The sequence below is a fragment of the Sebastes umbrosus genome, chromosome 9 (genome assembly GCF_015220745.1).
Source record: "Sebastes umbrosus isolate fSebUmb1 chromosome 9, fSebUmb1.pri, whole genome shotgun sequence".
NCBI lineage: Eukaryota > Metazoa > Chordata > Actinopteri > Perciformes > Sebastidae > Sebastes > Sebastes umbrosus.
In genome coordinates, this window is record NC_051277.1 from 3,112,338 (window position 1) to 3,181,296 (window position 68,959).

At 42.6% G+C, this 68,959-nt stretch overlaps 7 protein-coding genes across 12 annotated transcripts in view; 4 read left to right on the top strand and 3 right to left on the bottom strand.

The window, feature by feature from the left end:
* Positions 1-848: 848 nt before the first annotated feature.
* Positions 849-6,655, top strand: rbm22 (RNA binding motif protein 22). The gene is made up of 11 exons (XM_037779620.1): positions 849-982; positions 2,784-2,837; positions 2,942-2,971; positions 3,098-3,230; positions 3,343-3,443; positions 3,849-4,021; positions 4,248-4,448; positions 4,616-4,780; positions 5,284-5,372; positions 5,595-5,723; positions 5,981-6,655. Exons 1-11 carry the CDS (start codon positions 929-931, stop codon positions 6,133-6,135), a joined length of 1,284 nt encoding a protein of 427 aa, XP_037635548.1. The 5' UTR covers positions 849-928; the 3' UTR covers positions 6,136-6,655.
* LOC119494036 (myozenin-2-like) lies at positions 6,541-11,664 on the bottom strand. Of its 2 annotated transcripts, none has more exons than XM_037779644.1 (6): positions 11,546-11,664; positions 10,988-11,100; positions 9,841-10,007; positions 8,772-8,925; positions 8,079-8,262; positions 6,541-7,284 (listed from the first exon to the last, which is right to left on the bottom strand). In XM_037779644.1, exons 1-6 carry the CDS (start codon positions 11,647-11,649, stop codon positions 7,101-7,103), a joined length of 906 nt encoding a protein of 301 aa, XP_037635572.1. In that variant the 5' UTR covers positions 11,650-11,664; the 3' UTR covers positions 6,541-7,100. The 2 variants fall into 2 exon arrangements, with proteins under 2 accessions (XP_037635572.1, XP_037635571.1); XM_037779643.1 differs by having other exon boundaries at positions 10,988-11,084; positions 11,504-11,657.
* Positions 11,665-13,658: 1,994 nt separating this feature from the next.
* On the top strand, positions 13,659-25,558 carry LOC119494905 (soluble guanylate cyclase 88E-like). The gene is made up of 18 exons (XM_037781129.1): positions 13,659-14,446; positions 14,622-14,762; positions 15,164-15,303; positions 15,447-15,581; positions 17,076-17,199; positions 17,289-17,408; positions 17,507-17,591; positions 17,929-18,015; positions 19,642-19,759; positions 21,595-21,724; positions 21,932-22,078; positions 22,942-23,088; positions 23,170-23,326; positions 23,413-23,522; positions 23,607-23,696; positions 24,316-24,462; positions 24,600-24,728; positions 24,865-25,558. The coding sequence occupies exons 1-18, from the start codon at positions 14,327-14,329 to the stop codon at positions 25,015-25,017; spliced, it is 2,280 nt and encodes a 759-aa protein (XP_037637057.1). The 5' UTR covers positions 13,659-14,326; the 3' UTR covers positions 25,018-25,558.
* A 3,391-nt stretch (positions 25,559-28,949) lies between these two features.
* arl3l1 (ADP ribosylation factor like GTPase 3, like 1) lies at positions 28,950-33,875 on the bottom strand. Its single transcript, XM_037779664.1, has 6 exons — positions 33,600-33,875; positions 32,626-32,769; positions 31,252-31,368; positions 30,385-30,435; positions 30,105-30,290; positions 28,950-29,383 (listed from the first exon to the last, which is right to left on the bottom strand). Exons 1-6 carry the CDS (start codon positions 33,615-33,617, stop codon positions 29,336-29,338), a joined length of 564 nt encoding a protein of 187 aa, XP_037635592.1. The 5' UTR covers positions 33,618-33,875; the 3' UTR covers positions 28,950-29,335.
* A 662-nt stretch (positions 33,876-34,537) lies between these two features.
* Positions 34,538-37,976, bottom strand: LOC119494045. Its single transcript, XM_037779659.1, has 8 exons — positions 37,928-37,976; positions 37,707-37,755; positions 37,549-37,617; positions 37,359-37,403; positions 37,004-37,036; positions 36,650-36,907; positions 36,359-36,457; positions 34,538-34,704 (listed from the first exon to the last, which is right to left on the bottom strand). The coding sequence occupies exons 2-8, from the start codon at positions 37,750-37,752 to the stop codon at positions 34,622-34,624; spliced, it is 633 nt and encodes a 210-aa protein (XP_037635587.1). The 5' UTR covers positions 37,753-37,755; positions 37,928-37,976; the 3' UTR covers positions 34,538-34,621.
* Positions 37,977-39,772: 1,796 nt separating this feature from the next.
* Positions 39,773-59,722, top strand: LOC119494003 (regulator of G-protein signaling 14-like). Of its 5 annotated transcripts, XM_037779587.1 has the most exons (16): positions 39,774-40,022; positions 43,860-43,881; positions 44,038-44,189; positions 44,299-44,391; positions 45,532-45,675; positions 45,775-45,948; positions 46,040-46,121; positions 46,269-46,333; positions 46,502-46,726; positions 46,985-47,061; positions 47,391-47,517; positions 49,121-49,202; positions 50,007-50,059; positions 52,134-52,212; positions 52,876-53,164; positions 59,692-59,722. In XM_037779587.1, the coding sequence occupies exons 1-15, from the start codon at positions 39,897-39,899 to the stop codon at positions 53,139-53,141; spliced, it is 1,767 nt and encodes a 588-aa protein (XP_037635515.1). In that variant the 5' UTR covers positions 39,774-39,896; the 3' UTR covers positions 53,142-53,164; positions 59,692-59,722. The 5 variants fall into 5 exon arrangements, with proteins under 5 accessions (XP_037635517.1, XP_037635515.1, XP_037635514.1 ...); XM_037779589.1 differs by lacking the exon at positions 59,692-59,722 and having other exon boundaries at positions 39,773-40,022; positions 52,134-52,191; positions 52,876-54,020; XM_037779586.1 differs by lacking the exon at positions 59,692-59,722 and having other exon boundaries at positions 52,876-54,020.
* A 5,056-nt stretch (positions 59,723-64,778) lies between these two features.
* The window catches only part of LOC119494002 (sodium-dependent phosphate transport protein 2A-like), a 14,938-nt gene continuing 10,757 nt past the window's right edge, over positions 64,779-68,959 (top strand). The window contains exons 1-5 of the mRNA XM_037779585.1: positions 64,779-64,848; positions 67,305-67,377; positions 67,468-67,659; positions 68,062-68,208; positions 68,496-68,639. Of these exons, the coding sequence (XP_037635513.1) occupies positions 67,317-67,377; positions 67,468-67,659; positions 68,062-68,208; positions 68,496-68,639 (544 nt within the window). The 5' untranslated portion in view covers positions 64,779-64,848; positions 67,305-67,316. The remainder of the gene's footprint in view (positions 64,849-67,304; positions 67,378-67,467; positions 67,660-68,061; positions 68,209-68,495; positions 68,640-68,959) is intronic.

Genomic DNA, 68,959 nt, shown 5'->3' on the forward strand with positions numbered 1-68,959 from the left:
GCCTGATGGTGTATATAATAATAAATAGATAACTGTATTAGTCTTAATGAGATAATGCCTGGTAGTGCCTGATGGTGTATATAATAATAGATAAATAACTATAATAGTCTTAATGACATTATGCCTGGTAGTGCCTGATGGTGTATATAATAATAGATAGATAACTGTATTAGTCTTAATGAGGTAATGCCTGGTAGTGCCTGATGGTGTATATAATAATAGATAAATAACTATAATGGTCTTAATGAGGTTATGCCTGATGGTGTCTGATGGTGTATAGAATAATAAATAGATATAATAGTCTTAATGAGGTTATGCTTTATGGTGTATTGACATTATGCCTGATGGTGTATAGAATAATAAATAGATAACTATATTAGTCTTAATGAGGTTATGCCTGATGGTGTATATAATAATAACTATATATAGTCTTAATGAGGTTATGCCTGGTAGTGTATAGAATAATAACTATAATAGTCTTAATGAGGTTATGCCTGGTGGTGCCTGATGGTGTATTGACATTATGTCTGATGGTGTATTGAATAATAACTATATTAGTCTTAATGACATTATGCCTGATGGTGTATATAATAATAAATAGATAACTCTATGTGTCTTAATGACATTATGCCTGGTAGTGCCTGATGGTGTATTGACATTATGCCTGATGGTGTATATAATAATAGATAACTGTATTAGTGTTAATGAGGTTATGCTTGGTAATGCCTGATGGTGTATTGACATTATGCCTGATGGTGTATAGAATAATAGATAAATAACTATAATAGTCTTAATGAGGTTATGCCTGGTAGTGTCTGGTAGTGCTTTATGGTGTATTGAAACAGTGCGACCCCCTCAGGTTGAAACGTGGCTGTCTGCCGCGGTGCATTGTGGTCTGACTCCTCTTGTGTCGTCGTTGGTCGGTAAGATGGCGACGTCTCTAGGATCCAACACCTACAACAGACAGAACTGGGAGGACGCGGTACGTTCAACCTGCTCTACACTGTACCAGACAGCGACTTTAACTAAAAAACAACAAGTTATAGTTAAACTAGAGGTGTTAGCGTGACCGCTAAGTCTACCAGATAGACACAAATCCGGCTAGGTAGCTAGTTAGCTTAGCATTAGCCTAGTTAGCTTAGCATTAGCTTAGCATTAGCCTAGTTAGCTTAGCATTAGCTACCGTTAGCTAGCAGAAGCGTGGCTGCTCTTCATTAAATGAGCTTCAGTTTAAACGTTAATTCATAAAACATCATGATTTCATCTGGATCAAACACTAATGATGATGTACAGGAGATGATAAGATAACATCCCATAACATCACTATGTTGTTTTAACAGATAATGCTACATGTGTTCTGTGCTAACGCTAGCATTCTGAGCTAACGGTGCTAGCATTAGCAAGCTAACAATAAACAACCAAAACAAGTTAATTAACTGGGTTATGCAAAACCAACACAACCCGGCACATCATGCTGTTAGTGTCTGTTGTTGTGGATTAGTTAGGTCCTCTGTAGAATAAACTTAACTGCTGTAATAAAGCTGCAACTGTAGCGGTAGCTAACATTAGCTTAGCTTAGCTTAGCGGTAGCTAACATTAGCTTAGCTTAGCTTGGTGGTTACTAACAGGAGAGGACCAGATCCGGTTGATTGACAGCTCAATCTCAACACTATATTACCACTCATGGAGATACAAGAAGAAAGGTGGTCTGTGTTATAAACAGCTTCAGTTCTGTACAAAATTCTGCATAATGCAGTATTATTTTAAGCATGGTTGTTGCTGGTCATTGTAGTCCAGGGGTCAGCAACCTTTACTATCAAAAGAGACATTTTAGGCAATAAATAAATAAATAAAAATCTGTCTGGAGCTGCAAAACATTTGATCATTATGATGAAGGTAACACAGTTTATAGTCTAAGTATATAGTATATAAGTCTAATGCAGTGAGGGCCAAAGAGACAATGTATGAAGGAGTATTAGGACCACATTGAGGGAAAAAACATCTGAGATTTACAGAATAAAGTCATATTATGAGAAAAAAGTCGTAATATCACAAGAATAAAGTCATAACTTTACAAGAAAAAAAGTTGTAATATTACTAGAATCAAGTCGTACCATAGACCTACAACTATGATAAATAAAATTGAAAATATAAACAAAAAACAGTTATTCATTTCCATTTATAAAAATCCACAGGGAGCCTCTGGAGAGGGGCTAAAGACCCACTTGTGGCTCCGGAGCCGCAGGTTGCTGACCCCTGTTGTAGTAGAAAACGTGAACCTTGCTTTTGAGCTAAATTAATGTTGTCATATCTACCAAATCTTATTTGTCCATCAAGCAACTGAATTTTTGATCCTATTAAAAGGTCGGTGACCCTACTATATAAGGCAGCAAATCAGTTTTCCTCTCTTGAGCCATGACACGATAAGGGCTTTAGGCCGATGTTGGTTTTATTAAGTCACCAGAATATAAACTTTGCAACACTAGAATGTGTTATTGACGTTTGAGCTACCTTATATTTAGGTGTTTGGTTGGTGCTGTCAGTGGATGGATTAAAGCGAGGCCATTTTCAGCAGCTAGCACTCAGATTGAAACAGCATCCTTCGACAGATGGCAAAGTAGAAGTGAGCAAGTCCCATTGCCCTGCATTCACACATGTAACATTGCCAAGGTGCCCACAGCAGAAGCTATGTTATTGCTTCAGACAACTTGCGTCAAGTGATGAAACACAGATATGCTGCTTGGATTTTACTAAATTAACCTGTTTTCCTTTTGTCTTTTCAGGATTTTCCAATTCTGTGTCAGACATGTTTAGGAGAAAACCCTTACATCCGCATGGTGAGTGGCATCACTGTGCATCATAATGATTTGGAAGTTATTTTCTTGTACTGTTGATACCAGTCGGTGTGCAGGTTCAAATTTGTTCATGCTTTGTTTTACAGACCAAGGAGAAGTATGGGAAAGAATGCAAGGTATGTTTGGCAATAATATTTTAAATCTTAGGTTATGCAGCATACAACATAGTTTAGCTTAAACCCGTGACACTATGTTCCAGGTAACAGTATTTATATATTATTTTGCCATTCTTTGCCCATCAGATTTGCGCTCGACCATTTACCGTGTTCCGATGGTGTCCAGGGACACGGATGCGTTTCAAGAAGACGGAGGTCTGTCAGACCTGTAGTAAGATGAAGAATGTTTGTCAGACTTGTCTGCTGGATCTTGAGTATGGTGAGTCTCTCCAACTAGCTCCTTGCAATTTGTAATTGTAGTTTAACCTGTGTACATTTTTTTTATGGCTCGGTGAAGCTATGCAAATTTAACCCCCTCTTGTGTTTTACAGGTTTGCCTATTCAGGTCAGAGACACTGGGCTGTCAGTTAAAGATGAGGTTCCTAAGTCAGATGTGAACAAGGAGTACTACACACAGAACATGGAGAGAGAGGTAGAATTGCTTTCTGATGTTGTTCTGTGTATTGTGATTTCCATACAGCTATAATAGTTCAAACTAGCTTGTAGGGATGTCCTGAGCACTCTTCCTTTCCCCAATTTAAAGTCCTTAAATAATGAGTATCTTCAAAGTCTGGTCCATTTTTTTTTCATTTGAATTAATTTGATATCCTACACAACAGGACAGGTTTGGACAGGGTTTAGTTTGTCTTTATTTTCACAATTAATAAATCATTGGAAGTAAGTGTGAATTTGAACCATCAGTAGCACTTTAGTGGTTTGAGATTTCACTGAAATAGGGGACAAAACGGGACATCCCTAAAGTAGTTTGTTTCTTTCTATGGTTGTTGTTTTTTTTGTCATTGATCACTTGTTTCTGTTTGGATCTCTGTGTTCTTAGATAGCCAATACTGATGGCACACGGCCGGTGGGCCAGCTGGGTAAAGCACCCAGCTCTAGTGACATGTTGCTGAAACTGGCCCGGACCACTCCATACTACAAGAGGAACCGGCCACACATCTGCTCCTTCTGGGTGAAGGGAGAGTGTAAGAGAGGGGAGGAGTGTCCCTACAGGTTAGTGACACTTTGTCAAGTTTGATGCTGCAGGGTCAGCAGTGTGTGCTGATTGTTTACCTTGATTTATGTTTTATGTATAAGTTTTACTTTCATAATTTGAGTACTTATTGCCATAGGCAAAATAGAAATGGTTGTGTTCTTATGGTTAAATTTGACTGTAATTTCTTTATATTTCTTCCGGTTGTTGCACTGTTTCTTATTGTGGTTGTCCTTTTTCACACAGACACGAGAAGCCCACAGATCCTGACGATCCTCTAGCCGACCAGAACATAAAGGACCGTTACTACGGCATCAATGACCCAGTCGCTGACAAGCTGCTGAAACGGGCTTCAACTATGCCCCGACTGGACCCACCAGACGACAAGTCCATCACCACCCTCTACATCGGGGGTTTGGGAGATACCGTCACTGATGGAGATCTCAAGTAAGGATTTCTATTTCATAACAACTTCCTGTAGCCATTGAGAGGGGACTTTACTCATTTTGCAAATATAGTAGAATGTCATTTCAATGTCATAAAAGGACTATTGTTTCAGTTTTAAACCCTCCAACTTCCATTGTTTTGGGTCCATTTATCTTTTTTTATTGCAGGAGTCACTTTTACCAGTTTGGTGAGATTCGTACCATTACCATAGTCCAGAGGCAGCAGTGTGCCTTCATCCAGTTTGCCACTCGGCAGTCGGCTGAAATGGCTGCTGAGAAGTCCTTCAACAAGCTCATCATTAATGGACGGAGGCTCACTGTCAAGTGGGGAAGGTAAGAAGCTAATCAAGAATGTCAAAGTTAAGCATTAAGGTGTCCATCATCAACCTGACCCCCAGACACTCAATCCATGTTCATGCAGTCGTGCAATCCCCCTCAAAAAAGCTCCTCCTGACCTCCTGACCATCTGATCTTAGCTTTCATACAGCCCCACTAAGTGGAGCCACATGAGAGGAGATGTGAAGAGTTAAAGTGATAATTTGCTTATTAAACTTCAGTTGGTGTTCAGAGAACATGTGTGTTTGAAAGTACCAGTTCCAGGTTGTTAGTTTCAACCACAGGAACGACCTTTAAAACAATTTGAACAACTACCTGTTTTATTACATTATAACATTCAATAGAGTTTAACATTTTCCACGAAAGAAAAGTTACTAAAATGTTTGTGTATACTTTCAATTATAGCTCTTGTAGGCAGATCAGACTATAAAAAAAATCTGAATCGGCCAAGAAAATTTCAATCTGTACATCTCCCTAACTTCTATTGTTTGTCTTTTTAGGTCTCAGGCAGCAAGAGGGAAGGAGGGCATCAAAGAGGGCATCAGTGAGATGGGCACCAGACTGGATCCTGTCCCTGGACTGCCTGGAGGTGAGTCTGCACACATCAAGGACGGTTGGAATGCATAGTGACATAGTCATATAAGTGTAATCTCTAATGTCTACATTGTGTCATTAGTTGGTTCCTTCTCTTCTCTTTTTGCTCGTATGTTCTAGAAACTTATTGGGATTGATGTTGGAAATTAAAATTGCGGAAATGTATTTGTTTGTCTTGTTGTTTCTTTAATTAATTCTATCCCTCTTTGTGCTATAGCTCTTCCTCCACCACCAGCTTTAGATGAAGAAGCTCCTGCAAACTACTTTAACCTGGACCCTGGCACCTCTCCTGCAGTCATGAACATCGCTCTGCCGCCACCGCCGGGCATCAACCCGCCTCCTCCAGGTAAAACCCTAACCCTGATCTGATAGACGCAGCTTATAGCACATACATAGTAACACATGTCAAACATTCTGTTGACTTCATACTACTATTAACTTGATCAGGTGATCCTGATCTGTTATTATAGATTTACATCATACATCTTTGCAAAGCTGCTGAGGAATTTCTTGATCACGTAACTTGGTGTAAATGATTGAAATACAGTGAGAAAAGGTAGATAATGCTCTTATTCTTTTTTTTCTTTTCATCTGCTCAATCAGGTTTTGGCCCTCCGATGTTTCACCCCATGGGTCACATGGCTCCACCTATGCCCCCTCCCATGAGCATGAGACCTCCTGGTCAAATCCACTACCCCTCCCAGGATCCTCAGCGCATGGGTGCCCACGCTGCACATGGCTCACGTCATGGCGAATAGCTGCTAGAGTGAAGTCATACTGCAACTAGATATCCTTCTTTTCCCCCCTAACCTGGTCAGGTGCTTTCACTTCAGATGCATCCGTCAGTGGGCCTGAAACCTGTAGACTACTTCTGGAAGAAAACATGTCTTACTGGATAACATTGATTTATTAAGCCACCTGCAGAGCAGTGAATGAACTGAACTAGCATCGTCTGTGTCTGGAGAGACGACAACAACAAGCAGGATATTACAAGACGACTTTGTCACCACTCGTCAGGGCCATGTAGGTTTTTTACAGGCTCCTGTGGTCGGAGCCGTTGTACATATAAACATGTAAACTGTCAGTTAAACTTGTATTTGTCACGTTGTGCAACATGGAGAGTAGAGCATTTTTAAACCTGTTCATTTTCAGTTCCTTTTTCTTTTTTTTATTTGACACAATCTGAATATTCCACAGCATAATGACTTTGTTTATTGTAACGCTTCCTTTGAATGTTATTTTCACTTGTCATTAAAATGACGCAATTTTGTCACCGTTCATCTGAGTGCATCTTTCTTTCATTGTGTTGTTTTAGCTGTTGTGAAAGGGCAGAGTTAATCTCCTACTAGTGCTCTCACACAACATGAGGAGATAAAGATGTAAAAGTCCCAGTGTGAAAGTTATCAGATGGAGACTGGGAGTGGGGACAGAAGGGTGTCTGGTATTGACATTGATGGGATCAGATACGGCTAAGGATAACAAAGGGGAAACGTAGGTAGAGCTGTTCACCTTGTGGCAGCATTGTCTGGTGACTCTACTGTGGTAATGAAGTGATTCCAGCGGTCTGGTCAAACCACTCAGCAGTAGCAAACCACTTTATATATCATGCAGGAGTGTGTTTTCTCTCTCCTGCAACGCCTACTGATTAACAGAGGGATCATCTTTTGTAGGAAGAGAGCAGCAAGCATAGGTCAGTTCAGTCTTTAGCTGGTCAGCCCACTTCTCATAGTTCATTAGATTCAGGCAGGTAATCAGTTCCCCATCCCCTGGGTGCTCTGTTGAAGTTGGGCCGTTGGACCATGCGTTCCAGAGCGATGCCAGGGAGCTTCTGGGATTCCACCGCCTCAAAGCCAATCGTTGGGATCACCCTCTTGGAGGCCATAGCACCCCCGAACGGCAGGGCCGATCTGAGAGACAAAGACGGGAGTTGTTACTAAGCAGACTGAATGCATTTTGTTTCCCGGCAGAACATGAGCCGAGGTATCGTATGGCTTGGGCTCCTTCCCATAAAGGAGGGGAAACTTTTAAATGATGCACGATATCCAGTCTGGTCATTGCTCTGATTTTAACTGGTGTTAACAGGAGAACGCCCCCCGGGATTCAGGATGTAGCTGCTCTGACCATTAGAGTTCAGATTTAATTAAGGCTTCACAATTTCATAATGATCATAAGGGGCGTAAACAGATCCGTTCACAGGGTGTACCGTTCCAGACCGGCTGGCAAAAACAGAGTGATTGACAGCTGTAATTGAATAAGCCTTGAGTTTGTCTTTCATATATTCTCCCATTTCTCCATCTGCCCGAGCTTAACCTCCGTACCGCCTGGCTGCTGTGATGCAATTCCTTGTGTGCCGTGAGAAAAGTGATTCCCTTTCGCGCGTGATTTGTCTTGTGGGTGTGTGGGGGGGGGGGGGTGTGGGAGGGCATTAAAAGCTGGCAGCCCCCCAGTGGATCATCTTTCAAGAGCCAGGTTTTAAAAATAGCATCACATAGCAAACACTCCCAAGGAGGTGCAATTCAGAGATTCATTTTCAAACTGTGGAAACATGGAGTGGAGCCGAGGGGAGAGATGATTGTGATGGATAACATGGTTAGGTCATCTGTGGGTCTATTTGAAGACGGGTGGGTCTCAATGCTGTGTGCTTCCAACTGAATAGGATTTCAGATTGAGCAGCAGCAGCAGCAGCAGCGGGCAGATTTACCTGTTGAAGCACCTGTAGTTGGAGGGCTGGAGTCCCTGCGGGAGCTGGGGTAGCTGGGTATTGAGGTCGTTCAGGAGCTCTGTGTTGTCTCCCAAAGCTTGGCTCCATGGGGATGCGTAGGATTTGGGGATTACCGTTGTGTTGAACTTCTCATGAGGAATTTCCTTCAGAGGGCCAGAATATCCTGAAGGGAACAAATCTAATGTCATTGATTTAAAAAGGTGACACACAGCTCTGGGTAAAGCTCTGTTACTTTAATTTTTTTCTTTTAAATTCGGTGTGAGCTAAATAATAAAATTGGATATTCCTTTGGCTTTTTAACAAACCCCATTAGATAAAGTTGTAAAAAGCCAGCCCAAGCACAAAGCACAAACAGATCTAATATTCCTATAAATCTCTTTGACGTCAGTCCTGTCAACAATAGGAGCTACAGTAATTAGATCTCAGTGTGAATCCCTGGTGATAAACAGAGCTCAGCTCACTGTCAGTCAGGACAAATGCACAACGGCTCTCAGAGAAGACGGTCTGGACACAGCCGTCTTCTGCAGACTATCCTGGCACTGACGATAAGAAAACTTTCTCAATAAATGTCTATAATAAGTGAACACTATAGCAGATATACAGCGTCCATGCATTGCCCAAGCATTTGGCATTGCGGTGAGCTCGTCCTATAGCTTGTGTATGAACATTTACCTGGAGCGATGACGTCGGGACTGCCCTTCTTTGCTACAGTCTTCTGAAGGTTCATGACCAGGCTGTGCTTACCGGGGATGCAGAAAGCCTGGTTCTCTTTTCCTCCCTGTGGCTCTGAGATGATCTGTGGGGGAGGAGCGGCCTCTGAGTAGACCTGGGAAATGGACACACTTTAGATTTCTGTGAACTTATGTCAAGAAGCAGCAATTTATTTGACACATACTCCTTTTTTTTCAAATAAAAATACTTTAAAAGTAGGTATGAGTGCTTTTTGGTATAGGAAAAATGTAAAATGAATAATGTCACACTTGTGCATCTGTAACTGTGCTCTGAGACGGACACTGGACAGACTTCATCATCCTAATGGTCTTTCTTTCAACTCCAATATTATAACACACTTTATTGAAGAGGCACTCCACCGATTTTACACATGAAATTCGGGTAGCAAGGAGCACTCAGCCTGTGAAAGCAGCTGTATAATGTCCTTGCTTGGCTCTGAAGGGAGCTTCTCCAAAAAAGATCCCTGATAATGTTGTCAGTTTCTTCAGCTTGGGTTGTTTGCATTATGGTAAGTGCAGTTACAGCATTTTGGGGGATTTTGTCCTAAACTGAAGAGAAAAACTTAGCTGTTGCTTCGATATTGTCCTTGCAAACTTGTCTCTTGTGGGCCTGCCAAGTTTATAAAAGTGCAATAATAAATAGCTGGAGCACTATTATAACATGTCACCTTGCAAGGGTCAATATGTGTTAAAGCCTCTGAACACACACACAGGTGTTTTCAGTTAATCTGTCTGATCAGACCTCTGCTCAGGACCATGTGGGCGCCGTATAGACTGTAATGGAGTGACATCATCCTGAGTCTCCTGTTAGTTTTGTTGCACCTGTTAGAGCAGGACGAATTACACCTTTATCATTCTGATTGGTAGATGGAGATTTGTGACCTCATACATTCCCATTGAAGCTCCGGCCCCCCTTTAAACCTGAGCAGAGGTTTAAGGATACTCCTGTCTAGGTTGAAGTAAGGTCAGCGGGTTAGGAGTCATTGTGTGCTATTCTCTCATTTCCTTACAGTGTTGCTGTTGTTGTAAACCGCGTTGGCAGCGTTCTCCAGTGTGTACCTCTCCGCCCTCTTCTGTCTCTCCTGAAACATGCGAGAGCCTCGGTTAGACGGGAGGTTGAGCTCCTCCATCATCACGTCCTTTGGAACGCTGATCTTCTTCCCGAGGTTCAGACCCCCTGGCACAACACCACAGACGTGCTTTAATAAGTCATTACATTTAATATCCTTATGCATTTTCAGAATGGCAGTGTCAGAGTAGAGAAATATATATCTGCCATGCTGTGTTAGGTTGGCTTTAACCCTGCATAAATGCACAATGACATTTAGTTGTTAATGCAAAGGAAATGATAAGAGCAACTTCCAGACGTTTGGGGAAGAGAAGGGAAGTATCACAGACTAATAAGGACCTTTGGCAAATCATAATGTCTCCTCTGATCTTCTTGTTTCTGTCAACTTTAAACAGCTGAGGGGCACTGATATAAAAAAATCAAAAACCGTGTGCAGCATCACTAAGTTGGAATCCGCACAGCTCGGGGTCTCTTCTCGTGTTATACCGTGGCACATTGGAGGGTCTGAAATAGCCTTGAGATGATGTCAAGGGGTGTGTTAATGTTTGTTGTGGTCCAGGGTTGCATGGGTAACGCGGCATATTAATAAAATCTTTTTGGATGAAAGACTTGTGTAAGAGTGGATGGCCCCTCTTTCTCTGGGAGAAGTCAGGCCATCCTCGAGGAGCTGCCTTTGATCGGCCCGCGTCAAATTTTAGAAGTGGGAGTCTTAATTTTGCTGAGTTTTTCGGGGACTTGCTGGTGGACAGCTCTTGAAAACAAACTGGGATGATCCCTGCTGGGATGTTGGGGAGAATTTCGACAACACACTGGCACTCCAGAGATTTGGGTGTACAGTACAGTACCACACCGCATGTGTCCCCAACACACTTTGATGTTTGGGCTTAATTACATCTGACAGGCTTGTGATCACACACACAAAGGCAGTGGGTGTAAACACACACAAGACAAGAGCTTACCAATTTGTTGACACAATATGTAAACTAATATGTGCATTAGCTTATTTAGAAAAATCTGTATGAAAATGTGCTGACACAGACGGAAATCTGACATCAAATCAGTGCATCTCTCAGCCCGTTCACACTCACCTCCCCTGGCCTCCTTACACAGAGCATTAGCCTGCAGCATCCTCCGCTTAGTCACGTCATCCAGGCCCGACTGCATCATCATCATCATCTTCTTCCTCTGATGGACACACATACTTCTAAATTGTAGTTTATGGTACTTCTACTACTTTAATATATCATTTAGCAAATCTCTTTTTAGTATGGCTTCTTAAAAGCAAGAAATACACACATCTATATGAGATTAGATGTACCACAAGTCCTAAGTCATATTAAGGGCTAAATCACTCCAGTCATATGCTTCAACTTCATGGGTCCAGGCAAAGCCTTTACTGGTGTTTTAATTAAGATTCTGATAATTAAAATACAGATTTTCTTACTTATGTGAACTACATTTTTAAAGCGGTCTCTCCAGCATCATAGAAATGTATAATTGTATTAAGTTTACAGTTCAATAAAGGAGCTGGTAGCTTCCACACTAAGTAGTGCCTTCTTTGACCGTAGTAAAGGTGCATACACTCCCGTCCCCTCCGACCTTACCTGTGTCTCCTGCCTGTATCTGTGTGTCGGGGTGTTGGTAGCTGGTCCGGACGGTCGTGTGGTTTATCCCGTACTGGAGCTGGGATGCTTCCACGCTCCACTCCGACTCTCCTCGGCAGAGAAGGAACAGTCCGTTTAAAACTCATGGCGGGATGCCTCTGGTGCTTACCTCACCGGGTTATTTTAGCATGGTGAGGATGGATGGAGGGGAGTGTTTGAGGGGTACGGGGGGGGTATGAAAGGGCGGTTAAGGGGAAGGGGCAAGTATAAAGATTTACATCCTGACCTCGAGCTGCTTTGATGATCAAAATCTGATCCCCTCTATGTGTGTGTGTGAACAGCTGCCGTCCAGACAGAATGACACTGAGCTCTCAGAGAGGCCAAGCGTCCGACCTCTCAACTGTAAACACACGCACAAACTTCTATTTGTATTTCTCCCTTCAGTAAAAGCACAGTAGCGTACAGACACGCCCACCATGTGTTTCCCACACAGTTTTAACAGGAGCTTCTGTAAAATTGATGAGGTCGCTGCGATCAGAGGTTGTGATTCAGTTTAGAAGTTTGGAGGTCAAAGGTTAAACTCCGTGGCAGTTTGCTCTTCCAGTTTTGATGTTGTGAGACTTTTGATGTCCTTTTTCTTTCCCAGGGCTGAGACTTGTGGGTGTTCCACATACCTCAGTTATTCAGCAGATGGTAATAGATAGCACAATGTCTGAGAAACTCCAGTTGTGAATCCTGCATAAGCTCACATAGAAGCGATGGCCTTTAACTTTATATTTATATATTTATTTTTGGTCTTTATCCAGCAGCTTCCCCCCACCCCCCTCAAATTGATTCATTGAACTCAGCAGGAGCCTGGAGGGGGAAAAAAAACATTTTCCTTATCCCCGTTGAGATTGGATATCGATTTTTGCACCTGCCCGGCTCCACGACACCACTATCCCCCCCGCTGGGAAGCCTCCCGGCCTCTGAAAGAAAAATGTGGAGTCATCCCGAGTCACAGAAAATCCTCTGCAGACACACAATGGAAGTTGAATATAGTTGCTGTGCCCCATTAAGGGGTTTATTTAAGAGTGTTTGTTAAGTAGAAAAAAAGCATTTCTCTTTATAAAAAGCAGCCACAGTAGGTTAGTAGCCTTTTCAGCTTTTGTGTGTATCAAACTGAGCCTTCAATCATTCTGACATTCAAACCTAGTTCTTATTACAATTCATTACAAATGGAGTTATTATGACAAGTGTCTGTTGATAATTCAGTGATTTACGATGCAGTTTACGGTAACACTTCATTTTACAGCTCCGCGTATTTCATGGTTATTAGGTGATGAGTAACCTATTTGAAATTTATTTGGAATTACTGCCAAATTACCATAATATTAAAATGTATCAAAAAATTACTTTATTATAAACATCATTTAATGATTATATGCTTAAATAGCATCTAATGGTTAAAATAGGGCCCTTAGGCTTGAGGAGCGGCTGCTCTTCATCGGAGGTGGAAAACGAATAGAAGACACTTCTGATCAGACACAAATCTCACCATCGTGTGACTTATTGTCTCACCAGGGATCAGCAACCTGCGGCTCCGGAGCCACACGCGGCTCTAACATGCAGAAGCAGCGTTCAGTTTTTATGCACCAAATATTTGGAACAAGCTCCCAGAAAACTGCAGGACTAAAGCTTTTACTCTTTTGTGTTTTATTCTATTTTAGCTTCTATCCTAGCTTTTATTTTAAGCTTGTTTTTATTTTCTAATCTTTAATGTTTATGTAAAGCACTTTGAATTGCCCTGTTGTTGAAATGTAATTTTATGTGTTATTTTAGTTTTTTCTCGTAAAGTTATGACTTTATTCTTGTAATATTACGACTTCTTTTCCCGTAATATTACGACTTTATTCTGAAAATCTCAGATTTTTTTCCCTCCATGTGGCCCTAATACTCCGTCGTACATTTGCACTTTGGCCCTCACTGCATTAGACTTACAGTAGACTATAAGCTGTATAATGTTTTGCGGCTCCAGACAGAATTTTTTTGTTTATTTTCCCTAAAATGTGTCTTTTGATAGTAAAGGTTGCTGACCTCTGATCTACACAAATGTAACCTTGTAGCTAATGTCATGATTCAGGGAATTCTAATAAAGCCTATCAATTAACTTTGTATTCTTTTCCTGGAAATGTATTAAATAAATTACCAACTATTTGGTAATAGGGGAATATAATTATAATAATAGTTATTAAATAGTGTCTATAATAAAGTAAGTTTCAATACATTTATAGGTAAATATTGGGGTAATTTGACAGTTATTCTAAAGAAATTTCAAATAGGTTACTTGCTAATTATCACCTAATTACCATGAACCTGTAAAATGAAGGACAATAACAGGATCATGAAAATGGGCCTTATTCTCTGTGACTGGTGTCATCTGTGTTTGAGAGGTGGCTCCTGCAGTGTGTTCATGTCACATGGAGAGAAGGAGCACCGCCACCAGGTGCTGACAGCTGACACCAGAACAAACAGAGGCCCACTCAGACTCGAGGGCTTGTTTTGTGATTAGGGGCACCTTTATCTGGCTAGCTATAGTTTGAGGAAGTTCACAGGGAGTGTTGAGAGCAGGAGAGAAAACACAAAAGCTGCAATATTCACTGTGTGGCCTTTTTATAGCTTCACGCTGAAAGCTAAATGCATTAAAATTCAGCTCGCAGCAGTGAAAAGAGTCATCACTCTGAACCTCTCTTATTCGCTCACAGGTGCCTTTGGGAGGACCGTTGGAAGTCAATCAGCTGGGGAGCTGTCTCGACAGTTTGAGCTCCGATCCAGAGGGACGTAATGTACGGGCTGCTGTGTGAGAGTCTTCACGACTTCATCAAGGAGTCGTACGGAGATGACGTGTGGAAGCTGGTCAGAGAGAGAGCAGATGTCAGGTTGCACTCTTTTGTCACCCACCAGGTACAGTTCTGCATGTGTGCACTGAATAGTAATGTATTTGTGCTGTCTGTGTGCATCAAAGTCAACCTGTCTGCACTTTTTGTCAACCTGTCTGCTTTTATCTGAAGCTTCTGATGTCAAGAGAAATATTTTGATAAGATAAGGTTTATATATGTGTGTGTGTGTGTGTCTGCAGGTGTATAGTGAGAGTGTGATTCCCCGTATTGCAAAGGCAGCCAGTGGAGTGACAGGCACACCCTACAATGAGCTGATGAACTCCTGGGGTGTCTACTTCCTGGGCTTTGTCGGGAAGTATGGCTATGACAGGATCCTCAAGGTGAAAAAAAAGATCTCTGACTCAAAACTGTCAGAAGTGTGATGTCTTTTGGTAGACGTGTGTGAGGAAATTATTAAATACCCAGTGAGCTGTGGATTCATAAAAGTGCTATGTGCCAGGGAAAGGTTGTGGGTTTTAAAACTTTGCTTCCCTTAGTGTCTCATATATCGTATTGTGTCTTATTATTGAAGGAAGGAAGATGTCATCACAGCAGAAAGGGGCCACTTGTGTGGGTCAAGCTCCAAAAATGCTGATCCTAAATTGTTTTAAATGTTGCACAGAAGTCTCCCCATGACGAGTAAACTGACCTTTTAGTCTTAATTTAGTGGAGTGTCCCTTTAAAAGTGCTATAATAATAAAAAGGTAGATGTTAGACGTGACCTGGCTGTCTCTGCCTCCAGGTGCTGGGTCGTCATGTACGTGACTTTGTCAACGGCCTGGATAATCTCCACGAGTACCTGCGCTTCAGCTATCCCAAGGTGCAGCCTCCGACTTTCTTCTGCCAGGAGGAGTCAGCCTCTGGAGTCACCCTCCACTACAGGTCAGAGGCCAGGAGGAGGAGGAGGAGGAGGACAATGACAGACTATCAGACATTAAAAAGTAGAAGGGAGAACAGAGAGAGAAAGCTGTGTGATTCATTTCTTTTGGACTGATATTGAATGTTCTTCCGTCTGTGACCGGTAGGAGTAAACGTAAAGGCTACCTGCACTACGCCATGGGTCAGCTGAGGCAGATGGGGAAACAGTTCTACGACTGTGACATCCATGTGGAGATTCTGTCTGAGCAGATTGTGGGAGATTACTCTCATGTCACCATGAGGTACACGCACACACACACACACACGCACACTGGTGGAAAGTAACTTTTTTACACAAGTGCTGTATATAGGTAAAATTTGGAGGTCCTATTCTTGAGTATTTCCATTTTTATGCTACTTCATACTTCTACTACATTTACTCTGATGAAGACGCAGCTGGTTGTAATAAAGTTGGTTGCCTTAAATCCGTGTGCTCCGGTGTGCTTTGGACCTGAAGTCTCTCCTGTTACTCCACTATATTTCACATGGGACATTTCTTTCTGCAGAATGAATACTTTTGGTACTTTAAGCACAATTTCCTGATAATACTTTTTAGGGGTGTAAGAAAATATTGAAAATATGGCGATATTGGGCTCTGTGGTCGGCATGGAGCTCGACTCTTTGGTGACGGTGGCAGAGGAAAGAACACTAGTACAGCCGTACTGGACAACGCCAGCCATCCTCTGCACGCCGTCATCACCAGACATGAGGAGCTTGTTTAGCGGCAGGCTGCTGCTCACTAATGCTCCTCAGACAGACTCAGGAAACCCTTTGCCCAAAGGAGGACGGTCTGCAGGACAGATAATAATCCACACAGTGCACTTTCATAGACTTTTTTAAATTCTGCACACCACAAACAGCTCGACTCTGCACCTTTAGAAACTGGTTTTACTGTATTCTACAAACAATGTTCAGCTTTATTCTGCACTTTTGTCTATTTTTTTAAAAAGAACTCTCTACCCCAGTTCTTATTCCGCTTTATATTCCACATTTGACATTTCTTAATATCTATATCTCCTATATTTTATTATCCAGCACTTTATCACTTTCTGCACTACATTCACATTTTTAATAGTCCCGTATCTCAGTTGTTACTCTGCACTATATTCAGTTTTAACAGTTTTCTTCATCTCCTGGTACTTTTATATCTGGAATATGTTTTTATACTTGTGCCCTTTTTACTAATATGTTTGTACTATGGAACTGATAAGCTGGAAACTTGAATTTCCCTCGGGATCAATAAAGTTACAATCTATCTATCTATCTATCTATCTATCTATCTATAAACCTATCTATCTATCTATCTATCTATCTATCTATCTATCTATCTATCCATCTATTTATGTTTTGTGATACTGTATCGATTCTCAAAAACGCAGTATAGATTTTTAATTAATGACAGTTTACATGCAAAGATTGACTAAGTCAATACTTTATTTCATTTGTAAAGAGATGCGTCCTCTCAGTGTGTGCGTCCTCTCAGTGTGTGAGTCCTCTCAGTGTGTGAGTCCTCTCAGAGTAGAGCTGTGATGTTTGACGTTACAGAGACTGTGATGAAGTCAAATGCAGATCCCGCTGTTCAGATTGCATGAAAAAGTTAACTTTTTTTAGTCAGATTTTGAATGTAGAGAGTATCTGTATTTGGTACTTTTACTTAAATAAAGGAACTTCTTCCCCCACAGTTTATAATTAACTTTAAACTTTATAAAACACATGTGATGTGTACGTCTGTGCAGGCTGAACTTTGACAACTCAGCCTATCGCTACATCATGAAGGAGGACGAGGAGGAGCAGGAGATTTTGCCCATCACCTCCGACTTCTTCTTTGAGGTCTTCCCCTTTAACATCGTCTTCAGACAGGTAATCCTTTTTTAATATTAAACTCACCTAATGAATGAAATGAAGTGTTAAAGTGAATGAACAATCACTGGAGGTAACTGATTCTTTAGGACATGGTGGTGCATAACGTTGGCTCAGGCTTGTCTACGGTCTTCCCCGATCTGGATGGGAAGAAGATCACCGATGCCTTCCTGCTGGCTCGCCCCCTAGTGGAGTTCACCTGGAGCATGGTGAGAACATCGCTTCACATGCCCCCCCACCACCCCCCCCGTTTAGCTGCAGCATTATGCATAGCATACTGCATACTGATTTAGTAATCTGTACGCAGATCATCTCGCACCCCAACAACCTGTTTGAGATCATGTCCAAGGAGCCCGTGAAGAGAGAGAGGAACCTTCACAACCGAGTCCAGAGTAAGAGCGGGAGCCATGCAAACACTCTCAGGGGTGTGTGTGTCTGGTAGGCGATGTGGACCGATCAATTTCACTGCAGTCAGTTGCAAAAGACACGCTCAATTTCAGCTTCTTGTAATAGAATTTAAGAAAAGAGCAAGAGCGCAGTGAAACACTGCTGGATTGAGAGTTTAGGAGGTCTTGCGGTTGCAGAAATTGAATTGTTTGATGTCTTGATTCAACTTAAATTGACTGAAATTGGTGGAACTGATCCCAGGCCTGCTCGTCGTCGTCATGGGTGGAGGTTGTGAATATGAATGTTTATGCATCAGACAGTTCACCCCGTTTCTTTCCATAGATCTTGACTATGAAAATGCCAATCGCCTCGCTGACGTAGATGTGGAGCTCATGGCTTTCCAGTCCATCATTGGAGATGATTTCAAAGGTCGTGACCTTTACTGTTATCTAAAAAAGACACACAGTGAGAGCTGGGCATAATGTTTTAGTCAAGAACAAGTCATGACCAAGACTGTGTCGAGACCAAGACAGGACCAGTGCGAGTCCCACACTGCATGAAGCCATAGGCACTCCTCAAATTCATCTGAAAGTTTCTCCACAGTTAACATGTCACATCTTGTTTTGTTTAGAGAAACCAAAGAGATGATTTCATGGGCTGGTTGATGTGCAGGTTTCCCTCTTAGCTGGGAGCAATGACTTTCTGAAGTCTTGTTTTCACAAGTGTGGCTGCCAGCCAACCAGCAAACACTCCAGGAAGTCACTGTTCCCATCCAAGGAAATAGTCCAACCCTAAACCCACTGAAAGCCGTCCATTGTTGTTACCTTTAAAGGGATAGTTCGGGTGTTTTGAAGTGGGTTTGTATGAGGTACTGATCCATAGCCGTAGATTACGTCCATAGATAAGTTTCACTTTCAGTTCAGTTCTCCATCGGAAAGGGCTGTCTGACGGCAAGATAAAGCGGAGTAAAAAATCATTGCGGGTCAGTGTCCCATGCACGCTTGCGTGTGGCTACGTTGTTCAGACTCGGACTCCAACACAAACTACACGGAAGCACCAAAACAGCAAAGTTGTATCTAGTGAAGCCCGTCTGTTAAACAGTGTTGGCCGCGGTCGGAGGACCGTAGCTTTGGTCTCCAGGGCCGGAGTCTCTGCTGTACTCTGCTCCTCTGCCTGCCTTCACTCACACATCGCACTCGTTCTCACTCACTCTCTCGCTCCACCTCTCACGTGCATACGCGCACACTCCACACTGCAGAAGAGTTAGTTTAGCTCTGAGAATATCTAGTGAATGTACAGTGGAGGTTTGTGCAGAAATAACTGCTGCAGCTCCTCCAGACCAACAGAGGTTTCCCGTGTCTTGTTTTATACTGCTGAGTAACGTTATCATCTCCGACCAAAACTCCGGTGTCTCCCCCGTTCCCTCCGGCCGCGGTCGGGAGGCTGAGGCAGGAAAAGCCAACACTAGGATCAGCATTGATTCATGGAGAGACCTTGGTCTGGTCAGCTAACATTACTGCCAAGCAGCTGAAATATAGAGTGATATTGTGCTTTTAGCTGACGTGTGTCGCCTCACTGTTTTGATCGATGCTCGTTCATGTCTATGTAGAGCGAGCACAAGCGGAGCAACAGGGCGCTGACTTTCGTTGACTTAACGGCCACAGGTGTCGCTGTTAACAAGACATTTATGATTCTTACAAACAATCTCTTTAAAGAGATATTGATTTTTTTAGATAGCCCTTCAAAACACCCAAACTATCCCTTAAAGACAGAGCCTTCCTTTATGCTAAGCTTAGGCCAAACTACTGCTGGCTACAGCTTCATATTGAACATACAGATGTGAGAGTGGTATTTATTGATCTTCTCATCTAACTGCTAGCAAGAAAGAAAATATTTCCCAAATAGTTGAACTATTCTAAGTTGAACAATAATAAAGTGCCATTAGGATGACATCGTTAGCACAGTGTAGTAATTTACCTACTGCTGATATTTAACCTGAAAAAACCTCTCTAAATGTTTGTCTTGTTGGCATTTCATCACGCTCCCCTCTTTTAGACGGTAACAGTGCTAATGCGATGGAGAGCTGGGGCGATGGGAGCCGCTGCCTGAGACTAAAAGGACAAATGAGATACATGCCAGAGTGGGAGTCCATCATCTTCCTGGGAACCCCTGTGTAAGGCCCACACACACACATACTGTACACATACACACACACACACATACTGTACACACACACACACACACACACACACACACACACACAGATATTTATTAAAACGCCGCAGTTGAAAAGTAAAACATTCTAAAAAAGCAGCGAGAGCTAAACTGAATTAGGAGGCTGGAAATAAAAGCCTGGGCAGTGAATCAAATCAGGGGCCCATTCTAACGGCACTTACCATGCATGAAATGAGCTGCTAATTAGCTTGTAATCAGACAGTGCAGCTCTTGTGAGCCTAATGGGAACCCATTTGCAACTGAGAGTGTTTTCCACAGAGTACATTACCAAAACATCCCCCCCTCCTCTTCTCAAACATTTAGTTTTTGCAAGTTAATGCCCTCATGCCTTGTATTGACAAAACTACTGAAATGTTAAAATGCCACATCGCACTGCTTCCATTATTCATACCGTAGGAAACTATAAATAAGATCTCTCTTTAATTATAGATACTGCGATTGTTATTTTCTAAATACATTTTGTTTTTAGCACTTATTATCATGTCATGTCAAGTCCATTTTATTTGTATAGCCCAAAATCAGAAATTTGCCTCAGTGGGCTTTACAATCTGTACAGGATACGACACCCTCTGTCCTTTACAGTACGATCCTCTCATCGGATGAAGAAACCTCCCCCACCCCCCAAAAAAACCTTTTAACAGGGAAAAAATAAAAAAACAGATAGAGCCAGAGCAACACGACCTCCTCTCCACTCCAAATAGATAGAGCCAGAGCAACACGACCTCCTCTCCACGCCAAATAGATAGAGCCAGAGCAACACAATGTCCTCTCCACTCTAAATAGATAGAGCCAGAGCAACACGACCTCCTCTCCACGTCAGATAGATAGAGCCAGAGCAACACGACCTCCTCTCCACTCCAAATAGATAGAGCCAGAGCAACACGACCTCCTCTCCACGCCAAATAGATAGAGCCAGAGCAACACAATGTCCTCTCCACTCCAAATAGATAGAGCCAGAGCAACACGACCTCCTCTCCATGTCAGATAGATAGAGCCAGAGCAACACGACCTCCTCTCCACTCCAAATAGGTAGAGCCAGAGCAACATGACCTCCTCTCCACGTCAGATAGATAGAGCCAGAGCAACACGACCTCCTCTCCACGCCAAATAGATAGAGGCAGAGCAACACGACCTCCTCTCCACGCCAGATAGATAGAGCCAGAGCAACACGACCTCCTCTCCACGCCAAATAGATAGAGGCAGAGCAACACGACCTCCTCTCCACGCCAGATAGATAGAGCCAGAGCAACACGACCTCCTCTCCATGCCAGATAGATAGAGCCAGGGCAACACGACCTCCTCTCCACTCCAGACAGATAGAGCCAGAGCAACACAACCTCCTCTCCACTCCAAATAGATAGAGCCAGAGCAACACAACCTCCTCTCCACTCCAAATAGATAGAGCCAGAGCAACACAACCTCCTCTCCACGCCAGATAGAAAAAGCCAGAGCAACATGACCTCCTCTCCACGCCAGATAGAAAAAGCCAGAGCAACACGACCTCCTCTCCACGCCAGATAGAAAAAGCCAGAGCAACACAACCTCCTCTCCATGCCAGATAGATAGAGCCAGAGCAACACGACCTCCTCTCCACGCCAGATAGAAAAAGCCAGAGCAACACGACCTCCTCTCTACCATGGAGAGAGAGGACCAGATTTTTGTTTTTAATTCACAGTTATATAATTATCAGTGTTGTCTTTTTTGTCATTTTTCTTTGGTGTGTGTGTGTGTGTGTGTGCGTGTGTGTGTGTGTGCGTGTGTGTGTGTGTGTAGGATGGAGAGTCTGGGTGCGATGTTTAAGACCGGCCTGTACATCAATGACCTGAGCATGCACGACTCCAGCAGAGACCTGGTGCTGGCGGGCACGCAGCAGTCAGAGGAGCTGAAGAGAGCTCTCATACAGGTTTCACCCTTCCAACGTGCAGCTGCATTTTATATGTGTGATGATCAGCTCACTTGTCACTGTGCATTACACAAAGTTGCTCTGAAGCCCTTTCCTTCAGTTTGGCAGCCTCAGATCACCCAAACGCCCGCAAGACACTAAGATATAAGAAATATAGACGCACACTCACAGTGTTATTCTGTTTTATTCCCCCATCGTGGAGCACAGGAGCAAAAGAAGTCCAGTAAACTGGAGGAGAGCATGAAGATGTTGGACTATGAGATGAAGAAGACTGATGACCTCCTGTACAGGATGATTCCCAAGCCTGTGGCTAAAAGGCTGCGCAAAGGAGAGCCGGCTGTGAACACTTGTGAGGTCAGGATGACACTATTATTCGCCTGTGATTTAACACCTTAAGTACCAAAAGCAACAGTTTCAGTTTTTCAACATTTGAGGCTCTCTGGAAAAATCACTTGACATTGTGGGAAAATGCACTCGGTCACTTTCTTGCCGAGAGTTAGATGAGAAGATTGATACCATACATGGCTGTACAGTGAATATGAAGCTACAGTAGTCGGTTAGCTTAGCTTAGCACAAAGACTGGAAACAAGGTGAAAGAGCTCACCTGACTGCATGCTTTTAGTGCTTGTTCGTGCATGTGAGCGTGCCCCACTGGCTCGGTCACGGCCACCGTTCTGCAATGCTCCCATACAGCGGCTACAGCTGATGACAACTTCCTGACTGACGGCGTGCAACCACCCTCTGGTTCCGCCCTCTGGTTCCAACTGTTAGCTCTGTCAGCACTGTGCCATTGTTTTCACTGTTAGCGCTGTTAGCATCGTTAGCTGCGAGCCGTCGCCAGAGGCAACAGGGATGCTCCCAATCTCGCATTTAGCACCTTAAACTTGCATCTATCACGTGGTAAAGACATTTTGTTGTTGCCCAATGTAGACACACACACACACACACACACAAACACACGCACACACACACACACACACACACATTCATGTAAATCCTCTGTATTCTTACTATTTCAGACTTTCTGCTTTAGTAAACTTCAGGTAGATTGAGAGTGACTTCCTGATGGTGCATAACAGCATGCAACAATAAACACGGCCTATGAATGCCTGCCTCACCTGTGTGTGTGTGTGTGTGTGTGTGTGTGTGTGTGTGTGTGTGTGTGCAGTATATATCGAAATGCCTACTCATCAACTCTCTTATCTCTTTTCTCCCAGGTGTTCCCAGATGTGACCATTCTTTTCAGCGACGTCGTGGGATTTACTCGCATCTGCAGCCACATCACTCCGATGCAGGTGGTCTCCATGCTCAACACCATGTACACGCTGTTTGACACGCTCAGCGAGAAGCACCGCGTCTTCAAGGTGTGTTGAGTGTGATTAACCTCTTTTAATATTTAATATTCCATATACGTGCTGCTGTGTGAGTGCTCCTCTCTTTTCCAGGTGGAGACCATCGGAGACGCCTACATGGTGGTAGCCGGGGCTCCGGAGAAGACAAAGTATCACGCTCACAACATCTGTGACATGGCCCTGGACATGGTGCGCTCCATAGATCACCTGAAAGACCCCTCTAATGGCAACCACATACAGATCCGTGTTGGTGGGTAGAATGTGTGTAGACGTATATATATACAGTATGTGTTTATGTTTATGACTGAGTGAAGTAACATGTCGTTCTGGTTGCAGGGATCCACTCTGGGATGGTTGTGGCAGGTGTGGTGGGACATAAGATGCCACGGTACGGTCTGCACGGTGACACGGTCCACACCGCATCGGCCATGGAGAGCAACGGAAAGGTAGGGAAGCCAAGTCGGTGCATCTACTGTGTAATGTTATGACTAAAGACGTCTGTGATTTTTGACTTCCTTTCTTTCATTCAGGAGATGCACATTCAGCTCAGCAGCGCCACCTACGAGCACCTGAAAGGAAGCCACTTCATCTTTGAAAGGAGGGGCACCATCACCATCAAGGTTAGGGGGTCAGAACTGTTACCATGGCAACTACACTCACCACATTAATTGCATTCACTCAGCCACCATGACAACATGTAATTAATGTGATTGTGTGTTGAACACACAGACGATGTGGTTCAGAGCTGGAGTAAACACATGTTATCTGCACATTATACAGAACCTGAACATCAACATTGAGGCTGTAATCTGTGTTAACGGAAGATTTCAGCCATCAGACATAATAAACATTTCTGAATCTTAGGAATAATAATAACTCACAATGTTTTGGCTCTGGGGAGTCAGCACACTTAGTATTCAGAGCTGGTAATTGCAGCTTGCTTGTTGATTTGCCAGTCTGTTTTTATCGCCGGGTCTGACTTTGAGGCTGTACGTTCGGTGATAATGCCAGCAAAGTGACTCCCAAAAGGTTCCTACGGCAGACTGATTGCAGGCGCCAATCTCAAGGAAGCAACAGCGACTCATTTTTCATCAGGGAATTCTGATTATTGAAAATCTGCCACCTGCCATTTTTACTCCACTCCGTAACAGAAATTGTGCCTTCTGAGCACACGTCTTTGAATATTTGTGCACAAGTCAGACACCTTTATGTCTAAAACTAACTATCTTACTCTTTTAGGGGAATGTTGAAATCGAGACGTACTGGCTGAAAGGAAAGAGGGACAAAGACGGGAACGCTCAGGCGGCGTGTCCTCAGTTTGAGAGTCAGACCATCATCAAGGTCAACATCTCCGGCCCCGAGGCCACAGGAGACAAGGAGAGACTGGTAAAAAAAAAAAATCTACTTAGACATCCTTGAATGGTTTACACTCTCTTTTTGCTTCATTGCCACCATCATCACCATCATCACCATCATCATCATCATCTCTGATTCACTGAGTCTCCTTCTGTCTTCGTCCCCAGGGTTTCCCACCGGTGGCAGGGCGGGACGAGGATGATGTCCGCTCTCATCGTATCAAGATGGTGATTTCGGGTCATTCTCTGGGGGAGTCGATGGAGGAGTGCCGGGTGGAGGAGATGTCTGTTCACAAGGTGAGAGAGACTTTTAATGAATTTAACTTCTAATTATTTTTCCTTTTTTTCTACCGTCGCGGTGATCCTCCTCCTATTAGTTGAACACTTGCTGTTCTGTTCTTGGTGTGATTAAATGAACCGCTCCTTCCCACAGCCCCACTATAAGGATGCTTTGCATGACGACCTCCACGACGCTCACCTGGAACTGGAGTCCCCCGATCTCGATGGCAGAGACTCCATGATGGAGTCCCGTGGCAGCTCCTGTGACTCCCACCTCTCCAAGAGCACCACGTGCTCCGTGTCTTGAACCAAACAGTAACCAATAACTCAGTTGTAATACTGTTTCTAAAGCGCTTTTTGTACAATATATGTTAGACCAAATGCCAGATAGGAATGCTATTATTTTGGCATCCTTGTGGTGATGTCATGACAATCTCTTATGACGTATTTTTTTGAACATGGCCTAGTCTGTAATGCTTGAGATTTCTAGTGCGTAGTGTTATGTTGCACATTAAAATCATCAGTTAGCTCTGATTATACAGAAATAAATCACAGCTATCATTGTTAACTTAAATCAGTTTGAGTGAGCAGACGCTTTTCCAATTAATACCTCACATCAGTCACCTCAAAGTACGAAGCTATAACTTTGCTGTATAACATGTTTTAATACCAATAAGTGTTCACTGCCACGCAGTTCAGCTGGACGTTGCAAGCTCAGTAATTTCCTGTTTTGTTCTGCTGCACCTCGTAGATTTGACATCTTATTTCATCCTTGGGAGAAATCCCTCTGTATCTCTCCCCCGTCTCTCCCCTCTCCTCTCTCATCCTGCACGTCTGGATTCATCGTTCTATATCAGTCTCGTCAGACACACAGCCACGATGCCTAAATGTAAACGCCTGTCAGCTCAGTGAGAATAAAGCGAGATGACTGCTGAGCCGTGTTTGTTATTGTTCCTCTTGTCACTCAAAGGCATTGGCATTCAGACTCACATTTACATTTATTTAACACTTTTTATTGAACACATTTCTCCATGGATGTGTGGATGTATGGATATGTGTGTCTGTGTGCTACTTGCACCTTAATGCCCTCATTTTTTAGCTTCTTAGTGCATCTTTCTGGTGATTATCTAGTGTTTGAAAACTCGGCATCATCTATCAAACACAGGAACAAATCGATATCAAATCAACGTCTCAAATATGATGCTTCGGTTTAAGGAAGGTGTAATAATTTCTCTCTGCTTCACGGTTCTGCCACACATCCATACATGCCACTAGAACAAGAGTAGTGTAATCCTAACACAATTACATTGATGGACGGTCAAATATCAGTCATCCTGGTCCAGTGTCCCAGTCAGACAACGTTCCCCACTGACTGGCTATCAGAGGAACTGCACTTATAGGTGGCGTCCTCGCGGTCCAGGCTGCATCCGTTGGCCGTGCGCGTGTCTTTAGGCAGTGGGCCGATGGAGCAGTGGAAACAGAAGGCGTAGAAGAAGGCGAGCAGCAGCAGGAAGCAGACGACACAGAAAATGACGACAATCAGGATGGTGTGCACTTGCAGGTGCACCTCCTCCCATGGGAGCAGCGTGGTGGTGGTAGTGGTGGTGGTGGTCAGGAGGCTGGAGGTCATCAGGGTGGCGTTGAGTCCGGGTGGGGAAGGCTTCATGGAGGGCAGGTGGGCGACTTCCGGCATGATGGGAAGCCTCAGTTGGTTTGGGGGACACGTTGATGCAGCTTTTAGGAGAAAATAAACATGTTTGGTTTGCCACATGCAGATGAACACTCACATTAATGAGATACAGTAGTAATTCAAGTGGAGTTAATTACGTCTAATGATAAATCAACCTGCCAACAGATGAGAACAGCAAAACAAATAATTACTTTGTATGATTTTCACATTAAAACCTGCAATAATAAGCCATGTTACAAAAAATTAATTCATTTTAGCAACATAAATGTGTTTAATTAACCTGTTAATTATCTTCCCAAACACAGACAGACATCTTTTGTTCTTACCTGGAAACGCGTTTTATGGTCCAGTCTCTCTGAGCAGAGCTTTTTCTTTTGATGAGCAGAGCTTGGGAAAATGAAAAGAAATGGAGGACAAGAGAGGGAGGGCTGGACTGAAGGAGAGAGGTGGCTTGTGGACCACGAATAACAGGGATGGTTGCCACGGCAACACCTGCTGAGAGGGGGGGCCACTTGCATTGAAGTGACATCATATCACTTTGGGATTAAGAATGTGTTTTGAAGTACACGAATGGAGGCGGTATTGACGGATGACGGTGAAATTAATTAGAAAAATGCAACTAAATATGTACAACTATAGTTTGGATAGCTTAAAGGTCCCATATTGTGCTCATGTTCAGGTTCATACTTGTACTTTGTGTTTCTAATAGAACATGTTCACATGCTTTAATGTTAAAAAAACACATTATTTTCCTCATACTGTCTGCCTGAAAATAGCTGTATTCACCCTCTGTCTGAAATGCTCCGTTTTAGTGCATTTCAATGGAATTGCAACGGAATTGCGCTGCCAGGCAACAGCTTGGGTCCATGTTTACTTCCTGTCAGCTGATGTTATTTACATCAATAAACTGGGACACATTTAGAATGTTTACGTTTAAAACCGTGTAATGGTCTAAATATTGTAAATGTGTGACATCACAAATGGACAGAAATCCTAATGGCTTGTTTCAAACACGCAATTTCTGAATACGGGCCGTGTGTATTTCTCCATACATTGAGCGTTTTGATAGTTTAATAGTATTTATAAAGCACTTAAAGCTGCTTTATAATGTAAAGGACCTGGAAATCTCACTTTTTACAATATGGGGCCTTTAAAGAATGAAATATTCTTCTGTGCAGGAATAATAATATCTGCTCGATCAAAGATGGAACAAAATGAGTGAAATTAGAGGGTGTCAAATCACTTATTTGTACAGAGCAGCCGTGAGATGAACCAGGCTCTCTAATACTGCCACCTGTTGACAAAGAAGCAGAACTGAACCAACACTCTGCACAACTCCTCTCCCCAGCAGCTCCTGCTCCTGCTCCTGTACCGTCTGCTCTCTTTCAAACAGCCATAATGATCCTTTAGTACAAGTTGTAATTGGTCCTGCGCCCCCCCGCTGTGCCCTGCTCAACAGGAGCTGATGACTTAAAAAAAAAAATGTTTTAGGACTTGCACCAAATTTTAGTTGCCATGGAGATCAACACAATATTCACTCTTTTTTTTTTTAGCGAGTAAACCAGCGAGCTGTTTTTTTTTCCTTTTTTTTTTTTCCTCTCATGAATACCAGACACAAAAGAAAAGAAATATTCATTAGCGTAATTTCATGTAGAAGAGGACACAGAACAAAGCCCGCCAGCTGATGTGATTTTAGAGTGCTTTCAGATGGTTAATTACAGCTCTCAAACAATAGAAACAAAAAAGATCCATTAAAAACAAACTGCAGCTGAGTAGAGCCAAAATGGCTGAATAAGGGGTCTATACACCAAGGTCAGAGTAAAGGACAAATATGAGAAGGAAGACCACAGGGCTGCGTGGGCCTTCAAGTCTTTGTGACCGCGGTCGTCCCAGTGGAGATGACTTGAGGAAGTCTTCTGAAATCAATGATCTGCACAATCTTTATGGCAGATCTCAGAACAGAAGGTGAAGAAGGATTTCACCTCTCACAATAATGAGAACAACAGAGCTCACAGCTGGACATTAGATGTGTCATATGGCCCGACTGCCTCCGTGCAGAGGGATCCACAGAGACTGCATGCCACGTATAATCGCCCCAGAAATTAACATACAAAACAAACATTTTGAGAAAGTCTCTCTGATGTGAATTAGTCAGCCTCTCTGCGTGTAATTTCCTGCACTGTTTGCTGTGCTGTGCCTTGAAGATTTGATATCTTGTTCTGCCATGCGAGTGTGAACACTCTTCTTCTCTCTCTCACTCTGGCTTTTCAATTAGCCCCTCTCTCTCTCTCTCTTGCTGTAACCATGTAAGTGCTTGTCATCTTGGTGTGGAGAAGCAAGATGACAGCCGAGCAGGAGTGGGGATCGGGCTTGTTATTGTTCCTCTTGTCACTCACGGGCGCGTTGACATTTACAGTCACATTCACATGTTTCCTGTCGTTCCTCTTGACAGTTTTACAAACTATTATTTGACCGTTAATATGGTGTTTGTTTGTGCGTGAATGTTTTGGAGAGTTTGACTACTGATGAACAAGAAAGCAAAAATAACAGAAATGACTAATTATTTTATTGTCAAAAAATCTCAAAACACATTCTTTACACTCACACTGAACTGGTGTCTATGTAACTGACGAACCCCCTACACGGCTACACACTCAGCCTCTCGGTGTCTGAGAACAGATTCACCGGACGAGGATCCTCGGGACAACGGGGACAAAAAACATACATTTATTGAGGACAGAACAATGATTAATAAGTGCCTAATTCACTTATTGTAGCTAAAATATTTCTTTAAATTAGCTACATTTGCATAAAAATTAGACAAATTGTAAAAACAAAAGTCCAATCTGTGACGGGAGCAGGATCTGTCATAGAGGTGAAGTGTGTTGATGTTAACAGAAGTGACTCCTTAATCCCTTATGTGATGCTGGTTCTGTCACTTCTTCTTGTTCACAATGTTGTTGCAAATCCAGTTCATGCCGTCCTGTCGGGGGGGAAATAAAAACTGTTCAAAATCAGTTTCATAGTTTGAAGATAAACCATCAAAATTAAGCAAATCAAAGACAAATAAAGTCTCCATTAAAGGTCCCATATTATGCTCATGTTCAGGTTCATACTTGTATTTTGTGTTTCTACTAGAACATGTTTACATGCTGTAATGTTCAAAAAACAACTTTATTTTCCTCATACTGTCTGTCTGAATATACCTGTATTCACCCTGTACCTGTATACCTATATTCCTGTATTCATCGTCTGAAACGCTCCGTTTTAGTGCATTTCAACGGAATTGCAACGGAATTGCGTTGCTAGGCAACGGCTTGGGTCCATGTTTACTTCCTGTCAGCTGATGTCATTCACATACACTGCAACAGGAAATAAACTGGGACACATTTATAATGTTTATGTTTAAATCTGTGTAATGGTCTAAATATTGTAAATTTGTGACATCACAAATGGACAGAAATCCTAACGGCTTGTTTCAAACGCACAATTTCTGAATACGTGCTGTGTGTATTTCTCCATATATTGAGCGTTTTGATGCTTTCAGAGTATTTATACTGCTCTATAATAAAAAAAAGGCATGCAAATCTCACTTTTTAGAATACGGGGCCTTTAAAACAGATTTTCAGTACAGCATTGTAGAGCAGAGGAAGGCGGGGATCACTTTTATATGTTGAGGAGAACTCAGTGAGTCAAGGTCTGACCTGAACTCCCTCCCCAGACACAGCTGAGCAGGCCTGGATCTGCCACTCCCGGTCCCGGTACGTGTGCAGGTTGAGTCCCTCGGCGATCTCACTGGCCGGCGATGCTGTGGCCAGATCCTGCTTATTGGCAAAGATGAGCACCGGAACGCCCTTTAGGTTCTCCTCGTCAATCAGATCGGACAGCTCCTGCACAACATTTATATTTATATGTGTTAATGTCATTGACTTTCTTATCAGAATGTAAATATGTATGTGCATACTGAAATGACATCAAGCTCACCAGTCCCGTCTCCTCAAACCGCTTCTTGTCTGCACTGTCAATAACATAAATCTGAAAAAGAATAAATATGTTACGATACAATTAGCTGACAAGTAAACAGAAAGTTTTCTTTTTGGCCTTGACACGTTAAACTCCTGAAGGAGTCAGTGTCTCTTTTAGTACACAGCTGCTGCTGCTGCTGCTGCTTCTCTTGTACAGCAGCCAAGAAGTCAGTCAGTTAATTGAGAACAGAAGATGCACTTCAAAAATGATCCACAACGTTAGAGTTTTACCAACAAGCTCCTTCATCGAGACACATTTATAGTGCTTAATCTGTGCATATGTGTGATACTTAACTGTCTAGGATGACTAGGAACAACTTTGTAAACACTAATGGGGATCCAAATACAGAATCAATTTACTCCTCTCTATTGATGATGTGTCCTTTCCTTGTTTTTCGACCAATAAGCTTGCACATATTGATGGAGAACCCCCTCCCACTCTACTGATCAGTGCAACACAATATAGGTGTGCAAGCTGCTGCTGAATGCTGACAGTGACCCTGATAAAGACCTACGCGTTGGTCATTTTAAACAACTATTGCCATGCAAAATAAAGACATTTTAATTTTGTTCAAACTCTACAGTGTGCCATGGATTATTTTTGAGGGAGACTTGCATTTTGTACTTTTCTGAGACCATTTTCCACCCATGCAATGAGCCCTCACAAGATTGAATGAGCCCAAATACACCTGAAGGGATCCAAAGAGCACCTGTATTGTGATGACCACAAAGACCCAGCAGCACTTCTACTCCATTGTCTTCACAGAATAAAAAGTACTGTAGGGGGGGGGAATGAATGGGTTTTCATTAAGTTTAAGTCACTCACCAATAGGTCTGTGTTTTCCAGGTACTTTTTCCAGAAGGATCTGATCTTCCTCTGCCCTCCAATGTCCCAAACGTTGAGTTTCATGCCATGAGAGGCAACACTCTTTATGTTGAAGCCCTGAAGAGAAAGCTGGAGTCACTGTGCTGCACATCACTGCCTTCAATTTAACACAGTTCCAGTACGCAGCACCTCGAGAGCCTTGCAAATGGTTATGAAGCAATTCAATTAGGTGGCAGAGTATACTAGAGCACACAGGTGTGTGTGTATTAAAACGAATCACTGTTTGGTTACTCTGTACTGTAACCTTGTTAGGTATCAGCAGAAGCTCAACATGTGCTCTATTAATAAGGAAGTGGTCACTGTGTTAATCCGGCGGCGTTTTTCATAACGCAACTCCTCTCTGTGTTTCAGTCGGCGAGGGTTGTGTAACAACTTTATCCCGAGGGCCAGCTGAGGAGCAAATCTGAGGATAAGGCCGGAGGGATCAAGTGTGTTGTATGTGTTTATGTGTCAGGTGTGGGTTTAGCTTTGTGGTGACTTGTCATGCCGGACTGCTGATGAGCCGTCACACAGTACGTCTGCTCCTTGTCATGTGAGAGTCATGTAAAGATAATCATATTAGAGGTGAGATAATCACATCACAGGAGGGTGATAATAATAAAAAAAGACCTCACTACAATGTCAGGATCCTCTCAGAAAACGTGTTGCAAATCAGGAAGGTAATTTATTTCCTGCTGAAAGGTTATTTAACATACGAGTTAACAGGACGGACATCCTCAAATCACTCTCTCTCTGGTTGGTGGTTAAAGCATGTGCACCGTAGGACCGATCATTTCATTTCACGGCGTGTCAGAAAAGCAAAAGGTCATCTGAATCCCATTACTTTGAGCGACAACGTGCACTGGTCCAGCTGGTCTCACAAGATTAGATACAACCCCCCCCCCCCTGCCTTTTATAATGCTGGTTACTGTGCCATGAAAATGCAAAATGTCTTTTTTAAAGACCCATCGTTGTATCACTGTTTCTGCAGTGACGGCAGACACATTGATCTTCAAAGAGGGTTGGTTAACAGAATGTTGAGGGTATATAATTCTGGCAGACGCACCCTGTTTATCTAAAATACACTTTAATGATGAGCATCAGGTAATGATGTTATGAAGTGGCTCAGCTGTTCATGGGGAGATGATTTAATTAAAACGAAGGGCACAAAAACATCATCTGCAAGCGTATCAGTCAGTCTTGCTTTTATTATTATGCTGTACAGTAGGTGACTTTCCTTAAAGTCATGATGAGTGAGTGTGTGTGTGTGTGTGTGTGTGTGTGAGTGTGTGTGTGTGTGTGTGAGAGAGTTTTAACATAAACTTTCCCCTTCACCTGTGTCGGTGTGATGGTGTTCACATCCTCAGAGGCGAGGGTCTTCAGCAGGGTGGTCTTGCCGGCGTTGTCCAACCCCAGCAGCACTATCCTGACCTCCTGCTCTGTGGATCCCTTCAGTTTCTCGATGACAGAGAGTAAGCCCTGCATGTAGGAGAGGAGGAGGAGGAGGAGGAGGAGGAGGAAGGAGGAAGGATAGGGCAGACCGTTGAAGTATTGCATCCTTTAGTATTTGTACTTCTTTTTTGTGGACGTAGAACTGCATCATCACAGGTCATTTTGTCATTGGATATTTAAATTGTATGATGTTTGGTTGTGGCTCAGCTATTTCTAACATGATGTTCTTGGATATCACAACGAGAAAAGATCTTTCCTTTCAAAATACTCTGGAACATTCTACTTATATAATATCCGGAGGTAAATAAAAATACCTGATCCCACTGACCTCTTTCTGATTTGAGGTCAAAGCTCCTCTTACATACAGCCCTGCTGACCACACGTGCCCGTCTCGCTCCACCCACCAACCTCCAGCCCTCCTTCTCTTCCTGCTGTACGGCTCCCACCCCCCTGTTCTGTAAGAATTAAGCTGTTGCTTCATTTAGAAAAGCACGGGTCTCATTTAGAGCTCCATTCACATAATGGTGCACTGTCTAATGTGATTAGTCTGAAGTGAGGTTGCGCGAATCGCAGACCGTCACTGACGAAAAGAGGCGTTGTAGCTTTAAATATTTCATTCAAGGTGACAACAGTGTGATTAAGTGTACATCAAAGAGCATTAGAGGATCCATTATCATCATTATGTGAACAACTCGGAGCAACGAGATAATCCAACCATCACAGCACAGCTACTAAATAATGTCAAATAGTTACACCCTTTTGGAGCCATAACCAGCTGTAGATAGTTCCAAACACATATTGAAGGTTCACATTTGGTGTTGTTGTGAAGTCCCGTTCCTCCAGATCAGGCCACTTACCTTTTGAGCTTCTCCCATGGTGGCGTGTTTCCTGTGGCTTGGCTGGAGATCTGCAGCTACATTCTCCAGTGAAGCTCACACAGGTGTTGTTAGCTCTCCAGGTCACTCAGGTTAGATATCCAGACAAAAGGTACCACCAGCAGCAGCAACAGTCTTTTTCCCCCCGCTTCCTCCTCTGCAAACTAGAGTGGGTTAAGTGCTATGTGTGTATGTGATAGTAATGTCTACCTGGGCGTCAATTGCTCCTCAGCGAGAGAGGGGGTTGGGTGGATAGGACTGGGATTAGGAGGCCAGAATTAGCCCTAGTCATCCATGCAAAGGCCACCCCATGCACCCTCCCCCCCTTCTTCCTCTGTCCATCCCTCCGTCTCCACTTTGCACTGGCTTTACCTGGATTATCCCTTAGCCACCTGCTGTAGCAGGAAACTGCATAAACAGACCTTCCTGACACACAAATGAATGAGGAGGGAAATAGACATTTTGCCATATGGCTGAGGGGAAAACATTCTGTTAGAACAAGACTCCTCAGTGCAGCATGAGAGTTTAATACACACACTCTTCAAAGGATTATATCATGTTGTTGAACCAGGGAATTTATTATTTCTGTGTTCATAAATCAACTCTCAAATCCCCCACATCCATCCCTCCCTCTCTCAGAGAGGAGTGGATAGCATTATCATCCCATATATCCATTACATGACAGCCACTATCTGTGTGGGTCGCTTCTAGTGGGCCTCCCTGTGAGCGGAGCATTCAGCGGGATTAGTTTGAGCACGCCTGTCCTGTGTCTGGATTAAAACATTTTCTAGAGTCTTTTCCTCAACTGAACTATATGTGGTCAGTGGGTGTGGTGAACATGAACGCTGTGTTAAACAAAAGAATTAAGCTTGTAACCTCAGCTGATCACACACACACACACTTAACCTCAGAGATGGAGATTAAAGAGGTTTTATTTCTACATCAAATACAACAACAACAACACACTATGAAACGATGTTCATTATTTTGTGAAGGTGATAGATTCAGGACTCTCTTGGTGTGAACGGAGCTGGAGCGTTGTTCTGCCCCTCCCTGGCCTTCTGCCTCATCCTCTCTTTGAGTTTAGCTGCAGACACACAGACAGAAAGGGGAGATGTCACACCTGATAATGTGCATAGAAAGAAGTCGAATCTGTCATTCTAAAATTAGCGGTATGCAAGAATTAAAGAGCAGTTTTACAGTTTAAGGCATATGTTTATTTGCTTTCTTGCAAAGATGAGAAGATCAATACCACTCTCATATCTGTAATATATAGAGCTGGAGTCAGCAGCCGTTTAGCTTAAGCTAACATTTGCTAGCCTGGCTCTGTACAAAGGTAACAAATTCCACATTTGGTTATGTGCCGGACTCCGGCTGTGTCCGACATCAATTGTTCGCTACTCCTTTTATAATACACACTCAATAGTTTACTCGATAGTGAGGAGTAAAGTGAGATTTTGGACACTTATCAATCATCCTAAATGAGATTGTTAGCAGAAGAAAGTTGACATGGCATGGAGAACGCTGTTTTTCTTTTCATTGGGTAATTTTTGATGGCACTATATAATGGAAACAGTAAATATAGTAAATATGGAGTGGTTTTGGAGACAGCCTATTTCTCGGCTAGGGGTAGTAACTTCTTGGAGTCTCTGCAGGTTGCCTGGCAACTAACTGCTCCTGGCCAAGAAACAGTCCGACACAAAGCACAGGTTTTACTTTTCAGTTTTTGTACGGATTATACAAACCAGATATAACGTGTTAATCAATGAGCTTTAGAGGTTCTGGTGGATGGATTTATGTTACAGAGCTATAGGCTAGCTGTTTCCCCCTGTTTCCAGTCTTTGTGCTAAGCTAAGCTAACTGGCTGCTGCCTGAAGCCTTATATTTTACAGATGGATATGAGTGTTATGGATCTTCTGCAAGAAAGCCAAATAAGTGTATTTCCCAAAACTATTTAAGCTTTAAAGCTGAAGTAGGCGAGATTGGATTGATTGATTTTTATAAAATGGTCGCTATATCGTGACAGTAGGACATGAAATGACAAAAAATCATGTGCCTCTGTGTCCTCCGGTGCTCCTAGCAGCATCTGCAAGCTTTCACAGACCGGAGGAAAACAAGCAGTAAGAGCTGATCTGAGGTCTGCTGTCCAACTGCCGTCTCTATCGATCACTCGCGAACTCCGACCAAACGGTCAAACTGGGCAGCGCTAATCAAATATGAATCACTATTATGTTACGTTAATGCCTATTTCTCTCCTCAGATGTTTTCAGAATCATCTTGTAGTGCACGGTTTAGCTGTAAAATGAGAACGTTTGTGACGCCGCCGCCATTGTGAAAATTTGGTGAAGGAACGCCAAGTTCTGGTCACATGACCGGAGCACAGCCAATAGGAACGCTCTCTTTCTCTGAAATGACCTGTGATTGGTCAAAGTCTCCGGTTTAAAGCCTGAAAACAGAGCCATGAGGAGGAGCAGAAGTCTAGTTATCTCTCAGAACACTTGAATTACAATATGCTGAAAGGTTATTATGGAACTTTTGCCCAATGATGCCAAAAATATATACTGCCTACTGACGCTTTAAGTATTTGAAATATAATATTTGTACACCCTGGAGTAACATAGCCCTACAGTATATCCATCATCATCATTTGCATTCAAGACAATATATATCTGAGAAAGAAGAGGAGCTTTAGGACCCCTGTGTTGTCTAATACCACAGTCAACCTGAACTGAGCTCTTTACCGTTGTCTCTTTTCAGCTTGAACTTCATAGCCAGCCCCAAAACCAAGACCAGGACCAAAGCAGAAACACCACAGATCACCAGGATCAACAGAGTCTGGTCTGGAAAGAGAAAAACAGAAACACAAGCAGACAGTAAAGACACATGCGTGCAACATGCATTGTATTATTCATTAAATGTTTTTTCATTTTCAACCCAGAAAAATGTACAAAGTGCATTATTTTCCAGCTGGTTGTGTCTGTGTGAAATAAACAGGGAGAAGTCTACCATGGACCATTATGATGTCTACTCACTCTCCACAGTGACATCATGTGGCGAAGACTCGTAGTAGCCACACGAGCTGTTCACAAAGCAGATGTACGGGCCTCCTCTATCTGTCAACACTTTTTCGAGACGCAGCTCGCTTTTATTTCTGCCTTTCTGGATTTCCTCCTTATCATAAATCCACCCAAATGTAAGGTTCAAATCAGGAAGGTTATGGACACATGTCAGAGTGATGTCATCACCCTCGTTCACTTTGGATCCAGTGGTGTTGACAGAAACCTGAAAGTCTGATGGGGAGGGTAAATGTTTATGTGGAGGGAAGCAACAGAGATATAGGCAAGCAGGTAGATGTCACTTTATGTGTTTAGGTGCACTGGTGTTACCTTTTGTGCAGTTTGATGGAACATCTGAAGGAACTATAGATAGAGTTTAGTAAACATGCAGTCACAATCAGTATTTAATTTACAACAGAGCATACGTGACGCATACCAATGTCATTTTAACATACAAATAATGTATTCTACTCAGTAAAACAATCAGCAATACACCAGTTAGGAAGAACAATCACATTTAAGAGCATTTACACCATTTTTTCAAGTCTCCTATGCTTGCCATGTTCGATTAACCTCATTGTACTACCACACCATTCCACCGCCAATTATTGTATTAATGTACCGTAATGTAAAATTCATAGGATTTATCCTCAAGTAAACAAATGAAAAGAAACATAGCCCTCACCATCGATGCACTGGGCAGAACTGTTTGAGCAGCGTGAACAAGGATCTAAACAGAGGTGGACAGAATAAGCATTAAGAGCATTTTACCTCACAGTTATTTAATGGCAGACAATGTTTTCAGGTACATCAGCTGCTTTACATAACATTTACAAAATCTTTAAATAGATTGAGAGGTTTGGCTTCATTTTTACCTGCCTGAGTTTCTCCTGTGGCGTTACATCTCAGACACTGGACAGGAACACAGGTAGATCCAACGCCAGCTAAAATAAAAAATACAAATTAAATTAAATGCATATGTGTGAAGCTAAACAGGCATATGGAGAATAATAATTAAGAAGTGGCTCCTTACCTATGAGGAGATGACCAAGCAAAAGATAAAGGGATACCCCTCTCATTCTCTGTTGGATAAGACTTGTATTATTAAATTGCTTTAGCCTAAGAATAAGTTTAGAATCAGACTCCTCATATCAGAATCTCTAGCATTACATATCAGAAAGAGCAAATGTCACAGCACTCACACTTATATTAGATATCATTATAAAGGTAGAAAGAAATGTTTTTTCTTATTACCTGTGGTGGTGTTGTCTCCTCATGCACAGCGCTGAATGATGACCTGCTCTGTTTTGCCTAACCTAATGGTCTTTGCGTCAGAACAGGCACAGAGGAGCTGATTGTAAACACTGATACCAATGCAAATAAATTCTTCCCTGGAACTTAATGGCAGAAACAATATCGCTGTTTGTGTGTTTTATAGATGGGAGTGATGGCAACGATGACAGTTAGACTGCTGCTGCTGCTGCTTTTTATGTTGTTGGATAACATTTAGGTTATTATGGGACTTTCAACACCTTTTATAAAACAGAACAAGAAATAGACAGAGAGACAGAAATATAAAACAAAAGACAGACAGATGTATGCTGCAGTATATCCTGTTTTAAACAAAACAGTAGTTTACTTATGCAAACTATCCACCGCTTTTGCACGCACCATATAATGTGGCACGCACGAGGAGGATAACTGCTCAGAATGTTTGGGATTATGGTCGAATTGACTTTACTGAAGCTTGTAAATATGATATTATTATATTTCATTGAAGTCATCCAGGGCCTGCATATTCACACACAGTAGGTATTAGTGCAGTGGCCAGTAGAGAGTGCTGCTGTTCATCCATCTTTTCCATCTTAACACCCAAGCTGGAGCGTATCCCAGCATGCACTGGGAGAAGAGGCAGGGAGCACAATGGACAGATTGCAAAACACACAAACACTATCACAATCCTGCATGTAAACCTAACAGCCGAAAAGGCAATTTAGAGTTTTATTAAATCAAACCTGCATGTGTATGTGGGCTGTGGGAGGAAAACAGAACATCATAAAAAAACACAAACAAACAAACAAACAAAAGGTGAACATGCAAACTCCACATGACAATTACAAAACTGGATTATGGATTAAAATAGTCTCCGAGTCACGTACTAATGTACCGGAATGAAGATCAGGTTGAATACACAAAGTAGGCCCTGTTGTTCACCCATAAATTTGTGTTTCCTGTTATCTTATTTATTTTAGGCCATGTTAAACTCTCTCTCTCTCTCTCTCTCTCTCTCTCTCTCTCTCTCTCTCTCTCCCTCTCTCCCTCTCTCTCTGTATATATACCATTTTCATAATTTTTTATTTATTTATTTATTATGTGGTTTCTCGCCCTTCCAAAAAATAAAAATAAAATTCAGGAAGTGACATATTTTTTTTAGGAACTCAAAGTAGGAGTTAAAGAGTTAAGGACTTAAGCATAAACTTTCACTCTTGTATTTTTTCTCTCCATGTTTCATGATGTTAATTTATTTGTCACATTTTTTATGTTGTAATTTGTTAGGCTAAATTATGAAGAAAGTTGGTCCAATTTAAAAAATAAATAAATGTAAAAACATATTTTATGTAGTTATAAAAGTTATATTTATGTGTAGAAGGTCACTTACATAGCTTAGGATAACTAAGCTACAAGTAATTATTAATATGTCTGTTATTTATAGACCAATATAAACCAGTCCACCCATAGTCATTATTATTTGAGTGCCTGATATTGGCTATAATATAATATAATATATTGGCTGAAATGTTGCTGCATAACAGGAATGACCCATTTAGGATTAGCATTATAACATGCTATATGTTAGTATGTTACATTAGCATGCTACTGTAATATCAGTATTAGCATTATAACATGATATAGGTTTAGCATGTTACACCAACTTGCTACTACAGGCTAATAGTTATATGCTGAATATGTGCTGTAATGTTGCTTCTCAAAGAGCAGCAAATATCCACTTTGCAAAACTCTTTGCAAATGTAGGTCTGCTAACTGACTGCTAACATTCCACAGGTGTGCAGTTAATTAAGTGTCCTGCAGCTTCACCTGCAGCCTGCAGCTAGTGCGCATGTCAGGACTCAGCAAGAAGCTGTTAATCAACTGTAACCTGTGAACTACCAGAGCTCTCATCTCTCTTCAGTCTTTACTCTCAGTGTGTTTGTTTATCTTGGAGATGTTCGCTTTCAGAGGACTGTATCACAGGTTCTCCCACCTGGCAAAGGTTGCTGCACAAAAGCAATTCAGGAAATATGACAAATGGTGCAGCATGGCCACTACTGGCATCATGGTGGACAAGAAGGTGAGCATGTCACACTGGAGAGAATGCATGCGTGCTTTAACAGTATTTGGCAATACATAAAAGTGTGGTGCACAATTTGCATTACTTGCACACACTACATGGAATATATTTGCATTAATTGAATTGATATAGCTGCAGAATAATACTCATAATGATGAACTCTTGGTGCTCTGTGTACCAAACCTCATGAAAATCAGCTCACTACTTTTTAAAAACAATTATGTAACATGAGATTTTGTGTTTTACAAGAAAAAGACTATAATTGTTTGAGAGATGTAAAGTTGAAGTTCCTCCTTCATCTTGTTGAGTGATGTTTTGAGAATGACTTTGACTGTATGTGAGGATTACCATCTTAAAATGAGTGAATATCAGGAGGACACATTGTGTTTTGTACCTTTTAAATGTCTAAATCTCAATGACTTCCAAGTTAAAGGAAACTTTAAAAGAAGAAAAGTATGACACATACTTTTAAAGAACCTCTCCGATGCAGCACTGCAGCTGCAAACATTGCTGTCTAGATTTGTATAATGGTTGTAAACTGCTTTTTAACTACAATTCTGAACAGTGTAACATGAGATTTTGTGTTTGAGAGATGTAAAGTTAAAGGTACTCCTACATCTTGTCGAAGTTTAGTGATGTTGTGAGGATTACCATCTTAAAATAAGTCTATCAGGAGGAGACTTTGTGTTTTGTACCTTTTTAATGTCTAAATCCCAATGACTTCCAAGTTAAAGGAAACTTCACTGACTATAAAAAGAAGAAAAGTATGACACATGCTTTAAAAGCGTCTCAGATGCAGCACTGCAGCTGCACAAATTGCCATCTAGATTTGTATAATGGTTGTAAACTGTGCCAAGCAACTCATTCAGTGACTCTACATCAAAAAGCAGAGTGAGTGCGTTTTGTCTTGTCTTTGTTCCCACATCATGGTGTTTCTCAAGACGTAGGCTTGAGAACAGTTTGATCATAGTAACCATACTTCCTCTTTTGTGGCTTGTTGCTATGGCAAGACTTCCCTTTCAGGCAGGAAGTGACAGGAAGACCCAAGTGATGAGTTTGTGTGTGTGTGTGTATGTATGAAGAGTGTGCATCATGTTTGGGTGGAGCACTTTTACTGTGTCCCCTGACAGTGTGCACATCGCATAAAGACTTCAGCTTGTAGTCTGGTGTGTCTGAGCCACCATGGCGAAGAACTGCAATTCTCTGGGGATTCCTGTTGGCCACATGGTGAGTTCACTTGGCAGCACTCTTGTTCGGTTTGGTTTTGTTCTTGCATCTGTTCTTTGGAGCCGGTGATTTTGTTTATGCTGTATAAAGGAGGAAGCTTTATCAGCCATCACGTAGAGGAATTTCTAGACTGTGAGCGTACTGTGAGGATAATAAGTTGGTGTTAAGTGTGTTGAATAGCAGTAAGTTGTAGCCCTGTGATGATTTGGTAAACAGGAATGTCTTTTTTATTTTTTATTTTGGACTGCTTTTTTTAGAATACCTAGATGTGGAGCACGGCAGAGCAGTTTTCTTGTGTTGGCTTGTATTGTCTGTCTTAACTCCTCAGAAGTGCCAGAACCAATCAGGCTGTGTGGCTAACAGTTGGTTGCTACTGAAAACAGACCAGGCCCCGCTTGAGTCAGAAGCGGAAACCAAACCATGCCATGCCTGTTTGCCAATCTGTCACTGTGTAGGCTGAGTTGGCTTCGCTCTCCTCCGTGTGAGACCATCACTTTTTCTTGAATTGGTTCAGCTCCGCAAAAAAGGTGTGAAAGTGTTATTTCAAAGCTGTATTTCGCAGGAGGGGCAGAGAGGACCTGGATAAAAGTGTCTCTGTGTGTAGTTTGTGTGATTTGCAAAATTGTTCCTATAATTGGTGCTGCATCAGACGCTTCCCTCGCACAGTGTGTGTGTTTGCATATCTTGTTTCTCCTTTCAAAAGGATTGTGTGAGAACGAAAGGTGCACATTAAGCAAATTAGTTTTCATTACAGTACTGTGGAACAACAGAGGATAGTGTGTGTGTGTGTGCGTGTGTGTGTGTGTGTGTGTGTGTGTGTGTGTGTGTGTGTGTGTGTGTGTGTGTGTGTGTGTGTGTGTGTGTGTGTGTGTGTGTGTGTGTGTGTGTGTGTGTGTGTGTGTGTGTGTGTGTGTGTGTGTGTGTGTGTGTGTGTGTGTGTGTGTGTGTGTGTGTGTGTGTGTGTGTGTGTGTGTGTGTGTGTGTGTGTGTGTGTGTGTGTGTGTGTGTGTGTGTGTGTGTGTGTGTGTTGGCTTCTCCTGTGAAGTGTATTTGTAGGCACCGACATGTCGTGTTTTTGGAGCCAGAGTTTGAGCAGTGAAGTGAAGAGGTGGAGCCACGGGGAGCTCACACCTGCACAAACCGCCAGCTCATATCAACCTTATATGGGCAAAGTTTATCTATTGCCAAAAAAAGCTGTTGCCTTTGTCAAGCACAGAGTTACAAGGATGCTTTCTCTTTGCATGCACTCGAATTCAGAGTTTTTGAACATCTATTTGTTACATAGGAGATGGGCTTTTGTCTCATGGTTAATACTAACGGAGCTGACTGGACTCAGCCCCGTGGTTTTAACTGGATTCTTGAGTCACATCAGTGGATGCTGGGAAAAACGTTCTGTCATTCACATGACGACATGCACCTTTTGTGTATGACTCAATTACACTCTACTGCCACAAACAACATACCAGGAGAAGTGAGCAAAAATAATCTTTCCTGGCATATAATTAAACATGAAACGACTTGTGAAGCAAGACGTTTGTCATTTTATAGACTAGCATTCAGCAAGCATTCAGATAATACCACTTGATAGGTGGCACGATAGTCTCCATCTCGGAGGAAATTTAACCCTTCAGACCGATTGTATTATCAATAAAATGTTGAATGTACCTCTAAAGTTAATCTTATATTTACCTAAATGGCATTCAGAGTGTGAGTCACAATGTTTCTTTTATATAAACTTTACACCCCAGTGTACTCTGAGCAGGTTACAAGTCACGGGACTAACCTACAAAGACAGACAAACACATTCACTTTCACACCTCTAGGCAATGTTACAGTTGCAGACTGTGGGGAGGAAACCAGAGGAAACCCAGACCGACATAAGAACGTGTAAAGGTTACACAGAAAGACCCGTGAGCCACAATATTTCAGTATTACTGGAGTCAGTGCTTTTGTGTGTGAAGGCCGTCCTTTGAACTTTTAAAAACAGATCCCGTTAACCTGCTGATCCTCTTTTCTGAAATACCTCCTCGGGGGGTTTTGATCAGTAGTAGTAGTTCCCTTGATACTGGAGTAAACATGCAAATATGGTTGTCGGCACAGGTTTGTGTGCAAAGAGTTTGGCAGTATTTAACTGTGAAATTACTCGAATTGAAACTGAACTTTTACAGGATGAAAAGCTGAATGAGAGCCGTCGTCATCAGTGTCACAACCACTTCCTGTGAAAACAGCCTAGACTGATTGCTCTACATAGTTACATAGAGGGAGAGAAGCAAAAACACATGCAGCTGGTGTGAACATTTCACTTCCTAAACGTATGTGCTTAAGTAGGTCCAGCTTCTGTATTAATACTATATTGAGTACACATAGTAAAGCTGTATCTGTAATGTTTAAATGTACAGAAAATCCCCACATTTGTCATTAAAGTACATTTTTGTTCTGTGATTGCAGCATCTTAGAGAATAGGTGTGAATTTAAATATAATTCCTCTTTGATTTTCATGATTCAACCAGAGGAATTATCACGGTATACCAGACTAGCCTCGTCTTATTTAGATGTTTTGTTTTAGTGTCTATCCCTACCTTATCTCTTATCTCATCTCTCTATTCACAGAGCCAGGCTGTGTCAGACGGAGGTAAGCATGAACAAACCTACGTGACCATCTCGCCTTTCTGCAAACTGAAAACATGTCTGTGCACGACAGACGAAAAGATCTGGTTCAGTCTCGTTCTTGGGTCATGCTTTTCTGTGCTGATAAATGGGTGTGTTTGTGTCTCTGGATGCGTTGTAGAGTTGAACATGTTTGCACGGGGTGGTGGCGGCAGCAGCTCCAGCCTTCCAGGGACTCCGGGCGGAGAGGCCGGCCCGGCCAGCAGCGTGCTGAGCTGGGCCGTCTCGTTTGAGAAGCTGCTGGAGGACCCCGCTGGAGTCCGCCAGTTTACGGTGAGACACACTCAACACACAAGTTTCAAGTGTTGATGTTTTTTTAGTGACCTCTCACGAGGCGTGCCATACGGGTTCATATACACCGTGTACGTGTGTTTCTCTGCAGGCCTTCTTGATGTCTGAGGTGAGTGCGGAGAACATTTTATTCTGGCAAGCTAGTGAAAAGTTCAGGAAGATCCCGGCCGGCTCCTTGGACGAGGTATGATGGCACTTTTACATCTTTACATGCTGAATCATCTTACCAGTCATTTGTGATTCATTATGCTGTCGTGTGTTTACTCTGCTCCCTTTTTATATATATATATATATATATATATATATATATATATATATATATATATATATTTTATAAATACTCATTAGGAATTTCTTTAAACTTCTTTTTGTTGTAGTTGAATGTTTACAGTGAGGGCATCTTGGTTGCTATGTTGTTATCTGTGTAGCGGTCAGCAGGTGCAATGTTTTTGTTTTGCTTTGATATGGCTTTTATTATGTTACAATATTTTGATATTTAGTTAATACGCTTTAAGTAGCATTAATTACATTTAGTGTTGACCTCAATGACGGATGTAGCTTCTTTTCTCAATTAATCGATCAGTTGTTTGGTGTATAAAATGGTGAAAAATGTCGATCAGTGTTTCCCAAAGCCCAAGATGACGTCCTCAAATGTCTTGTTTTATCCACAATTCAAAGATATTCAGTTTACGGTCATAGAAGAGTAAAGAAGCCAGAATATAATCACATTTAAGAAGCTGGAATCAGATCATTTTTACTTTTTTTTTCTTAAAATAATACTCAAACTGATTAATTGATTATCAAAATACTTCTTATATACAGTTCCTTCAAACAAAAGTGGCCAGCTGGGAAGCTTTAAAAGCTATAATCACCTTTTTAATTCATGTTATACCTTCCAGGCAGACTTATTGTTTGGTCGATTAAATTGTAATATAGAAACGGGAAGTGCAGAAACTGACAGGGTTGTTGAATCTCCCCTCATCAGCCGGGTTTCTGTGGTTGCTCGGCTCTCAACTTGCAGTGTGGATGCTTGTAAAGAGTTGATTTGATTCTTGGTTCGCTTAACAAGGACGGACACCATGCCAGTGTATAGATCTATAAATATATATATATATATATATATATATATATATATGCACACTGAGGGGCTTCTTAGATGGGCATTGAAAGCTAAATACTGGTCGGTTCAGTGTGTCATTGGGGTTTGTATCCATCCTGGTTAAAAAGATGTCTCATCAGCTCAGACACAATGATTAGCAAACACAGTTTAGTTCATATCTAATCTTCAGGATGCTTCAGTCTGACGGAGCTTTTGTGTTCCCAGCTGAAAATAGCAGCTCGCTCCATCTACAACACCTACCTGTCCGACAGCGCTCCCTACTCGGTCAACATCGACGACACAGCCAAGACAGAGGAGAAGGACCTGGTACAGCCCACACCTGACATGTTTGACAAGGCTCAAGCACAGGTCTGTTTGGACTCTCTTTGTTAGCTCAGTAATACAGTGATTCATTGCTGGAACCTCTGCTGTCGTGTGTGTGAACAACCTGTCCCTGCTTTGTGTCAGATATTTAAACTGATGAAGATGGACAGCTACAGGCGCTTTGTGCGCTCTCCTCTCTACCAACGTTGCACCTTGGCGAGCGTAGAAGGTAAACTTCTAACTCAGCTCTCTACAGAGAAGGTCCGCTTAGGATCCTTGGAGGACGTGGCCACCAGAAGCCCCGTAAGTGACAAAAAGGTAGAGTGGAAGGGAAGACATGGACTGAGGCAAGGGGAAAAAAACATGTGGTTTTTGTTTATTGCATTTCTTTCATCACTGTCTCAAACAGAATAAGCTGTCGGACTCCAACAGTTTGCCAGGTGGCAAGAGTGCCTCGGAGAAACAGCGACAGAAAAGAGAATCCTGGGGAGGTAGTGGCAGATCTCGTGCTTCTGAGTTATGCCTTGATGTACATCATGTGACTTTCCCATGATTTCTCCATGGCTCTCTTTTTCTTCTTTTTCCTCCATCGATAACAATAGCTGCATCTAACATCCATGGTTCTGTCTCCCTTAAAGAGTCCCACATGTCGGTGAAGTCGACCAGCAGTGTGGAGCTCGGCTCCCTCTTCAGGCAGATCGAGGTCAGTGCATTTTGAAACAGTAGGGCACACATGAATGACAAAATGCTGTATTCAAGGTGACAGATCTCACAGTTTCGGGGGAAAATCTGCCATAAAGTGCCTAACTATATATATACTTTTCACTCTTAACTAACTCACTCTGCTTTCCTCTCTCCATCTGTGACGTAGAACGGCAGATCGAGTCCCCGGCCTCCAGAGCAGGGTAGTGGAGGTGGAGGTGGGAGTCGGATCGGGGTGGAGGGGGGTTACTGCTGTGTCTACCTGCCCGACGGCAGTGCCTCCCTGGCCCCCACACGTAATGGGCAACCCATCAAAGACATGCTGGCCAGCCTGTGTGAGAAGAGGGGCTTCCCTCTGAAAGATGTCATCATCTACCTTCACGGCAAGGACAAGGTGAGCACTTAGCTGCTCCGTGTATCAGCACCCAGCCACCAGCTTTAAATCAAGAAGCTACTGTACCACACTGCAGAGTTGTTTTGCAACAGGCGGTGTGAGAGAGATGACTACCCTCTTCCTGTTCTAACATCCTCTCAACCTCTCACTCCCTCTTTTCCTTTCTGAAACGTTGTGAAGCGTATTTTTGAAAGTATCCCAGACAGTTGACGCCTCTGAAAGTCTCTCTGTCTGATACACCTTTTGCTCTCTGTGCAGCAACCCTTATCGCTGGACCAGGACTGCTCCGTACTGAGAGATCAGCAGGTCTCTCTGGAGCTCAGGGTGATGTTTGCGTGAGTCAACTGTGTCACTTCCTCTTTTTTTTTTTCTGTCTTTGTCACCCTTAGCGAGCTTTCACACCCCCGTCTCCACTACAGCATGCCACTACCCACCATATCAGAGGGAAGTCCTCGTGTTAGCACCAGACAGATTAGTCATCTTTTGTATTGAATACATTATCAAATAGACAAATTAAATACAAATTGGGATTTCCTGCAAAGATATCATTGGGTGGCAGATTCTTTCTGTGACGACAAGCTTTTGTGTGACTATATGTTAATGATGCTGTACCACTGCATGTACTGTTTGGGCTCACTGTGTGAGGTGTTTGGTGTGTTTTCAGGCTGGAGATCGCCCTCACTGGTAAGACGGTGGGGATCATGGTGAAGTCCAGTAAGACGCTGCAGGACGCCCTCTCTGCCGTGCTGCAGAAGCACCACCTCAAGCCACAAGAGGCCGTGGTCACCATGGTGAGTGTCTGTATGTATGAATAAAGGTAGTTTCCTCAGATAATCACTTATTAACAATTACTTTCTATCAATTGTAAAGGAATAACTTAACTGGTTACTCTGGTTTGATCAAATATCTCACTGCAATAATCTTATGTAGAGCTGCAAAGATTAGTCGACTAATCGATTAGTCAATCAACAGAAAAAATAATCGCCAACTATTTTGATATTTGATTAATCATTTAAATACTAGTTCATGCAAAAATGGCAGGAAATTCAGTTTTCAGCCTCTCGATTATGGAGATCTACTGCTTTTCTCTGTTTCATATCATATTAAACTGAATATCTTTGAGGATTGGACTGACAATACAAAACATTTAAAGACATCACCTTGGACTTTAAGAAACTGGGGTGGACATTTTTCCCTATTATAGATCAAACTGTTAATCTAGATAGGGATGCACCGATACCACTTTTTTTTCAGACGGAGTACAAGTACTTACATTTGGGTACTCGCCGATACCGAGTACCGATACGAGTACTTCTCTGTGCCGAAAGACCCTCGTTAACAGCCAGCTGGAGGGTGTGAGCGACACACGGCAGGCTGGGGAGTCCCGCATACGAGGCGGTGCGCCGCGACCAGCTTTAGGTCGGCTTGGAAAGGCTCGGGGCGAAGGTGGCTCGCGGCTGCAGCTTTACAGCGCTCCCTGCCCGGGCCTCACCGCACCGTGGACAAAGGGGTCGCTGCACCCTCTCTCCCCGCCGGGGAGGGACGGGGCCCCCTACTCCCGGTGCGACTGTCGACCAGGGCGGACTGTCCTCAGTGCGCCCCAGCCTCGTCGTGCCCCCAGGGCGGGGCTCGGCCCGGGTAAAAGGTGCCAGGGGTCTGCGGCGATGTTGGCAACCCACCCGACCCGTCTTGAAACACGGACCAAGGAGTCTAATGCATGCACGAGTCAGAGGGTGCAAGCAAAACCTGGTGGCGCAATGAAAGTGAGGGCCGGTGCGCGCCGGCTGAGGTTCTGGGTCGGGCTTACCACCGGTCCGTCTCGCCCGCACCGTCTGGGAGGTGGAGCGTGAGGACCCGAAAGATGCTGACGAGAGGTTAATGTCACGCTGCCGTAAAGTGGTACGAGGGCACAGCATCGGACCCGATACCCGATACTAGTATCGGTGCATCCCTAAATCATCGTCAGATTAATTGTTAGTTGCAGCTCTAATCTTGTATTTCTGGTGAATTCCCATTGATGACTCACCTTTACTTTTCAAAGCAGCAGGTTTGTCTGACATTTTTAAATGTACCACTTTTTTATAACCATTCTGCCCGTCTGTCCTGTCAGCACTCGTCTGCCTCTCCTGGTTACAGCAGCCGTTGCTAGGCAACCGTTTACACGTCACCGTGCATGTTAATATTTATATTAAACCTGTAATTTTTAATGTGAAAAATGTAATGTGTTGCACTATCTTGTTAGTGGAATAAGTGACGAAGGATTACACCGTCCTTGTCGTGTATTAATTATGTGTGTTCTCTGTGTGTTATGCATCATTTCTTCTTCATCCCCACAAAACAACTGATTGTGTGTCAGCATCCGTCCGACGTGTCTTATGTCCTCGTTCATTTCAGGTTGGAAGCGACGAGCCTGTGAACATGACCGGCACTGTGTTCAGACTGGCCAATAAGACGCTACGGCTCGACAGAACCAAAGGTTAATACACTTGACCTTTTTAAAACCCAGTGTTTTCCTTTAATGGGAAGCAGAGAGAATCATGTTTACATCATTTAATAACAACGGCGCTGCTCGAGAAGCACAAGCAGCACAGGATGAAAAGAAAGCCACTACTCGGCCAGCGAACAAATGAAATGAGTTCAATGAAATCAGATGAAGGCACATTAGAGCCCTGCAGCCACTCTTAGTCGTCGATGATGTGGGTGAAGCATCGCGGTGCTTTGTGTGTTCTTTCTCTGCTGCCTGATCCCTGGCTGTGCCGCCTTATTCACGTAATTGTTTTCTTAATGGAAGAAGAAAGTGTTTCTGCATTTCTTGCCTCTCATTTGCTCTTAGCTGGGGGCGAGGAGAAAGTCTTTTTACTGTCCACTTTAGAGCCCGGGGGTTTTCTGCATGTTTTTCTCCTACTCTGATTTATTTGTACGCCTCTCTCTCTGTGTCTTCATTTTTTTCTGTGCGGTTGAAATGTCTGAGTCCATTTGGTTTGTTGAGTGCTGTGCCACTTTGAGTTCACTCACCTCATTTCCCAACTGCTCGGAGACCAGAACCGACTTCACTTTGGATCAGCGCTCCACACCTCAGCCCCCATTCACTGCGTTTAGGATTCAATTAGAGCGGTTGTATCCCAGGAGGACCACTTTAATTCTTGTCAAGAATATTTTATTTGGCTTTATATCAGTGTTTAACACAATGGGGCATCGTCAGCAGTCCACTGAATACTTTTTCTACTGGAAGTGGAAGTACTGTTAAACTGAATTTGTACCTTTCATGTGGTTTGAACAGGAAGAGACCAGACGAACCTTTCCAGAGGCAGTAGTTCTGCGGCAGCCACACAGGTGAGGGGATGTTAATAGACGGCTAAACATCATAAAAAAACACCTCTTCTGTACAACACTGACAGACATTCATACAAGACGAGCTGCTGGGACGCTTTTGGTTATTATCTAAATAAGAATATAATGAGGGTTATCATTTGAAAGCTGAGCTGTGTGTGAACAAGGGAGTGATAATGGACTCAACCGTCATTATCTCTGTCGGGCGTGAGCCTGCGTTTGTCTGTCTGATACACGGATAATCTCGCATACTACTGGACCCATCAACCTCATATTTCTTGTGCTCATTTATGACCTTATGCTCAAGGACTTTTTTTAAAAAACTGCTGACTCCTCACTACTCTTACCCGGCCGGTAGGGGCCACACGTCATCAACAACCGCTTCAGTTTGGACTCTTGATTCCGCTACGAATTAGGAATTGTTCCTCTCTCCACGACAATTACATGTATGTATATAACTATTGCTTAGCACATGAGAAACTGACCCGAGCTGACTACAATGGAGCGTCGTCTCATGTCGGCAGAAGGGAAGCTGGTTAGCTAGGTGTTTGGCTAAGATGGTGGACAAAAAGGAACTTTTCTGGGAGTCAGCTGTAGAACAAGGGAAGCTAAAAACATTGACCTGCCAGAGAGTCTGCTTCTAAAGCCTTCATTTTAGATTTAAAAATGTTTAATGATACCAGCTCCTTGATTTTTAGCTCATTGTGGAGCAGATTCCAGGCTGAGGGTGCAGAATATACAAACGCCCTTTCCCCCAATTTTTGTCCGGGCTTTTGGGAGAGAGAGCACAAAGAAGTCCTGTGAACACAGGGAATACTGTCCACTGTTTTTCTACGTAATAAAAACACAACAAGTAGTGTGGGAGCAGACCCAGAATCACTTATCATTTATCATCATCATCATCATTTATATCATATATAAAAACAGATGTACCGATGGGAGAGCCTTCGGGTTGCCAGTGCAGGCCATCCCACCCGAGAGTACAACTCACAGTGGTGAATCAGAGCTTTACAATTTGTAATGAACCTCGAGGATGCATGGTGAGCTACATCAACCATAAGAAGGCATTGAGGAGAGGTGTGCATGTACAAAACATCTCCATCTAAAACCGGTAAAAATGTTGAAGAAACAAGACTTTTCTTATATTAAAAGAAAAAGTTAAATTCTTATTTGCAAGAACATGTTAACATTTTGCCTTTTTTTTGTTTAATCTTTTATATAGATAACTTTCTTTTGTCTGTTTATACACCGATCAGTCATAACATTAGGTCAGCATGGGCACTCTGACCGGTCTGCGGCTACGCAGCCCCATACACAACAAACTGCTCCTCACTGTGTGTTCTGACTCCTTTCTATCGGAACCAGCATTAACTTCTTCAGCAGTTTGAGCTCCAGCAGCTCTTCTATTGGATCAGACAACACGGGCCAGCCTTCGCTCCCCACGTGCATCAATGAGCCTCGGGTCTGACCCTGTCTCTGGTTCACCGGTTTTCCTTCCATGGACTACTTTTGGTAGATCCTGACCTCTGCAGACCGGGAACATCCCACCAGAGCTGCCGTTCTGGAGATGCTCTGACCCGGTCGTCTAGCCAGCACTATTTGACCCTTGTCAAAGTCGCTCACATCCTTACGCTGGTCCATTTTTTCTGCTTCCAACACAAAGTTCAAAATGTTCACTTGCTGTCTGATATATCCCCCCCACTGCCAGGTGCCATGGTAACGAGATAATCAATGTTATTCATTTCACCTGTCAGTGGTCATAATGTTATGGCTGATCGGTATATAGGGGATAAAGTAGGGAATATTTATGAAATGATATGATAGCAGAAAGTAATGTACATACTATGGAAAGTATTTCATTCATTCCATTGCGAAAAATTCAAACTCAGAATTTGAACGCTTGGATATAATGGCTGGTAGTAAATCTAGTTCACTATAGAGTAAATGGGGAGAGCCGAAGGCTTCTGGATACGACCAAATTCCTAACATTTATCTTTGATGAAAAGATTTCCTAGGATTTAAAACGTGTGAATCTTTATCTGGTCCATTGATAACGCTGGATGTCTTTTGGTCCCAGGCAGCAGCGGTGAGCACAGCGTGGATGGAGGCCCGAGCCAAGACTCATCACAAGCCCAGTAAGAACCGCGAAATGGACGGTAGGACATCTCAGCAGTATCTAGCACGGTTGGGCGACATGGCAGCATATACTGTAAGATGATAGATGTTGACAACCGTCCACAACATTTCAAAGAATCTATAACCATATTAAATTTAAAGAAGTCCAACACAAAGGCACGGGACCTTTTCTTTTGTCACGTTTCTCAGTTGTTGACAAAACAATCTGTCCCCAGGGTGCCTTTTAGAAACTGTTCAGCATATCAAATAATCTTTCTCAGCAGATGGAAGTACAAAAAATCAAATTGCATTTACACGACGACTGTGCAAACTCCATCTGCTGAGGAAAATTGTGTGATATAATCAAAAGCTATCAAATGGACCCAGGGGAGAGATTGTTTTTTATCAGCTGCTGCTTTTTAAGGTCAAGAATGAACTTTCAATCTCAAGTTTCTCAGTTGAATTTCCAGAATATAAACTAATATTATGTCATACATTCATATTGTATGTACTGTGATAGAATATTTTACTATTTAACAACATAATTGTTTGATATATCTTAAATTTTATTGAGAATAAGTTGCCTAGTTATGCTCCCAATTATAAAATGTAAATTCCTTAAGCAGATAAAAAATAGCCCAGTGTTATTTATGTATTTATTTGAGACAAATGTCATCATTAACATGATATCTTGTGTGCGTCAGGGCTTCTGGACCTGCTGACGAGAGCTCAGTCCTGCAGGGTCGATGACCAGCGAGGCCTTTTGACCAAAGAGCAGCTGGAGATCCCTCAGTTCCTGCAGCTGATCTCAGACCAGGGACAGGACGCAGAGCCGGACCAAACCAGTACAACCAGCTCCTCCGCTGCAGCAGACTCCAAAGAGACGTCAAGTTCAGCTGGAGCAGCGGTGGAGGAAACCCCGGACTCTGCTGAATCTAAAGCCAAAGACGTAAGGGAAACGGCAGTTTGAAAGACTTTGATGTGTGTGTGTGTGTGGGATGGACAAAGACACAATCTGAAACTACAACAAACATCTCACAACCTCATGAGACCAGTCATGTCAAAAAGACGGTGGAAATTAGTTGAAGCACTTTTTAATTATTGTTTACAAATAAGCTCTGAGATTAGCGGTGTGCGACCAGCGGTGTGCGACCAGCGGTGTGCGACCAGCGGTGTGCGACCAGCTCTGCTACTGATCATCATGGAAAGAAGAAGAAGAAGAAGAAGAAAGATCATGGCAAACATTCAAAACACTACACATGTTAATGGGAAGAATGTTTGCTATGAATTGTTTTCCAAAAATGTTTCTTGAAAAGAAGTTTTATGAGCTCAAACATTTGACCCTGAAGCCGACGCGTTTGCTTTAGTGCTCCCTGATGTTGAACGCTGTACAGTTTGCAGCTCACTTTGCTTTAATATCTCACATTCATCAGTCAGGCTTTTCTTTGACTCTAAGCAAAAACATGTTTCTGCACAGGACTGTCCAGAAGGGGGGTTTCAAGTGTATTGCACTTTTTGTTTCCTTAACTGTATTTGAATTAAGATTATTGAATGTTTTTTAATATTTTAAATTCCTTAATTTGTGTGCTCACTTGCTGTTTTACAAACGTGTGTGTGTTTTGCAGTTCTTAATTGCCTTTTTTTTGTTTACTGTAATGGCACTTTTGAGAAAGCCCTGGTCAAGTCCTGTTTTCCTGTTTTCAACTACCATTACTCAGGGTCCAGATTCATGAATTAGTAATAATGTGATATTACAGGGGGAATGAATCAGATGATGTGATCATCAAAATATAAATATACCCCCCCACTGGGTGAGCCAAATAATTAAAGTGTTTTTATGATGAGCTGGGATCATTTTCTGTCTCTTTGTTGTTGGGGGGGGGGGGAAAGATGACAGGTTTCAGTTTTTGGATGAATCACTGAGGTCAGTTTTTGTGGCTTGACAAACGTGATTTGGTTTTCTATGTGTTGCAGCCGGACCCCACTGCTGCCCCGGTGGACGGGCTGTATGACTCAGGCAGTGTGTAGGTGTCAAGCTTTGATTACATTATCTTGTTCATCCTGGTAGAGAAACATTCCTCGAAATGCCGTCATGTAATGATGTCATTTTTGCACAGTGATGGTGGATTATTTGCAGTGCTGTGATTGGCTCCTTATAGCCAATCACTTGCTTCATCTGTCCCACAGACTTGTTGCTGGAAGGTGTTTTCCAGTTTAGGGAGCCAGGGAGGACTATTATTGGGTGTAATTTAGCTGTATTGTATGGGTTACAAAACAAGTGATGAGTCATGGATAGATTCATCTCCACATGGATGATGTCAGCAGCATGCATATTTCATAGAGCGTGACACAGTATGGAGCATAGACTGCATAATCAGTGGAGGTTTTGGGAAAAGCATCTCATCTCGCCCACCTTGTAGATGTGATTGTCTATTGAAGTAATTAACCTGAGACGTTGAATGGTGCTGTGCATGAAAACAGCACAATATGATACTTGTTTGTTACACCCACAGCTTCCAGCCTGCCAGCCTGGACACATTAGCATACGTGATTGGCACACCTGGTGTTTTATATATATATATATATATATATATATATATATATATATATATATATATATATATATATATATATATATATATATATATATATATATATATATATATATATATATATATATATATATATATATATATGTGTGTGTGTGTGTGTGTGTCCATGCATGAGTGGTGCGTCGGCGGAGCTATGAATGGGCAGAGAGGGGTGTGCTCTCACAGACACCATAGCAGCAGTGAGATGAAGAGTGCCATCTACTCCACTGCATGTCTGTCCTGAGAGGAGGAAGAAGAAGGGAGAAAAGGAGGTGAGTGTCTGAATTTCCCCCAGGCTTTTGACTAATATCATTTTTTTTGGGGGGGTGGGTGTGATCGCTGTGCTTGTTCAGTCAGTAGATGTGTCTGCCTGCCCTTTCTCTCTCTCTGTCACTCCCATCATTCATTCTCTCCTCCTTGTCTGCCACTCAGTGCATTTCTTTGCCTGATTAAATGTCTCATGCAGTCTTGAGATAAACCTTTTTATCTCCTCATTCATAGAAAAGCTCACATTTTCTCCTATCTCTCTCTGTGTTTTTGTTATTTGCTGCTTTCAGTAATCTACATTGAGGATGGATAACAAACAATATCTATGAAGTGTTTATTTTGTGAACTCAGTGCACTGCTAATGGGAGCTCTGAATGGTGCTCACCGTGTCTTTGAGAGTCCTGCAGAAGGAATACGTAAGTGGTGTAAAACAAAAAACCCATCCATCAGATCAATGCTCGCACATTTAATGTGCACTGAAAGATTCTGCTCAGCCGGTGAAGGACAGAGACTCTGTGCGTTATAAAAAAATGAAAACAATAGTGGCTTCATTAGGGCTGACTCCGTTATCAGGTGAGATCCACAGCTGGGATTCAGGATGGGAGCAGCTGTGTTGGTCGACTACTGACTTAATTCATCCAGCTGGGGAGAGTTGGGGTGTGTGAGTGTGTGTCACACACCTGAGCGTGGCTCTGCTCAGACAGCCCATCATCATCAATTACAGGACATAATGTCCTTGCCACTGTGAGCCGTCTTAATGTGCCCCTGCAGCTGCCGTCCACACGCTCACCTTGGTGCTCTATAACCACCTCTGTGTGCGTGCATGTGCTATAACGGCCTCTACGGCGACACATACCCTGAGCATGTGACCTTCTGTAATTGGCATGTTCAACAGCACACATGTGGCGACAACAGCAATGTCTGCAATTTCACCTCCTGGAGTAGAATTACGGGGATTAGCTGACCCAAAGGAGTGGAAATCACTCAACCCACAGCTGGAAGGATGTTTTCTGTCATTGTTGATAGATGAATGATTAATTAATGGTGACCAGTTGGAGACGCAATCAGAAGTGATGGTGTCTTCAGCAGGTAGTCATTTGGCGCGTGAAGACAACAGGAGTGATGATGTAGAACTTGACCGTCCTGTTCTCTTCGATATCTTGTGAAACTCTTCCACACACACTGAAATGAACCTTCAGAAGTTCATGTAGTGCTTCTCAGCTGGGTTGGGGAGTTAATTAGTGCTGACCCGACATTCAATGATTTGGCGAATCTCAGTCTCTGCCGGTGTTACGGATTCAAATCTTCAGAAGAGATTTTCTTCTTGCGTAATGCAGATTCTCACATCAGCATTTTATACCAGACTGTGAAGGCTAATAATTACTAAACTTTTCTACCTCAGATTTATCCTCCTCTTCTAGCCATGTCTCAGTGATGATAGGAGGAAAAGACTGCGAGGCAAAATATTCTATTTGCCCATCCTTGCAGAGAGAGTTCTTGAGTAACACATAATGTATGAGCATTTGTGCGTGTACACGTTTTTATACCACAAAGAGGTGTAGTGTTTTCGGATGTGTCACCTTGGCGGTTATCTGGCTCATGTGGATTAATCGCTAGAGAAATGGTTCTCAAAGCCGCGGGGCTTTTTCTACCTCGGATACAAAGGAGCTGCGAACCTTCATTTCTTTTCGCCTCGTCAAACCGAAGACGGGACAGGCGGTCACAGAGGAAAGCATGGGGAGAGACAAGCAGGCCAATCGCTCTCATTTAGGTCATTTCCCTCAGTGAGCTGGTCAGAGAAGAGCACTCAGGACTGGCTGAATGCGTGGCCTGCCATCAAGGCTGAGATTATCCTCCTCTATCCCTCAAAGGGGCCTGTAATGCACATTTTAGAGTAAGTGCACGGACTACAACAGTCTTGCATTGCCCCTGGGTGAGCCAACTGAACAGACATGCATGTTGCATAATGGGCTTGATGTCTGAAGAGAAGCTGGGGTCAGTCCCTCTGGTACAGATCATTCAGTTCTAGCGGGTTAGGCCTCGTTGAATAGCACACGTATTCCGATCCAAGTGGGACTGACTCGTAGGGTTCCCCCCGCAGCATCAAATGTGGCGCTGACGTCAGCCGTCGCAGTGGGAGAGTGAGCTCCTGTCGATCAGCTCCCATTCATTCTTCATGAGGCCCCTGAGCTGGATGCTTCCTGTAGAGCAGCAGCTCAACTAAAGATCAGGGTGGAAGACAATGCAGTCAAATCAGGAAGGGACTTTATTATATCTGTGCTTTGTGGACATGTCTTGTCTCGCCAGGCCAGACATCGAGAGAGAGAGAAACAACTTTCCTGGAAGAAATAATTGTATCATCAGTAAAGCAAACTCAATGATAACTTGCTTTAAAGGTCCTGAAGCTTATTGCTTTTGTCAAAGTTAAAACATTTGTGGTTACTTCACCTGAAGGATTTCTGCTCTTCTCACTTATTTGAAGTAGCTGTGGCTCATTAAGACAAGTGTGATGTCACCAATTTCTGTGCACCAATCAGGATTTAGCAACATTTGAATCAAACTTTAAATGTTTTGTTTTGGTCATTGTCGATTAGGGATGCACCGATACCACTTATTTTCAGACCAGACTTACATACTCGCCGATACTGAGTACCGATACGAGTACTTCTCTGTGCCAAAAGACCCTTGTTAACAGCCAGCTGGAGGGTTTGAGCGACACACGGCAGGCTGGGGAGTCCCGCATACGAGGCGGTGCCTCCAGGGCGGGGCTTGGCCCGCGTAAAAGGCGTCAGAGGTCTGCGGCGATGTCTGCGACACACCCGACCCGTCTTGAAACACGTCCCGAGTAGTCTAACGTACGCGCGAGTCAGAGTCAGAGGCCCGTCTCACCCGCACCGTCAAGGAGGTGGAGCGTGAGAGCTTGAGATAGGATCCGAAAGATGGTGACGGGAGGTTAACGTCACGCTGCTGTAAAGTGGCATCGGAGCCGTTTTGCGAGTACGAGTACGTGAGCACAGTATCGGACCCGATACTGGTATCGGTATCGGAGCGTCCCTATTGTCAATCAAATCTGGTCACACCATCAGCACACAGTCCCGTTGAAGCAGATTTGGGGAATTTCTAAACTCACTAAATACATAAATATTTGTATTTTGATTGAGGCTTATTTAGTCATCATGTTAGAGAGAAATACTTGAGCTACGTTTTCAGGGACTTTAACTTTCGTTCAGGTTACTTTGCTGTATTCGGTGTTAATACTCTGTAAACCCATATTGCCAAAAGTAAAATTTGAGTTTTGACAAGTTTTAGGAAACCTAATATTGTAATCCTAAAGTTGAGGTCTGCAGAAGGACGAGGTTCACTTACTTGGTGTCTCCGAAACTTTCAGCAACATCTTATGGAGCTCAGCTGTCGTGCCTTTCTGCTGAGGAAGGCACAAGATGGAGCTTCAGAAGCACCAAGTGGACCTTGTGTTGAGCCAAACTGCTGTTTCCAAGGTCCAAAATGAACCCTCAATCTCACCCTTTTTTTACTGCTTTATCATGAGCAATATCGATGAACCACATCTTCTAAACTCTCTGATATCGTCTCCTGGTGTTATCTCCACCATCTAAAAGGCGCTAACCGAACAGGAAATCAGTAAACTGGCCCTTCACACCAGGAAGTATTTTAAGATTGATCTTATCCAACCGGTCAGATGTCAGACAGAAAGCAGACTTTGACTGGCAGCACTGAGATCGTTGAAGTGTAAAAAAAAATCGGTCTCACGCAAATGGACCGGCAGAGCCTGGAGGTGTTTTGTCCACGGCCACCAGGACTCCTGACACCAGCTGTGGATCTGGCTGTGACTGTCGGCTGGGAATCATTGTGGCCTTTCAATCGTGCAGAAATCATTTTTATTTTTTGTCCTGTTTGACTCCAACTGTGTGAGGGTGTTGATATATATTTCTGGCTCTATCCTCTTTCAAATGGGATTCTTCTCCTTCCCTTTGTTTATACACATGAAGGTTCTTAAAAGCTTTTTATCAGCATCTCCTGTTATTGGAGGAACTTTTTATTTGTTAATCTTTGTTAAATTTTGAAATTGACCCTATATTTTATAACCTTCAGTTACAAAAATCTTGGTATTTGATGGGATGGACGTGTAAGGAAACAAAATAAGAACCATTATCATCAAGCAAAGTCATCGTCTGTCTCCGTGAAGATGAAAACACAAAACCACTTTAAGTCAAATCAGCTCCAGGTGAAACAGCTGTTTTTTCCTTTGTCTTTACAAGTCAAAATGAGAAGCAATAATGGAAGCAGCGGTGTGTGATGACATCTCAGTGTGATGATTAGTATAAGGTAATACCCATCCAGCAAAATATTGAGATGAGTTGAAGCAGGAGCAGCAGCGAGTCAAAGTCGCCATCTAGTGAAGAGAGGCCAGAACTGCAGATTTGTCAGCTAAAAATGAATGTTGTCAGTTTATATCAGTAAACTAAAGCATTATTGTGAAATGTCTTGCAACCACATGGCATGTAAAGTTCCTCTTTTTCTTTCCTCTTTGTCTTTCCAGTTGCACAACCTTAGTATACCAGAGGATCATCATCTACTCCTGAACCTACACCAGCACTGAGACAACTCTTCCAGAAGTCAGCCATGGAGCAGAAGGTGAATGAGGTGTGTGTGTGTGTGTGTGTGTGTGTGTGTGTGAAAGCCTGATAGACAAAAGTATTTCAGTCCTTCTGAACCGTGTCTCATCTGATCGTCTCTCTCTAGTGTCCCGCCACCACCACCTCTCCTCAGAAGCACATGAAGAACAGGTCCAAATCCACAGAGGAGATGCAACACACCAAGAAGGTGAGCATTCATACCTTGTAGTGTTTCATCCCCTATATACTCTTCTACTCGTAAGGGCTGATGTGACGTCCTCCCTGTCTCAACCTTACAGGCCTTTTCCTCACAGAAATCCCTCCCGGGCCAACCAGAGCTGGAGAAAGTGAAGGTGAGCTGTGCACAAACACAAGATATATTTCAAAAATGCAAGTTGAGTTGGATCTGTATTCTTCCACGTGTCTCCCTGTTGTTTTTCTTCCAGGAGTGTCCTGATGTCTCCGACACGCCGTCGTCCTCCACGGAGGAGCTAAAGTGATAAATGGAAGGACATTTAGAGTTGTCATCATAAACACAACAACAACAACAATGTACATATGTACACAGGGCAACATACTAAAATATGATTAAAGATAATAGTGAACTAGGTTATAAAACATGATAGCAATTAATTTATGATTTGGTTGAAGGAAACTGTATAAAAAAATTGAACACAAATAATCACTAACAGTTGCTTGTTAACTCCTGTGATGATGCTGTTTCATTGTACTGTGAGTGTCATATACATATACCACACTGAATGTGTATTGACAATAAAGTGATGCTGATGTTGAGTAAAACTCTGCTCTCATTCACGTCAAACATCTGACCATGCATGCTGATGAAAACGGAGCTTTGACTATTGAATATGTTGATGTACGGACAGAGATGAGATGCCTTATCCATAAGCAGTCATCATCGGAGGGAGGAGATGGAGGAGGAGCTCACTCGGTAGGGAGGCAGCATGGCCTAAACCAAAGCAAATTCCTAGTGTAAACCTCTTCTCTTACACCTGGCAATAAACATATAACAGGTAAAACACACACAGTTATAAAGCAAATAAAACAGGTAAAGTAGATGTAATAAATAAATAAATATAAACAGGTATTACACTTGAGGAATTAAATAGGTCAAATAGATGTAATGTAAACGGAGGTAATTACACTTGTAAAATTAGATGTAATAAATAAAATGTAAACAAAGGTAGTTGCACTTGAGGTATATATATATTGCATCAAAGGATATATTGCAGAGTCAAATGTATTTCACATTCAGTGTTTTAATATTGCACAGATTTATTGTTTGATAGGGTTTGATTGTTATGGTTTGTTTTGGAGGATTATGGAGAGGGGTGTTCTGATGTTCTTCTTGATGGTTTTGAGTCCGGACATGTTGTGGATGTAGAGGGTGCCGATGTAATGTGTGAGTCTGTACTGTATGCCAGTTGTATTGCCTTGTTCTGGATGATTTGTAGTCTGTTGAATTGATGTTGTTCGGCTGTGGTCCAGTGGACGAGAGGCAGCTGTGAAGGGACGCAAACATATTTGGTAAAACTGCTAACTCTCATCTGCTGTGTGTTTGCAGCATGAGTGTGCATATAACCGTACTTTAATCAGGAGAGACACATGAGGACTAAAAACACAGCAGATTCTTTAATGAGTCTTTGACTGAGTCTCTTTTAGATCATATTATAAGGGTCAAAACTATAACAACATCCTTTTTAAACCACAGACTGGGCTGTGACTCCGGTGACGGAGGTATAGATGACAGGCAGTAACAGCAGAGTAGTTTAAACATTCTTCAGCTAAGATGATCATTGGTTGACAGGAAATTAACACAAACAAATCCCAGTTAAACCATTTGACAATAAGGCTATTCTAGCATCACATTGACAGCACCAGTAATGATGAAATTAGAGACAATAACAAAACATAAAAGCATCACAAAAACATGTAACATATAAAACAATTATAAGGTATTAACACAGCAAACTAGTGGAACAATATATATAGATACAATATTTAAAACAAAGCATTAAAAATCATTAAATAAAACACAGTGTAGAGTAAAAGCCTTCTCAAAAATATTTTTATTTGCCAAAGGCACCTTATAGCGCCTCCCAGAGGTCAGAGTCTCAGACTGAGGAACGTCTCAGGATGCTCACGGCTTTATCTTTTAATTCTGACAGGATACAAGTTACTCAGCTTCATCTGGAGTTACTATAGTTTATACTCCTACCTGCAGCTCAGGACACAAAACTATGATGTTGAGAAGAACGTTAAACACTAAATCATAGTTTTGTAAACTTTTACTTCTGAGATTAATTGACTCGAAAGTTGTTGAGTCTCCTAAGAAGATGAAGCCGTTGTTTGCATATCTTGAAAATATGGTTAAGATCTTCAGAGACGTACCAAGATATTTAATACATTCAACAGTTGTCAACAGACCCTGTTATGAAATCCTGCTTGGCACAAGTAATGTCTATTCTTATCAACATTAATCTCCATATTAGGGCTGCAACTAACAATTGTTTTCAATATTAAATGATCTGCAAATTGTTTTGGTCTATGAAATGTAAGAAAATAGAGAAAGATCCAAGGTGACGCCTTCTCATTGTTTGTTTTGTCTCTGACCAACAACCAAAGATATTCAATTTACCATCATGACTACAAGAACAGTAAATATTCACATTTCAGCAGTCACAACCACTGAGTTTCTGGCATTCTTCTCTTTACAAAACCACTTAAATACTAAATTAATTACTTAATTACTTAATTAATTAATTAATATAGGGAAACAGTTGCCAATAAATTCTCTGTGGATCTAATTGATTATGCTGCTTTTGCACCAAACCTGGAGAGCTTGTTTTTTGGGAAAAACATGCAGCCTCAGTTAAAAGTTCAGTCTTCATGTCATCAGCATACTTAAAAAAAAAAAAAAGAAAAAGATAATTACTTTCTTGCTTGAGCTATAAATGTTCTTTTTACCTTTTGACTAGGTCAGGGGTCAACAACCTTCACTATCAAAAGAGCCATTTTAGGCAAAAAAAACAACAACAAAAAAAATCTGTCTGGAGCCGCAAAACATCTGAGCATTGTGATGAAGGTAACGCAGTTTATAGTCTAAGTATATAGTATATAAGTCTAATGCAGTGAGGGCCAAAGAGACAATGTACTACAGAGTATTAGGGCCACATTGAGGGAAAAAACATCTGAGATTTCCAAAACAAAGTCATAATATTACGGGAAAAAAAGTTGAAATATTACGAGAATAAAGTCATAACTTTACGAGAAAAAAGTCATAACTTAATGAGAAAAAAATGTCGTAATATTACGAGAATAAAGTCATAACTTTACGAGAAAAAAAGTCGTAATATTACGAGAATAACGTCGTAACTTTATGAGAAAAGAAAATAACACATAAAATTACTACTTTATAATATTATGACTTTATTCTCAAAATCTCAGATTAATTTTTTTCCCTCAATGTGGCCCTAATACTCCGTCGTACCTTCGTACCATAGACCTACAACAATTATAAATGAAAATGTAAACAAAAAACAGTTATTCATTTCCTTTTTTAAAAATCCACAGGGAGCCTCTGGAGAGGAGCTGGAGAGCCTCAGGTTGCTGACCCCTGGTCTAAGACTCTAGGGTGACAGCAGTGGGCCAGTGATTAAGGTGAAAGACAGCTTTTATTTCTTTATGAAGAGCTAAAGTTATAATATGTCACCTTGCCACAACATTGATGATAATAAAAAAGTCAAAGCAAAACAAAAAAAAACATCTTCAGACATCACGTGGATGTCCATGTTTCCACCTGCCATATGTCTAGAGATAATATCACATGTTTCTATGATTCCCTTCTCTTGAATGACAGACTGTGAGCTTACTGAATGCATCATATGGCGTCCCTCAGTGTAATGTTAACACACACAGCCTACTGAGGAGCAGAGGAGGACTAACAGCGTGCACCTCTAGCTGCTCACTGACTGGCAGGTGTTTTGAGTGGCAGGATGGTGCACGGCGACCCGGTGACCTCTTGTTTGCTTTATCCCTGGGCTGAGCAGCAACTTGCACATCTGGAGAGGGGATTAACAGCATCATGGGGGGGTGGTGGGAGGGCCTTACCAAAAAGCTCTGGAACGGTGCCACAGATTTAGCCATGTAAGTGATTACATGTGTGCGTCCATATGTGCATGTACGTCTCTGTGGACTCTTTTCCGCTGCTTAATGCCGCGCCAGATCTCAAGGATTTATCCCCTCGTCACCACTGACAGCAGCAGCCTCGGCTCCTGTCCAGCTGCCTGCACAACAACAGAGCTGTTCTCTCTCTCTCTCTCTCTTTGGCTCTCATAACAGTTTGGAAACAACTCTAGTCTGGTGGGTTATTAAGTTCTGTTCCTCTGAGTTCATGGAGGCGAGTGTGAGGGTCAGCAGATTTGGTTGAGAGCATTGCTGATGCGACAGAACCGCGGCTGGACTAATTGTTAACAATTTACCCTCGTTACTGAGGTCATCACGGCGTCGTCCCATGGTGGCGAGGAGGACACTGTGGGTAGTGGGGTGTGTAAAGTAAATGTGTGTTAAGAGGATCTCAGAAAACACGCTTGAGTCCTGACAAAGTACCATATAAGCACCTGAACATACCGCACAAGTCCTGCAGATTACAGCGTTTGAATAACGTCCACTGACTCATCTCACTGCAAGAAATGATCATTTAATACCCCGACTTTAATCTGTGGTATACGTGATGAAAAACAGCTGAGTGAGAATATGAGTGAGAGTTTCCTCCAACATTTACCACTAGGTGTCAGATGTCTCCTTTCCAAACTAGAAGAGCCTCCAACAACAAGGATGATCATTAATCCCATCACACAGTCCTCTTCATCTCCACATTCTTTATCTGGCCCTGAGTCATAGCAGGTGAAAAATAGCAGCTTGAACAAACATCATTCATCACCTATAACACACAACGTGCTTTCCCCAGCTCATGCATCATTAAGTTAAGGATCTGTGTTATTGATTAACAAATGAGGTCACTGATGATGGAGCAAGTTAATCGACAAGAGATGAGGTGTTATACCTGCTGGCTTACTTAAAGATGATTTACACTTCAGTTTTGGTGCTCTCCTTTTTCCAGGGGGGTCACACACACACAACACCTAAGACTGCTCCACACAAGGTAAGAAGATGCTCTCTGCTGCGTTTGACAATATCAAATATTTACGATAAGAAACATTTCTTTTCGTCACTGAATAATTTATTTGAAATGCTTTTTATCTAAAGCTGCAGGACCATCGGCTCCACACAATCCTTTGGAAAATGTTGGCAAGTCAGCCATCACTCACTGACAACTGTTACTAAATGTTTCATTAATCCTTTTATTTTTCTACTTCCAAGTAAAAACTCAAGTAGAAAGATTTTTGGCATAAAGCACAAACAGCATTGAGACGCCATATGATGTGAGCCACAGTGACTTAAAGCTGCAGTCGGTAGAAATGGAGACAATATGATTTAAAAAAAAGTTATTTCTTATAAAACGGTCACTATATTCTGACAGTAGTGTATGAGACAGGTAGTCTGAAAATAATCACATCCTCCGGTGCTCCTAACGGCATCTGCAAGATTTCACAGACTGGAGCCTTGCCGTCTCTGAGCAGCTGTCAATCACTCCGACCAAACGGTCAAACGAGGCAGCGCTGATCAAATATGAATCAATATTATGTTACATTAAAGCTTCAGTAGGCAGTATATATTTTTGGCATCATTGGGCAAAAACTCCATAATAACCTTTCAGCATATTGTAATTCAAGTGTTCTGAGAGATAACTAGACTTCTGCTCCTCCTCATGGCTCTGTTTACAGGCTTTAGAACATCTAGCCCGTTACGGGAGACTTTGACCAATCACAGGTCATTTCATTGAGAGAGCGTTCCTATTGGCTGAGCTCCGGTCATGTGACCAGAACTTGGCGTTCCTTTACCAGATTCCACAATGGCGGCAGCGTCACAAACGTTCTCATTTTCAAGCTAAACCGTGCACTACAAGATGATTCTGAAAACATCTGAGGAGAGAAATAGACATTAATGTAACAGAATATTGATTCATATTTGATCAACGCTGCCTAGTTTAACCGTTTGGTCGGAGTTCGTGAGTGATTGACAGCCGGCTCTAACAGACGGCAGATGGACAGCAGACCTCAGATCAGTTCTGACTGCTTGTTTTCTTCTGGTCTGTGAAATCTTGCAGATGCCGTTAGGAGCACCGGAGGACACAGAGGGACATGATTTTGTTCAGATTACCTGTTTCATGTTCTACTGTCACAATGTAGCGCTTTACAGCCTATTTCTCTCCTCAAATGTTTTCAGAATCATCTTGTAGTGCATCGTTTAGCTGTAAAATGAGAAAGTTTGTTACCCAGCGGCCGTGTATTGGCACAGCCAATAGGAACGCTCTCTCTCTCTCTGAAATGACCTGTGATTGGACAAAGTCTCCCGTCACACTCTAGATGTTTTAAAGCCTGAAAACAGAGCCATGAGGAGGAGCAGAAGTCTAGTTATCTCTCAGAACACTTGAATTACAATATGCTGAAAGGTTATTATGGGATTTTTGTCCAATGATGCCGAAAAACATTCAGTCTACTGCTGGTTGAATGGCAAACTCAGAAACATAGAAAGTGGCAGACTGTACCTCTCTTTTGCTTTTCTTTTAGCGTTTTGTGAATATATCTTTAAATTAAAACATATTGTGTGTTTTCTGTCACATCTTTGCTTCATTTATTACAGCGGGGTCACATTTTCTGACGATGGCCGTCAGAACTGGTGACCTCATGTTTTGCTGGCTCTCTCTTTCGCTGGTCACAGATTTCGGTGTAACACCGTCAAACAGATGAGCGAAGGGGCAGGTGGATTAGAGGATAACATTCACTACACGCACACACAGAAACATGCACAAGTACATTCAGCTGCAATCTATAGAGCTTGTCTCACATACGTCCATACGCTAACAGGGCCTCTCTGCAGGAGGATGCCTCGCAGAATGAGAAAAGATGCAGCGACTGTAATTACTGTAATTTGGACTGCTGTAATTACTGAACTCACTTCCCATCCTCTCTGCTTTACAGAGACACACATTAGCACTCCCTCCTCCGCTGGAGTCCCCAAAATATGGCAAAGTGGCTGACATGAAAAGGGCAAAAAAAACGTTTCTCTTTTAAAAAAGCGAGAGCGTGAACATCTTTGAAGGGGAGTTGCTGCTCTATAGACGCTAGAGAGTCCCTTTAAGAGTCTGACTTTGCAGCTGCAGGAAATGGAGGGCAAGACGAGTTAGGATACTGATGTTTCCTTATTGATTCTGACGAGGCGTTCATTTGTTGAGAGCCGAGACGATGCCTCGCGGCGTTTGTGGTTTAAGTGTGCGGTTTGACCTTGAAAGCCAAGGACAGCTGCCAATTACAAACAATGTGGGCCGCTTTTGTTCCCTTTCTAATTGCTTGTCTGTTGATCTCATGAGTAGCGTGGTGAGAGATGGGCTCATACACAGACATCTCCTTTTTACTGCTGCAGGTGGCTGATAAACACATTCTCACATGTGTTCCAGTTTCATCCTGTGATTTTAATTACCTCCATGTCTCCGCACAGCATCAAAGCACCATGTCCTCTCGTCCTATAACGATAGTGTCCTCTGGAGGGAGCACGGGGCTCAACTACAATGGTAACTTATTAGTTTCCATTCCCATCGTTCTGTTTTATGTTTTTGTTGCTTTCTCCACCTGAGTGTGTACTTTTTGTTATTGGTTATCAGGGGTGAAGATGCACGGCACTCGGCTCTCCTTGAAGCCCAAACACCCGCAGGAGGAGGAGGAGGAGGACAGAGAGTCCGGCATGGGCTCCACCCTTGACCTCAGCAGCAGCTTGGAGTGCTACAAGCAACATACCAATCACCTCTCCGGCAAACCTTCACTCAGGGAGGCAGGCAGACTCCCTAAAGAGAAAGGTACAAGAGCGGCATGAAGAGCAGAATCATGCATTCATTCAAACCCCTCCAGGGTTTTGCAGCAGCAGGTCTGATCTCTTTGAAAAAAGGCGAAATAACAACAGCAGAAGCCGAACCACATGCTCATTAGATACACGCTCAAAAGACACACGGGGACCATGTGGGATCATGCAGTCTGGGCAACAAAAGGCAAAAGTCCTGCTGTCAATCAGCAGCTTTTGGGTAATGTGTCAGATGTTGTCTATATGTGAGATTGCTTACTGAGGCTCATCCAGAACACATAAATCACAAGAATGTGGCCAGAAAACCACATCTGATCTGTATTTTGATAACTTTGCACACACCACTGTGAGGCTAAACCATCTCCCTGCTTCTTGTTGTTGTTGTTGATGTTTTGAGCAGACAGCTCTCCACAGGCCTCAGCAGTGAGTCCCAACAACACCAAGCAGCTCCTCATCAATCTATCCAAGCTCCCTCTCCTCCTCGTCCTCTTCTTCCTCTTTGTCTGCTCCCTGGACACCCTGAGCTCTGCCTTCCAGTTAGCAGGGGGTAAGTACCGTAACCCTCTCTGACCTCCCCACCTCACCCCTCAGCCGGGTGATGTTTGACAAAGAAGAAGTGAGTCACTGCTGAACAGTTCACGCTGTCCCACCGGGGCCCTGTGCTGTATAATTTACCGCCAGAGCTTCATCTGGTGACCTTTGTGGTCTTTGGAGGGAAACAAGCAGTTTGAGTTTTGTTTAACATTGCTCTTGGCTCTTGGCATCTGTGTCATGTCTGAGACCTGCATTTCTTTTTTGTGTCTCTGTGTGTATGTGGGCGGCATATTTAACCAGGTAAAGTGGCGGGGGGCATTTTCCAGGACAATGCGGTGCTGTCTAACCCCGTGGCGGGGCTGGTGGTGGGGATACTGGTGACTGTGCTCGTCCAGAGCTCGTCCACCTCCACTTCCATTGTCGTCAGCCTGGTGGCCTCCGGATGTGAGTAGGAGCATAAAAAAAAGAGTGTGTGTGTGTACATGTGCGAGTGTTCAAGTTATTTTGGGGTTTTGAATAAGACTCCAAAAAGGAAAGATGTCCAGGCTGGCCTCATTTACTCTGAGATATATACTGTATATATACTGTGTATTCTTTAGGCTATTATTCTGCAAGCAAACATATTACAGTAAACACAAAAACAGTAACATATACTGTAGTAATAAATACAGATAAAACTCCCATGGTGTGGCAATAACAAAAAGATCCAATCAATTTAATTCCTCCTGCTGTGATCCCTCTGGAGGAAACAGTAAATTATGCTA

Bases quoted from the DNA above. Each gene is read 5' to 3' on its own strand.
- rbm22 (XM_037779620.1), top strand. From the start codon at position 929: ATGGCGACGTCTCTAGGATCCAACACCTACAACAGACAGAACTGGGAG. The intron at 983-2,783 runs GTACGTTCAACC...TTGTCTTTTCAG, and splicing joins GACAGAACTGGGAGGACGCG to GATTTTCCAATTCTGTGTCA. The intron at 3,444-3,848 runs GTAGAATTGCTT...CTGTGTTCTTAG, and splicing joins CACAGAACATGGAGAGAGAG to ATAGCCAATACTGATGGCAC.
- LOC119494036 (XM_037779644.1), bottom strand. From the start codon at position 11,649: ATGAGTTTTAAACGGACTGTTCCTTCTCTGCCGAGGAGAGTCGGAGTG. The intron at 10,008-10,987 runs GTGAGTGTGAAC...GTGTTGTGCCAG, and splicing joins GTGTAAGGAGGCCAGGGGAG to GGGGTCTGAACCTCGGGAAG. The intron at 7,285-8,078 runs GTAAATCTGCCC...TTTGTCTCTCAG, and splicing joins AACTACAGGTGCTTCAACAG to ATCGGCCCTGCCGTTCGGGG.
- LOC119494905 (XM_037781129.1), top strand. From the start codon at position 14,327: ATGTACGGGCTGCTGTGTGAGAGTCTTCACGACTTCATCAAGGAGTCG. The intron at 17,200-17,288 runs GTAATCCTTTTT...CTGATTCTTTAG, and splicing joins TTAACATCGTCTTCAGACAG to GACATGGTGGTGCATAACGT. The intron at 23,697-24,315 runs GTTAGGGGGTCA...TTACTCTTTTAG, and splicing joins GGGGCACCATCACCATCAAG to GGGAATGTTGAAATCGAGAC.
- arl3l1 (XM_037779664.1), bottom strand. The intron at 31,369-32,625 runs GTGAAGGGGAAA...CTTTCTCTTCAG, and splicing joins ACACCATCACACCGACACAG to GGCTTCAACATAAAGAGTGT. The intron at 29,384-30,104 runs GTCAGACCTTGA...CCCCCCCGACAG, and splicing joins TGTCTGGGGAGGGAGTTCAG to GACGGCATGAACTGGATTTG.
- LOC119494045 (XM_037779659.1), bottom strand. From the start codon at position 37,752: ATGAGAGGGGTATCCCTTTATCTTTTGCTTGGTCATCTCCTCATAG. The intron at 37,618-37,706 runs GTAAGGAGCCAC...TTTTTATTTTAG, and splicing joins GCTTGGTCATCTCCTCATAG to CTGGCGTTGGATCTACCTGT. The intron at 34,705-36,358 runs GTAAAGAGCTCA...GTGTGTCTGCAG, and splicing joins CAAGCTGAAAAGAGACAACG to CTAAACTCAAAGAGAGGATG.
- LOC119494003 (XM_037779587.1), top strand. From the start codon at position 39,897: ATGTTCGCTTTCAGAGGACTGTATCACAGGTTCTCCCACCTGGCAAAG. The intron at 45,949-46,039 runs GTAGAGTGGAAG...TGTCTCAAACAG, and splicing joins GCCCCGTAAGTGACAAAAAG to AATAAGCTGTCGGACTCCAA. The intron at 49,203-50,006 runs GTTAATACACTT...TGGTTTGAACAG, and splicing joins ACGGCTCGACAGAACCAAAG to GAAGAGACCAGACGAACCTT.